Below are 70,261 nucleotides of genomic sequence, written 5' to 3'. Positions count from 1 at the left end.
ATTCTTTTTCTCTTTTATTTAATGAAAATGTGTCATTGTATGCAAACAAAGTCAAACTCTTTTGAGAGACAGTCTTATAATGTGATCTTCTTCTCTATTTTTCAAAAGGCAATCATAATTCTTGGCTTGAAATTAGTGTGTAGAGCCAAGTCAACAAGACATGTTTTACTGGGCAAGGGTGATGATTTATTATTAATTATTATAAAATGAAATTCTAGATGAATTGTAATAGCAAACGGTTTAACTTGTCAAGGTCAAATTCTAGATGAATTATGCTGATCTGTTGTATCATGCATAGACAAAATAAAAAATATCTAATAAAGAGGCTACAATTTTCTTTGGTCAAAGTTTTGAACCTTCAACACTAGTAGTGTATGCAACTGTTCCCTCTTGATACCAACACCGTTTTTAGTATTTATGAACTGTCAAATGGAATATATATATTTGTTTATTGTCGCTGTTCCGTTGTCATAACGCATTTCCACGTTTTGACTTAACAATATTATATCACGAAATGGCAAAAACGTCAGACCATATAATTAATATAGTGAAAATGAAGTACGTAACTGACAATTAATGTGAATTTGACCAACTTGTATATTGCGGTGCTAGGTACTTTAGAACGGGCTACTAGTACTTCATGCTTCATTGAAATTCCTTTAAAGTAGAATTTTCCTTGAGTTCAATTAATAATATCCATATCAAATCCAAACTAAATAGCGGAAACATTCAAGTCATTAATTCCTTAGTCTCTTATCCTTTAATTTCATGAAATATTCATAATTTTCAGTTTCATAAATTTTTCTCTTCTTCAAGTTCAACCCACGCCAAAACTACTTAGCAACGCGTGCAATAGCAGCCCTGGATTCCCCTCATCACATGATTCATGATTCATGATGAATATAAAAAGCTATATCTTATCTTATTAATATATATGAAAAAAATTAAATATACACATATTGAATTTATAAAATTGCTACATGTCCACTAACTAGGAAGACCGATGAAGAGGAATTAGTCATGTAGAGACATTCAATGTTCATGACCGAAAACATAAAAGTAATTATTATTTGAACAACTATATACCTTAATACTTTAAATTACCTTTTATTATATATAAAATTAGATGACCATAATATCTAAACTAACACTAAATAATTTCATAATTTTTAATTAAAAATATTATTAGTCTCTTAACCATTTTTTGGTTAAAAAATAAAAACTCCAACCCACTTGTTGTGTATTATATTCATCCGAACGAAGACCGATATAATATAATAGATAATATGGGTCCAAGTTTTGCATTTGAATAATATAATTATAATAATACACATAAGTTACGGCTTAAGACTATTCTGTGGCACCTCGCTCGGTGTCCTCTCTAATAATATATATTCATATCTATCTTCACAACATGAATGAGTAGAAGAAGAAAACCATGAGAATAACAAAGAGTAGTTAGTGAAGAAGAAGAAGAAGAAGAAGAAAAGGATTGGAGAGAAATTAAAGAAAAGATGGAGGGGGACATAGCAAACTTACCGAGAAGCATAAGCAGGAGCAGGAGCAGGGCGAGTTGGAGGGATGAAGTGTTTGCGAGCGGCCGCTACTCGCGGCGGACCATGAGCGTCAACCAAGACGAAGAGGCTCTCATTTGGGCCGCCATAGAGAGGCTGCCCACCTATGACAGGCTAAGGACAAGTATTTTCCAGACTGCTTTAGACACCTCCGCCGATGACGCTGCCGCTGCCGCCGCTGCCGCAAGGTTGGAGCGCAGGGAGGTTGATGTCAGGAAGCTTGATATGAATGAGAGACAACAGATCGTTGACAAGATCTTCAAGGTTGCTGAAGAAGATAACGAGAAGTATTTGATCAAGTTCAGAAACAGACTTGAAAAGTTAGTTCTACCACTTCATTCATCTTTTTAATTATTTTTTTTATTTTTATAAATATTAACTACTTTGTATTTTAAGGATATATTTTAAAAATATAATAATAATATTTTTTATCTATTCAATATATTAAAAACGTAAAAAAATTTAATTTTTACCATTTTTATAAAATATATTTTTTTTATGATATACTTAATATCTGTCTTTAAGGTAGAAGTTAACTTTTCTTAACTTTAATTTGAGTTGGACCTTATTGTTCTTTTCTACACATTATTTTTGACTAACTAGCATGGTTATTTATTACTAAGAGAGCAAAGTTAATTCCTTTCAACTAGCTAGGGTAGAATTTGTATACATGTCATATTCTAACAACAATATAATAATTATTACTAATAAAATAGAGAAACGTAGTTTTATAAAAAAGAAAATAGAAAAAAATTTCACAAATAATAACCGGTGATTATCATAATTCATGGTATTGAACTGCCATCTTCTCTTCCTTCTTCTATATATAATTACAGAACTTTTTAAAAAAATTGCGCTCGCTAAAATAAGTTGTTGTTTTTATTGTTTATAAAGATACCTTTCTTGTAGTCACCAAAAAAAGATACCTTTCTTCTAAAAAGAGAATTTTCTAATATTTAACTAAAAAATAAATGTTACTTGTTCAAAAAAATTTCAGAAAATCTATAAACAACAAAAATGAAAGATTTGGATATCATTACGATTTTGACTTTGGGTTTGGACACAACAAAGCTAAGTTAAAGGTATTCTCATACCAGCGGCTGTTTTTGTCATTTCTTCCTTAATTAATGAACCCTGATAGTGTGCTTAAATTAACATTAATTAGACTACTACTAAATACGAATCCTTAATCGAAGGATCATTAGCCAGCAAAGCAGATTAACCATTGACCCTGATTGTTACCTTTCATGTTCAACTTTTCTATATCATATAAGTTATTATTTACAATTGTAAAAGTAATTAGTAATATAAATAAAATTATGATCCGGATAGTAGGCTGGTAAAGAAGTTGTCTAAGCAAGAAACGTTATTGCAGGGTTGGAATCAGGCTTCCAACAGTGGAAGTGAGGTTTCAGAATTTGACAATTGAGGCTGATTGCTATGTTGGAAGCAGAGCCCTCCCAACACTACCAAATGTTGCATTGAACATTCTGGAATCTGGCCTCGGTATCTTTGGGGTTAGTACTACAAAAAGAAGAAGGCTCACTATTCTTAAAAATGTCAATGGCATTGTTAAACCTTCCAGGTATTAATTTAACTAGGTTTCTTAAAACTAATATGCTAAGCTTCTCAAATTTTGTTTCTTATATATATACTTAACCATTATGATGGGTTTGTGCAGGATGGCCCTTTTGCTTGGTCCACCTTCTTCAGGGAAAACCACTCTTTTACTTGCATTGGCTGCAAAATTGGACCCTGAGTTGAAGGTATATTTTTCACTCCTATCATATCATGCCATGACTCATGATGCTACTATATATTATGCTGATCATCAATTAACTATTTGGCTTGATGTGAATGAAATAGGTGGAAGGAGAAGTTACTTACAATGGATACAAGACTAAAGAGTTTGTACCAAGAAAGACTTCAGCATACATCAGCCAAAATGATGTACATTTGGGTGAAATGACTGTCAAAGAAACTTTCGATTTCTCGGCTAGATGCCAGGGGGTTGGAACTCGATATGGTAACTCCAATCAACTTGGTTTAATGTTTGTATAGATCAGGATCAATGTGCTCATACTTTTGGCTTTCTTTCTCTAACAATGTTATTACAGACTTATTAGCCGAGCTTGCTAGAAGGGAAAAGGATGCTGGCATATTTCCAGAGGCAGAACTTGATCTTTTCATGAAGGTACTATAATTTATATATCAATCATGTTATGTACTCAACACATATATTAACTATTCTTGCTTGTTTTTGTAGGCTACAGCAATGGAAGGAATGAAAAGTAATCTAATTACTGACTACACTCTCAAAGTAAGTGATTTTTTTTGTTAAAGAAAGATGGTTAAATTTCACTTTGATAATTGTGGTGCTTAACAACTTGATCATCTTATTATATATAGATACTGGGGCTTGATATTTGCAAAGATACCGTTGTTGGTGACGATATGCGCAGAGGTATATCTGGTGGACAAAGGAAGCGTGTAACAACAGGTAATGAGATCAAGAATCTATGTTATATATCCTTTGAAAACTTTGCAATCAAGTTAACATGTGTATATATGTGTATATGGAACAGGAGAAATGATTGTTGGGCCAACAAAAACACTTTTCATGGATGAAATATCAACTGGTCTTGATAGTTCTACAACATATCAGATAGTGAAATGCTTGCAGCAAGTTGTGCATATCACTGAAGCAACCATCCTCATGTCCCTCCTTCAACCTGCTCCAGAGACATTCGAACTCTTTGATGATATCTTCTTAATTGCAGAGGGTCAAGTTGTTTATCAAGGTCCACGTGAGCATATTGTTGAATTCTTTGAGTCATGTGGGTTTAGATGCCCTGAGAGAAAAGGAACTGCTGATTTCTTACAAGAGGTATATATATTGGTAACATTTGGACAATGCTTTTAAGAAAGATTGGATCATAGTGTGGTTAATTGTAGTATAATTTGCACAGGTCACCTCAAAGAAGGATCAAGAACAATATTGGGCAGACAAACACAGACCATATAGATATGTAACAGTGACCGAGTTTGCAAACAAGTTCAAGCAATTCCATGTCGGAATGCAACTCGAGCGAGAACTAGCTGTTCCATTCGACAAGTCAGCAGGGCATAGAGCAGCTCTTGTTTTCAAGAAGTACACAGTTCCAAGAATGAAGCTTCTCAAGGCATGTTGGGACAAGGAGTGGCTATTGATCAAGAGGAATGCTTTTGTCTATATCTTCAAAACCGGTCAAATAGTCATTCTTTCAATCATATCTGCAACTGTCTTCTTAAGAACACATATGCACCAGAGGAATGTAACTGATGGAACTCTTTACATTGGTGGAATGTTGTTCACATTGATCATGAACATGTTCAATGGATTTGCTGAGCTGTCACTCACCATTGCAAGGCTACCAACCTTCTACAAGCACAGAGACCACCTTTTTCATCCTACTTGGGCTTATACACTCCCTAATTTCCTCCTAAGACTCCCCATTTCTATTGTTGAGACTGTTGTTTGGGTTGGTATTACATACTACACCATAGGATTTGCACCTGAAGCTAGCAGGTATTGTTCATTTACCTCAAAATGAAGTAATGTTATGTTTTATATAACTGATTGATATATATAATATTTGATGCTAACTGCTAAGTATGCTTTTTCAGGTTCTTCAAGCACTTGCTATTGACCTTTGTTGTTCAACAAATGGCAGCTGGGTTGTTCAGGCTCATCTCAGGAGTGTGTAGAACAATGATTATTGCTTTTACTGGTGGACCTATGATGTTGCTTATTCTATTTTTACTTGGTGGTTTTATCCTTCCCAAACGTGAGTAACTAATCTAAACTAGTTCAACTAACTAGTTAAGTTGAAAGGATTATGCTTCCCAAATTAAATAACTCTTGATTTTAACAGGTGACATTCCCAATTGGTGGGTATGGGGATACTGGATTTCACCTCTGGCATATGCTTTCAATGCATATTCTGCAAATGAAATGCTTGCTCCAAGGTGGAATCATCCAGTAAGTAGTGTAAACACACTATCACTAATATGAACAATTTTCATTAGAAATAATGCAAGAACTATTGTGACTAAAACTTAATTGCCTGCAGACTCCAGATGGTTCTCCCACAATTGGTGAAGCTGTATTAAACACCTTTGATGCTCCTAAACACGCATATTGGTATTGGATTGGTTTAGGAGCTCTTCTTGGTTTCACAGTTTTGTTCAATTTTCTCTTCACCCTTTCACTAATTTACCTTGATCGTAAGACCTCACACTCTAATCAATCTTAATTTCTATTTGATTACTTCTATCACTCACTCACTAACTAACTATCCATTTTTCAAATCTTTTGTTAGCCATTGGAAAGAAACAAGGAATCATAGAAGATGAAAGTGAAATGGAGGTTGGGGGAGACTCTAGAGAAGAACCAAGACTCGCCACGAGGCCTGATCCTAGAAGTAAATACCAAATTAGAAAGCTTTAACTGCACTTTTTTTTTATGTAAAATGGAGTAATATGCTAAATAACGATGCTTGTCTTGTTTGGCATGAATCATTTTAGGAGAAGTGGCAATGCAGCGAATGATGAGCAGCCAAAGCGATGCTAGTGCTTCTGGAAACATTGAGTCAGCCACTGGAGTTGCCCCAAAGAGAGGAATGGTTCTACCTTTTCAACCACTTGCTATGTCTTTTGATAGTGTGAACTACTTTGTAGACATGCCACTAGTAAGAACCCTGTAACATATTCTGGTTTCTGATATAGCTTTAGTGTCCAGTAATGTAGGCACTTACAATGGCAATTTAACTCTGACAGGAAATGAGAGACCAAGGAGCAACCGAAGATCGGCTGCAACTGCTTAGGGAGGTAACTGGTGCCTTTAGGCCAGGTGTTCTAACTGCTCTGATGGGAGTTAGTGGAGCTGGAAAAACAACTTTGATGGATGTCTTAGCCGGAAGAAAGACTGGTGGATATGTTGAAGGAGATATTCGAATCTCCGGATTCCCTAAGAATCAAGAAACCTTTGCTAGAATTTCTGGCTACTGTGAACAAACTGATATCCATTCACCTCAAGTTACTATCCATGAATCTTTGATTTACTCAGCCTTCCTTCGGTTACCTAAAGAAGTCAATCATGACGAAAAGATGGTAAACACTAAGCACTATATCACTTTTGTTATTTCCTTAATATTAGTGAAAGATCTTTCTTTAAATGGATTTTATCTTTGTAGAAATTTGTGGAGGAAGTAATGGACTTGGTGGAGCTGAATAGTCTCAAGGATGCAATAGTTGGGCTTCCAGGAGTTACAGGGTTGTCAACTGAACAGAGAAAGAGGCTAACAATAGCAGTTGAACTTGTTGCTAATCCTTCAATCATTTTCATGGATGAGCCTACATCAGGTCTCGACGCAAGAGCGGCCGCCATTGTTATGCGAACCGTGAGAAACACAGTTGACACAGGAAGAACAGTTGTGTGCACAATTCACCAGCCTAGCATTGATATCTTTGAAGCCTTTGATGAGGTACTAATCAACTTCAAATTTTTAATCTCTCATGTTTCTCCTTATCTATCTATGTTACAATATTTTTGACATCTATATACTTCCTATTCCGTCAGTTGCTATTGATGAAAAGAGGAGGACAAGTGATCTATGCAGGACCATTAGGAAGAAATTCCCACAAGATTATTGAATATTTTGAGGTATTACAACAAATTAGATATATGTTTTTTTATTGCATTAATTCTTGCTTATTAAAAAGAGGTTTCAATATCTGATTCTTGTTTATACATTGATCAAAGGCAATTGAAGGGGTACCAAAGATTAAGGAAATGTACAACCCTGCAACATGGATGTTGGAAGTAAGCTCCATAGCAGCCGAAGTTCGCCTTGGAATGGACTTTGCTGATTACTACAAATCATCTTCCTTGTATCAGTAAGTTTGCAATACAAGTAATCTAAATTACCAATGTAACAATGTTGTTGTTAAGGGGATTAATTAAGTTATGTGTGTTCTTATGATCGAGTAGGCGAAACAAAGCTCTTGTAAATGAGTTAAGCACACCTCCTCCCGGAGCAAATGATCTATACTTCCCAACTCAGTATTCTCAATCAATATGGGGGCAATTCACATCTTGTGTATGGAAGCAGTGGATCACTTACTGGAGGAGTCCAGATTATAACCTTGTCAGATTCTTCTTCACATTGGTCACAGCTCTCATGGTGGGGACAATATTTTGGAGAGTTGGCACAAAAAGGTTGGAGCTTTTTTCACTTCTGGAGTGAAATCCAATTTTTTCTTAGCTTCTGTTTCAAATAATTTTCTTTTTCTATTGGCATGTTTTCACAGAAATTCATCTGGTGACTTGAGCAAGATTCTTGGAGCAATGTTTGGTGCTGTTATGTTTGTTGGTATCAACAACTGTCAAACTGTTCAGCCTGTAGTAGCTGTCGAAAGAACAGTGTTTTATAGAGAAAGAGCTGCTGGAATGTACTCAGCTTTGCCTTATGCCATTGCACAGGTTAGACTAATGAATTATACATAAATTTTTCAATGTACATTCTTAATAATCTAGTAGAGATTATTATGCTTATGTTGCTATTTCTTGTTTCAGATGCTTTGTGAAATACCATATGTGTTTGTTCAAACTTCATACTATGTAGTGCTAGTGTATGCTATGGTGAGCTTTGAATGGAAAGTAGAGAAGTTCTTTTGGTTCTTCTTCATCAGCTTCTTCTCCTTTTTGTACTTCACATATTATGGCATGATGACTGTCTCCATCACACCAAACCAACAAGTTGCATCAATCTTCGCCGCCGCGTTCTATGGCATCTTCAATCTCTTCTCTGGTTTCTTCATTCCTAGACCAGTGAGTACCCTTTTCAAATTTGGTTACATTTAATACACTGTTAGTATATCAGCAAAAATAACTACTTGATGTGTATATATTTCAGAAAATTCCAAAATGGTGGGTATGGTACTATTGGATTTGCCCAGTGGCATGGACAGTGTATGGATTAATTGTGTCACAATATAGAGATGTAACAAAAGTTATCAACATTGTTGGAACGGGGACTAATGTTACTATTAAACAGTACATTGAAGACGAATATGGATTCAAGTCAGATTTTTTGGGGCCAGTTGCTGGAGTTTTAGTTGCCTTCACTCTCTTCTTTGCCTTTATATTTGCCTTCTGCATCAAAACATTGAACTTCCAAAACAGATAGAAATGCCAGGTTTTGGAGGATCATTAGTAATAGAGATACAGTGTAAATCATGTTGTAATTCTTGTAATAATGTTTGTTTGTTTGCTACCACTTCAAACAATAAATTACTCGCTTTTTAGTTTGCAGTTGTAAGCAAATTTAGTTTGGTCAAACTATTTTTTTCTCTTCTTTTTGGTCAACTTTATAATTAATTTATTCATAATGGTTGACAAACTATTATTACTTATAAAAAATGTCTTGTATGATAGGATTTTTTTTTTTTAAGATAGATTGGATATTTTTCAACTCTAGTCCACAACCTCACTACATTTACACACATAATACTTAGAATTGTATCCACTGTTTAGTCCTCGAATACATTCATTATAAGACAGAAAATAACCACTGGACCAAAGCTTTGTGTGTTTGTATGATAGGAGATTAAATTTTCTAATTCAAGTTTTTTTTTTTTTTTTGTGGCTTGCTAAAGTTGGAAAAAATCAACCAAAAATACAAAAAAAATTAGTTAAAATCAGCAAAAATTTGTTTTATTTAACATTTATTAATTACTGTAACAATTAATAAATCATAAATAAAGTAAATTCTGGCTATTCTTTTTCTCTCTTTAATATTACCGAAAATCAACCCACACCAAAAAATCATAGAACAGAGCGGGGAGTGAAGAAGAAACGAATCTCACATACTCTCTAATACCTACAGCTACCCCTAATGCACCAATTAATTATTGGGCTACGCTAGTTCATCTGGCTTGCTGAAATTGGGCCTAACTGACTACCAAATTAAGCCCAATCAGGCCCAAAAGAAGAGAGATGATAATTGACACCTCCTAATTGGTATATTTTTTTTTGTATACGGTATCTCTTAATCTGACAAATCAAAAATTAATCTGTTATGAATCTGAATTTTATTTAAGGGTCTGTCGTCAATCAATAAATTACTGTATGTATAAGAGCAGAATTTAGAATTCCAACACTTGTTTAAATAGACAAATAAACTGATTATTTAACCAACTCAAATTGATTCGAAACTGGTATATCTAATATCTAAAATGTTTCACTCATATATATTTATTGAATATGTTTTAGAAATTGAGTTAAATATGATAAGAGAATTGTTAAGTCTATATCTAGCATTGACTAATAGAGAGTTATGAATTAGTTGAGGATGAAAGGAGTGAGGAGCACTAAAATGAAGAATGTGAATTGATGATTGAATGAAGAAAGAAAAGCGTGTGGTGTGCATTTGAATTGGCAATTGGCATGGCTGAGGAATGATGAGTGAATCAGTGAACATTGATGACCCACTTTTTCTGACGTTGCTTTTTAGGACGCAGCCACTTGAACGTGGTTTCTCACTGCCCACAAATCTATTCACTTATTAATAACACCTATGCTGTCCTACTACTCTTTTCTTTTTCTATTAATATTAATGGATTTATTAAAAATATTTTTATAAAAATATATAACATTTAATTTTTTAACATATTACTTATTAAAAAATTAAAATTCATGTTAATAACAACCTTAATATATATATATATATATATATATATATATATATATATATATTATAAATACATATATTAGATAAATTCTAATATTAAATTATTTTACAATTTTAAAATAGATCAAGTTCTTTAAATTATTAAAGTAGAAAAGTAAGGGTGTGGTTGCTTTTAAATTAATATATTGAGACTTACAAGTTTAATATTAATTATTCATTTTTTCATTTTATCAAGTTCTTACTTTAAAACATCTTATTTTTCTTTGCAATTAAGCCCAACATTTTATTCATGGACTTTTGCAATTGCTTGCTTCGCTTTTCAATTAAGAAATATCATTTTGTTTTAGACAACACGTGATGGGAATTTTTACTTCTTTACTTTCAAATTTCAAGAAACCAGTCAAAACCTCCACCGGATGCACCTTTTAATTAACATAACTTTGTATACATTATATTTGAAATTAAAAATATTAATAAAAAACAAAAAAAAAATTGTACAAATATAATTTCACTTTTTATTTTTAATATTAAAGAAGAAGGTGTATTTTGTTGTATCGTAAAAATGACGGATATATTACAAAATTTTAAAAGAGAAATAAAAAAAATTTAAAGGTCAAATTTGAACATAAAAAATATGAAGATTAGTATTTGTATTTATAATTTTTTATTTTTAAAATTACAAATCTAAAAATTAGAATTTGTATTTAAATTTTTTTTTATTATTTTAAAATTATTACAAATCTAAAAACCAAATTTGTATACTTATAAAATCTCATCATAAAATTTCATTATTAAATTTTTTATCTTCATATTAAAAAAAAAACACTCAATAACGAGCCATTTTAAATAAAATTAGCCCTATAATTTATCCTGATTTAGCTGAGACATAATTTTTAGTAAAGTAGAATATTGTCATTAATTTGTACTATTTGTTAGTTAAAAGGTTTGTGTTAATGATTCAATACTCTCACTGTTTTCTTTTAATAACTTTCATTCAAATTTCTTTATAAGGATTCAATAGAAGACATTCATCAGATGTTGAATGAATATGTTAATTTAATTTTTATATATAAACATTCATGTACTGCCTTCATTCATTAGTAAAGGAGGGGAGGAAAGAAATAAACAATTGTATTGAAAAATAATCATGCCATTATTCAGATTTTTCTTATTCTTATGAAATTAATTAAGTCATGTTCATTAGTAGTTATGTTAGTGTGCCCCCTTTAAAAAGAGAGAAACCTCCACCAGATACATCTTCTAATGGATTGACAATAAAACCCTTGGACACTAGTGCCAATCTATCATTGCAAATAATAATAATAATAATAATAATAATAATAATAAATTTCAGTGCATTATTAATATAAAATAATTTTATACGTATATCTAATTATATATATAATATTATATTTATAAAAATAATTATTTTTTTATATTAATAATATAAATAATAATTATTTAAAAAATAAATAGAATGAAATGATTATTTTACACTATAAATACATGATTCTAATAATAATGCGATCATTATTAAAGCAATGAAGGGTGAGTACTAATAGCATTGTGGATAGGGGTGTTTAAATTTAAACCGATCTAAATTAAACCACTCATCTAATCAGGTTTAAATTGAAAATCGATTAAAATCGCATTAATTTGGATTTGATTGGATTCTATTTTTTGCAAACTGTTGGGTTGGATCAGATTTTGCATCTATTTTTCATAACCGATCCAATCAAATCCAAACCGCACCGCACATAATATTATTATTTTATTATTATATTTACAATTATACTTATAACAAGTTCAATTTGTTATATATTTTTCTATTATTCATGTATTATTATTATTTAATAAATATTTTATGTTCAAAATATTATTTATTTATTTTAACTAACTTATAAATTTATTTCTATTGTTATGTTATCGTTGACTTTTTAAAATATTGTTAAGACTTGTTATATTATTGTTGATTATTTAAAATTTGGTGTTGAGACTTGTTATATGTATTTAATTTTTTTATTTAAAAAACCGCAAATCACCGATCAAAACCTCTTGTAATCGGATCGGATCGGATTTCAAAAAAAAATTCATCCAATCCAAATCGCACCGCACATAAATTAAGCATTCGGATCGAATGACTTTTTTCCTTAAAACTGAACCAAACCGTACCGTGAACACCCCTAATTGTGGATGTGATTAGCCATGTTTAATACATAACATACATGCATGATGCATGTGTTGATTAGGTCGCTTTCAGCCATATATCTGGTTCTGAATAATGAATAAATAGCATGAGGTTTTGGTTGGAAGTTGGAACATGAATTCAAAAGTGAGTCATTAGTAGCAATAAAATATGGTAGCCTCGATTGAATGGCCTACAAAAGTGGCCAAACTCCTCTGTTTAACGCTAATTTTAGAATTACTTGTCAAATTGCTATGAATTGAATTAAAATATCTCTAATAGTTGTATTCTTAATGACCACGTAAATCTCTGTACTTAAAACGTTAAAAGTTAATCCTATAAAAATATTAAAGGTGTTTGATTTTTTCTAAATAATGGTTGTTAATATCAATTTTAATTTGTGGGAAATTTGCATGTGATAAATGTTATTACCGCAAGCTGAAAATTGCACTTTCATTAGAGAAACATGGTGCTAAAATAATGAGGCTAATTAACTCATCGAAGGAAAGGATGACATTTACGAATAAAAGACAGTGATATATATAGGAATTAAGGGGAAGGTGACATATATATGAGTTACGACATACAATGTTTTAGGATTATACTCATAAAACAAGGTGAACCACTTTCAACCACCATTGTTATCACCTACAATTATATTTGGTCATGCTCATCTCTCACCTACCCAATTTTATGCCACAACATTATTCTCTCCTCTATTTCTCAGTCTTGGATTTTAATTCCAGCATGATTCTTTCCTCTAACCTTTCCTTTCGGGTTAAATTATGCTTAGACAAATCTTAGTATTTTGAAATGTTTAATGTTTAAACCCACTTGTTAGCAATAATATTCCATTACATATTCTATTCTCAAAAATTTAGAAGTGCATATATGCATTCCCCATATAGTAAATAACAATTTTTTTGCTCATTTTAGGAATAGCTTTAATAGTATTAAAAGTAATTTTCACATTAGCACGCATATTGTCCATTATTAAAGATTAAATTATTGACAGGTCCGCTAGGGAATGTTGTTTGTTTGTAACTTTCATGTTCCGGTAATCACTATTATTATTATTATTATTATAAGTAACTTTACATTGATGGAATAAGCATAATACACGACAAGATTAAGATGGCAGGGAAACCAAAACACAGAACATTGTATTTTGTTTGCAATCTAAACCCAAAACCCTGACCGATTGATACGAAAGCTTTGCTCATTGATTGAATCTTATGTGAAGTTTTGTGAAAAGGACCTCACTCTTACAGTAAAATTCAGAATAATAATAATAATAATAATAATAATAATAATAATAATAACATATTAAAATTAGTAGAATATTTTTTTTAAAATATATACAGTTAAAGATCTAATTAAATTTTTAATTATGAATATTTTTAAATTATAAAAAAATATTTAATTAATTCTAAAATTTTGTATATTAAAAAATATTTAATAATAAAATTAAAAATAATATAAAAATCTAATTAAAAAATATATATATATATTTAATTAAAATTTTGATAAAATTGTAAGAACTAAATAATTAAACCTAATAATAATAATTAATCTGAGGATGGTTGCTAAACCAATTTGCATTAGGAACATATATATTGTTTTCCGACATGATTCATAATAATAATGGTGGTTCCTTAGTTTTTGTTTGATTGGGCAGATGTCAATCTAGTAAGAGGCTTTAACCTTGGATACTGCCACTGCGTGATACACTTGCCGCTACTCATTCCCACCTGTGATCACAACCCATTACATCCCCATGCATCGGAACAAATGTTTCATATCTTTTTTATCCTTTTATGAAAATGGGAAATATCCAATTTATCCATTCATCAAGTTGAGATTGTCTTTCACTCCAGTTAATCATTGAGAAATTTCGTATAATCAATATTAAATTAACAACTCTATATAATTGATTAATTGATTTATTTTATATTAAATGCAAAAATATTTATTATATAACATACTTTTTAAATTTTTCATATACCATTAAATAACTCATCCATATAAAATATGAATTTAATTAATGTGGCTTAAAAATATATAATAAAATTATTAATTTAAATATTTTTTAATAAATACAAAATAAATATATTAAGAATTCAAACTTTTGTATTTATAATTTAATTTTTTTTATTTGTAAACTTAATATATGTCACTAAACTCATAAAATACATTAAATATAAAATATATATAGATTAATGGTTAAATTAATTTTTAAAAGATAGATCGTTCTCTAATTTTATTTTTAAAAATTTTATCAATTAAATTAATCTTTTAAAAATTATAAATTAATCATTTTTATTCTTTTGTCATTCAATTAATAATTTCTATCAACGATTGGTAATATAAAATATTAACTAATAGCATATATGAGTACATAACATCTAGCATGTCTAATTAGATGTTGAACAAATATCTTTATAAAAATTTATTAATTTAATCTATTTTTAATTAAAAAAATATATTCATAATATAATCTAATAACTATGCTCCACTTCATGTGTTGAGCTTTACTTAAAAAAAAAAACTAATTTAATTGATAAAATCTTTTAACGATGAATTTAAAAAATAAGTCATTTTTTATGAACTAATTTAATCATTAACCCAATACATATTAAAAATAAATAAATAATAAATATATTTATATTAAAATATATATTTTAATATATACATACTATTTTAAATATTTTATTATTATCATTAATAAAAAGGTAAAAATATGGCAAAGCCAAGAAATCACATTTTGATACAAAAGTTCTTAATTAGGAAGAGCCAAATTTATTTTTTTTTCCTCTTTAATTTAGTATTGAAATTTTCATACTCTAATAAATTAGAAGTGTGTTTGAATTAGTTATTAAATTAAATTTAGGTAATAATTGATGAAAAATATACATCAAAATAGAAATAAATTTGACATTAAATAATATTAACCAAATATTATTATTATAAAAAAAAGAAGAAAACAGGAGAATTAGTTGTAGTATTTGAACAAGTGGAGGGTAGTTCGGTAATGAAATGAAAACGAGTTGGTCGTGCTCGTGCAATTGGACCTCCAAGCTGCCCTTTTTATTTGAGAGAGAGAGGAGAGTTGTACATCACTTCCATTCTCTTCTCTTCTTCTCTCTGCCCCTCATTCATTCATTCATTCATTCAGAGAGAGAGAGAGAGAGAGAAAGGAAGCTAAGGAAGGACGGACACACTGAAAAGTGAAAACAGAAGCGAAGCTAAGTGAAGAAGAAGAAAAAGGGGGCGAGAAAAGCAAGGGAACCTTCCCTTAAGACTCTCTCTCTCTTATATACATTTGTCTCTCTTTCTCTTCTCTTCGCTTATACACTCACCTCACCAACCAGCACCGCACCGCTACAACTCTCTCTCTCTCTCTCTCTCTCTCTCTCCTTCCTCCATTTCTTTCGCCACCATGATCTCCTCCAGCTCATGCTCCTTCCTGGTATTGTATACCCATTTCTCCACATCAGCACTACTAGATTTGCATCACTTTGTTTTTCCTTCTTAGTTTTTTTTTACCTTTGTAAATCATAATGGCTTTATATTCCTTGTTATGACAAGAATCTAGAGTTGGTATAAAATTAAGTATATTTCTGGGTTTATCGAAAAGTTTGATTTTTTATTTAAGTTGTGATGAGATCAGCTGGTTTGTTCATCTGGGTATCGAGATTTCATCTTGTTTTGTTTTGTGCAGAGCAACTCAGCTGTAGCTGGGTCTCGCAGCTTCTGTGGTGGTGCGAGGAAGGGTCATTCGAGTCCTTTCAGGGTGGTGTGTTTGGCTCCAAGCAATGACAGAAACGGAAGCGTTGTGTTAGATTCTCCCGCGAAGAAAGAGCAGATAAGAAATGAACCAACATCGCCGCCTGCTGAAGAGGAAACAGTCTCTTCCGGTGGCCCTCAGGATGTCTACGGCGAGGATAAGGCCACGGAGGATCAGTTTGTTACCCCCTGGAATGTCTCTGTTGCTAGGTGAGATTCAATCACATTACTCATCTCTTAATTTATGACCCTTTTGGGTTTTCACAAATGCATGTGCCTTAAAACTTTCAACTTGTTTCGGTTTAGATTCAAGTTGGATGATTTTTATTTGCTGTTATCTGAATTGTGGTGTGCCGTACTGAATTTTGTTTCAACAAGTTCTGATGTTATGAAGGAAGGATAAATAATCTTTTTTTTTCCTTCCCTCCTTGTTCATGTTGCTGATTTATCTTATTTTCCAAGTGTTTCAAAAGCTGGCAGCCGAGGTTGATGATTTCAGCTTCAGCCTGTTAAATTTGTGGTTGAATTTGGAACATGTACTGTTCATGATCCAACCAGTTCAATTGGGAAAATCTCGTACGGCTTTTAAAACAATTCTCAACTTGTGTGGTCAAAGAATACGGTGTGTTAGTTGATTTTTATTAAGAGAGCCAAAGATGTTAAAAGGTGATATTTTTTAATATGAAAATGAACAGTCATCTTCATAGTTTATAATAATAATAAACAATAAAGTGATCTTTTGGGCGGCAAAAAAGATGAAGCAAACGCATATGCGTGTAGTGCATGTTGATTTGTGTGACATATGCGTCCTTATGTTTGTTTCTTGTTGAATTTTAAATAAATTAAATAAACAAGTTATACTAAGCTATCCTGTGTTTGTTAAAAAATTTATAACAAGTTTGCTGTATATCCAGTTGTATAGTTTTGTGTTTCTTTTGGGGCGAGTCTGTTATATGTGATCATTGATCATACATGGGCTTAACCTCCATTTCTTAGCAGTGTTTTTTCTCATTGTGGTGTTGGTTGATAATGGCCTTGATGGCACAAATCTATGTTCCAAACAGAGAAGATTATATATATTTAATGGGCTAAGTTTTGTGGCATGATAAAAGTTCTTACATTTTATGTCTTTTGCTTTTTAGCGGTTATACATTGTTGCGAGATCCCCACTTCAATAAAGGGTTGGCCTTCACTGAGAAGGAGAGGGATGCTCACTACTTGCGAGGTCTTCTTCCCCCGACAGTTATTCCGCAGGAAACTCAGGTCGAATATCTGATTAGAAGACATTAATACTACTTTTTTTTTCTTTTCATACTTACCAAACTATTGGATTGTGTATATGAACATTAGTTAAATGCTTAAAAGTTTATTGCCACTTAATTGTGCAGGTGAAGAAAATGATCCAGCACGTTCGTCAGTATCAAGTTCCATTGCAGAAGTACATGGCAATGATGGATCTTCAGGTGTGGCCAAAATACTTGTGATCTTGGCCTTTTTTGCCCCATTATTTTTATATAGAACTATGAAATTCATCTTTAATGTGAAATTATATCTTGGGGCAAGTTTCTTCAGACAGTTTGTTTTGTTAGCTTGGATTCGGCTTCTAATGCTTTCACTTCAATATATTCCTTATTGCAGGAGAGGAATGAACGGTTGTTTTATAAGCTTCTTATTGAGCACGTCGAAGAGTTACTCCCAGTTGTCTATACTCCAACTGTTGGTGAAGCTTGCCAGAAATACGGAAGCATCTTTATGCGTCCTCAGGGTCTTTATATCAGCTTGAAAGAGAAGTAAGCTTGACTTTGACTTGGAATTATTGTTGATGAATATTTCCTGTGTTATTTGTGTTGATTATGTTGTATATTGTTTGGCTTTGAACTTAAAGGGGGAGGATTCTTGAAGTACTAAGGAATTGGCCTGAGAAGAACATTCAAGTCATTGTTGTAACTGATGGAGAACGGATCTTGGGTCTTGGGGATCTTGGTTGTCAGGTAATTTCTTCTGTACTTGTTGAAATTTATGAATCATATTGTTTTATGAATCAGGTCTAATGTTGCAATCTAATCTTTGGTAACATGTTGTTTCTTCAGGGAATGGGAATACCAGTTGGAAAACTTTCTTTATATACAGCACTCGGAGGAGTTCGTCCGTCTGCCGTAAGTATATCCTATAAATTATCACTATCATAAACTCACAATGATTATGCCTTCCATTTCTTGTCATGCCTATAAATATAATATAATCTGATAAAAATTTTCAGTGTTTGCCTATCACCATTGATGTGGGAACAAACAACGAGAACTTGTTGAATGATGAGTTATATATAGGGCTCAAGCAAAGACGGGCGACTGGGCAGGTTCGTGACTAGTTTTCTTTTCTGACTTATCATAGAGTTAATCATTTTTAAATTCAGCTATCACTTATCTAATATGTCATAATGTTAACTTCGGTTTAATTTTTCTGAATCCAGGAATATGCTGAACTTATGCATGAATTTATGAGTGCTGTCAAGCAAAATTACGGGGAGAAAGTCCTCATTCAGGTATTAGGCAATATGACAAGCCATCTTTTTTTATTTGATGTGAAGTGCTTACTAACTTGTCCTTTTTTTTATGAATCTGTTATAGTTTGAAGACTTTGCAAACCACAACGCATTTGATCTACTTGAAAAATATAGATCAACCCATCTTGTTTTCAATGATGATATTCAAGTAAGGAATACCAGTCATCAATACTTAATTCCTATACTTTGGTAACTATAATATATCCAGCTCTGAAACTGTTTCGACAATGTTCCAGGGTACAGCATCAGTCGTCCTTGCTGGACTAGTTGCAGCTCTGAAATTGGTTGGGGGCAACTTGGCTGACCACAGATTCTTGTTCCTTGGTGCTGGAGAGGTAGGTCCATGCAGTTCCGTGACTGTGCTCATGCTTCCTTCATTGGTTCTAAGATGAGGATGAAGTTCTAATGGTCTTAAACTTTTAATTATATTGGTGATTGTAGGCTGGCACTGGAATTGCAGAACTTATTGCACTTGAAACATCAAAACAGGTTCCTTTCTGTTACTGAGATGATGTTTGAAACATTGAAACACTTTCATTAATGTTATGATATTCATTTGATGAGTACTTCAGATTTATTAAGAAACTACCCTTCTTGATGCAGACTAATGCCCCACTAGATGAAGTGCGCAAGAACATTTGGTTGGTGGACTCAAAGGTTAGTGTTGAATTCATCCAAGCTTCTCCACTTATGCAAAGTAGATTTAGTAACATTCTTGATCCCGTTACTTCTGCAGGGATTGATTGTCAGTTCCCGAAAAGAATCGCTTCAACATTTTAAGAAGCCGTGGGCCCATGATCACGAACCTGTTCATCGACTCGTAGACGCTGTTAATGTATGATTGATCTTTCTGTCCATTACACACGTGCGCACGCGCGCACACAGCAAAAGTTTCAATATTCTTACATTATCTATGTCTATGTTACCCTCTCAGAAAATCAAACCAACAGTGTTGATTGGAACCTCTGGACAAGGAAGAACTTTCACTAAAGAAGTTATTGAGGCAATGGCTTCAATCAATGAGGTACTACTACTATTTCAATCTGTTTTTCCAACTACTATGACATAGTTCATGTCCATTTAAGCTAACAAGTCTATTACATGATAATGCATGCAGAAACCTATCATTCTTTCACTTTCCAACCCAACCTCACAATCAGAATGTACTGCTGAAGAGGCTTACAAGTGGAGCCAGGTAATAAGATACCCCTAGTAGTATTTCTATAATTAAGTTCGGGTTTCAAGTTTAATTTCGATGTTCTTACCTTGTACATGTTTGGTATCATCAGGGCCGCGCCATTTTCGCTAGCGGAAGTCCATTCCCTCCGGTTGAGTATGAAGGAAAAGTTTTTGTGCCTGGCCAGGTTTATAGTCCTTCAGAATTCATATGTAAGAAAAAGAAATGTTGCATAGAACAGTGCCTAATTTGAATGTTTTCTTTTATGACAGGCCAATAATGCATACATATTCCCCGGATTCGGTCTTGGTTTAATAATGTCCGGTACCATTCGGGTCCACGACGACCTCCTTCTCGCCGCATGTAAGTGCACCAGAACCAGCCTTAGAACATAAATTTCAATAATAGATGAGAAGTGAATGTGTGTTATGTTAAGCAGTTTAGTCAAACATGTAAAATCATTTAACGCTTCTGAGTTACCAAACATGACTTTTTGTGGAAACAGCGGAGGCTTTGGCTGCACAAGTGAGTGAAGAGAACTTTGAGAAAGGACTGATATACCCTCCATTCACCAACATCAGAAAGATTTCAGCACACATTGCTGCCAGTGTTGCTGCTAAGGCTTATGAGCTTGGTCAGTTCTTTCACCATTACACTCCCATTTTTTTAAATGCTTTTTTTCTTCTGATTATTTCTAACAATATTATTTATTTATTATTCTTATTATTATTGTCAGGGTTGGCCACTCGCCTTCCACAACCCAAGGATTTGGTTAAGTTTGCTGAGAGCTGTATGTACACCCCAGCCTACAGAAGCTACCGGTGAATCATAATAGCCCTTCAATCTTTTTTTTTCTTTTTTAAAATTATTACCTTTATTTTTGATAAAATCACTTTCAATTTTTTAATTTTTTTACCCCCTTGTACTTGTTCTGTTACTGTAAGTTATCATATATTGTATTGGGTAAGGGTTGGAATTAGGTTTGAGTAGGTTGGTGGTGTTAGTTTTAGTTGCCTAGTTGGACTATAAGGGTAGCTTGGTAATTTCTCATATCCATATGCAATGAAATTTATTTCCAAATATTTGAAAAGTAAGCATTCCCATGTGTTGAATATTTCATACAAGTCATATATATGATCATTTATTTATTTTTAATTGGAAGAGTAAAGTGTGTGTGGGTATATATAATAGAAGAAAAATTTCAAGTGTATCAGAAACACCGGTGTTTCAGGAATACCGTATTCTTGGTACACTTGAAACTCTTTCTGTAATATATAGATATGGTTGGTGTTGAATTAATAAAATAAAATAAAATGAATCATGACTGTGCAGACAACAGGAATGAATGAGCATCCAATCCTTGTGATGAATAAAGGAGGCTTTCTTGGAAATACTGGCAAGAATTAATTGTATTACGCGTCATGATAAATTAAATATGTTTTGACTTGTATGGGAATAATAAATAATTTGCAACACTTGTGTTCCCTTGTGATGAATTAATAGTAATTACTAATTAGCTTTCTGTTCTTGCCCTTCACTATTCTCTAACCTCCAACTTGCCGTATGATGCATCTCAATACATGAATTAATCATCCATTTCTTGCACGTCACACACTCACACTTGCTATGTGTTCAATTTTATCATTAATTAAGAAGGCTGGATTTAATTATCTTTGAGTTAGTCACGTAGTTAGCTTATTTGTTAGATTAAACAAGTGTCCATAATTTGGATTCTATTTTGTGTACGAAGCAATTTATTAGTTATACTTAAATAGAGTTTATTGATTAGTTTTTGGGATGTCAAATTGAGAGTACCATGGGAAAAAAGAGGTATGATTATTATAAGAAAATGTATGGATTACTAATATATTATTTGTCAATTTATTGTCAACAATAATTAATATTAAAGACACTTATATTAGAAGACATATATATATAGAGATATATTCAGGAGACACATTCACAAAGCATTTTTATTAGACACGGTCATAAAAATGATATTTTTATTAGACACATTTATAAAGACATTTCTATTGAACACAGTCATAAGTAAGAGTTAGCAGAAGTTAGTTGAATCTTTATTGGTTATGTAACGGAATTGTTATTATAAGCAATTATGTTATGTATACACTAAAATTAGAAATTAGTTATTAGTATAAATTATATATTAGAATGCAAAATATACGTTGTAAATGAATTAAATACATGTATTTAACTATTTATATACAAATATATAGAGTATATAGAGATTTTAGTAGCAAATATTTTTGTATTGTAAATCACAATAGTAGGAGTATCTAATGAATTGTGAGATTTTTTATAAGAGGATTTGCATTGGGGCATTTAAAATAGCATTTATAGTTGGGCTACCTTTCAATTCAAAATAGTTGTTGGTTCAAAAGTGTTATCATGGTCCTTAACATTGTGAGGTGGATAAGACATATAATTTGGGCCCATTACATTGGAAGAGGTTAGCATAGCCGAGGTTGTCACATCATGGATCTAAGACACCCTTAGTTGGGGTATGAATGCATCTCTTCCACAAAAATCCCATGATTGAATATCAAGTACACTCGGTAGGATGGGTCACACGTTCTTTGAAATTTCTCACTAACCAAAAAAGATTAAAGATCAAAGCCATCATAGACTTGTGTTGTCTTAATCTCTTACCATGCGAAAAAATCATGGATGCCATTAATAGACAACAACCAAAAGTACTACTATGCAATATATAGTTGCATTTTGTCTTCTTCTACATGTTTCATAGCCTAACACAATAATATGATGTGAATGCGCCATCTTATTCTAAAAATTGCACTAAATATATGATGAAAATTCAGGTGCAGTCGACATCACGTGAAGTTGATAGTGAGAGCTGCTAGATCATCTCCAGTGAATAAAAAACTGGATGGTGTGCAGTGTTTAATCTAACCATTTATCACTTTCTCTCTCTTATTTATTTCTGGTTCCACTGTTAAAATCAAAGGTGAGAGATTGCACTGTATTTTGTCAAGTGTTGAAAAAACTGGAGAGGATCCATTTCCCTCAGTTATCAACTTCACGTAAAGTCGACTGCAGCTGAATTTTCACCTAAATATATATATCCTCATTGCTATTTCAACTTGACGTGTTAAAGAATGATTAGTTAAGTGTTAACAAGCGTGATTAATTATCTGATCTGGCCCTAAGTCTTCATTTATCATGTGTTGCCATGGACACATGAAAACCTATTATTAGGAGTGTAGACTGTAGAGAGATTAAAGAAGTATATAACAAAATACCGAAAGAAAAAGGAAAAAGAAAAAAAGAGAGAGACGTAATCTTAATATCTGAGTCAAGTCTTTGCTGTTGTGTGATTTCTTCGTTGTTCATCGGAAATCACCCCAAAATTTCTTATATCCTTTCCGTCCATTCATGAACCTAGCTAGCTACTCTCTATATTCATGAACCTAGCTAGTTTCCTTTCATCTTATAAAAATATTTACTATTTTTTTCAATGATCCTTGTAAAGTGTAGTTTTTTTTTTTGTTGTCTGATTGTAAAGTGATTATATAATAAAATAACTATATTACGTAGTATATATATACTAAAATCAGTCACTAATATATAATATACATTAAAATATTAAATATATATTAAAAATAAATTAAATTATATATATTTGTATTAAATTAAAATACACTATGACTAATTTTTGTATATAAATAATATTTTTAATAATAAAAAATAAAAATACTATACAAATAACTAGTTTCAATAACAGAGAGACAGATTCACTCCTTAGAATGTGGGACAAGCATTCCTACTACAATTTGAAATTTTATTGAGTAGTATATAATAATAATATTTATTTACTCCTACTAAATTATTAAATTTGACCCCATAATAATTTTTTATTCAATTTTCGATATTTGATAGCCAATTTGAGAACTTCATATTAGATGTTCATTATAATGATCAAATTTTAAATTTAAATAAGATTGATGTTCTTTTTTAGAAATTGATTCGAAAGAATATTATCTATCCATTTGTATTTCTTCTTTTAACTATGAATATCATCAAGAGCTAATTGTATAAAAATTGAGTTTTAAATGATTGTTTAACCACATATACAAAAAAAAGATATTTTAATTATATTGTCAAGGTTTTAAAATATGAAATATAAAAAATTAAATTTTAAATGATATGTTATTATTTAAATTACTATTTGAGTATTTTAATTTGTAATTAGATATTTTAAAACTTAATCGTATTTTACGATAACAAAATATAATTATAACAACAATTATGCTGCATATACATAAAATAATCACTTGTATAGAATAAATTTTAAAATACAAATTTTAAAATACAAAATACATATTAAAAATAAGTTAAATGATATATATATATATATATATATATATATAAATTTATAATAGATAATTTGATAACTAATTTTTTATATAAACGTAATATTTTTATTATAAAAATTAGTATCATATTATATATATTTCACCTCTACTATCAAAATTTTTTGAATTCATCACCGTTAAATAATAACAAATTATTAACAGCGCAGCTCTCTTGCTTTTATGGAATTATCATGTATAGTCTTAAAATTATTTAACTCACTGATTCTTTAACATTTATTTATAATTTCATAAAAAAAATTATATGTAGATAATAAAAATATTAAATAATATAAATAATAAATATATTAAATATTTAATTTATTAAATATATAAATAGTTATTCTAACAGTAAAATTTAGATAAATAATTTAAAAATATAATATATTTTATTTTATTGAACTAATTTTAAAATTTTATTGTTCATGAAAATCATGATCTTCTTAATAAAGTCCTTTGATAAATTTATGCTAGGCTCAGGTATTTTTGGAAGTTACTCACCGAGATAACATATTTTATTAGTACCTAATATGCGTTCGGTGCATGATATTATAATTTTAAAAACGTAAACGATTACTTATGGAGATGTTTTTATATGAAAATAATAATTAAAACATATGAATAATGACTTTAGAAATAACATATTATTAGTTACACTTACTAAAGTATGAGACAGTGTGTGTGTATATATGAGCAGTGTATGTGGTGCAATTTGAAAATGTTCCCTAATCCATGCCTTCACGTGTCCGTACAAATCATATCAGATCTTTATCACTGGAGATAATCTTGTTTAGTAATAGGACTGAATATTTTGAACACAATTATTAGGATCATAAGCTATCTATGCCTACCACTCCATATGTTTTGTCGAGTCAATGAATCTGACCTATAAAATTTGTATGCCTCGATTGGAATTAGATATATATATATATACACGAAAAATATTATAAAATTATTAAAATTTATTATTTATTATTATTAATTAATTAATAATATTTAAGAATATAAACTAAAATATATTATTAAATTATTAAACTAAAAAGGTTAAATTAATAATTAAAAAATAATAATCTAAATTAATAAATTCTAATAATTTTCTAATTTTTTCTATGCTCAGTAATTTTTTCCCTCATGGTTAACCGAAACATTTGTGGAAACTAGATTTCTATCTTTTATTTCTTTAAAAATAATTGTTATAAAATTATTTCTTTAATATATTAGTATATTATAATTCATATACTATAATACATTATTAAAACATTACAAGAAAAATAAATTATCTATAATATAAAAAATTATACAAAATCTAGCATATACACAATTAGCAGGGATATTATTTAATAAAAATGATTTTCACAACTACTCCAATTGTTTAATTCAAGAAATTAAAAACGAATTAACGTGTATGAGAGAAATCCACGTTTTTATTATCTTGAATAAAAATTCCAACCACCTTAAGATATAGACTTGGTAGAACTAAAATAACCGATTAGAGTTCTTACTTCTTGCAAGTTACATATATATCCTCGTGTGACATTCATTTTAGATTAGGTGAGAAAATAATGTGACATGTAATGGATTATTTGAACCCACGTAAAGTAGAAGTGGAATCCTTGAGACACGTGGCATTTTTTAATCCTTATTTCTTAACTACATCAATCCAAAAGTATTAGTATTAAAGATGATTAAATTATTTTTGCAGTGGTTAGTAGGATTTTTGTGTAATTTTAGTTTCTACATTTTCAAATGAATAATAACTGAAAAGCATTCATTCTTTGAGAGGTGTCTCTAAGAATCCAACAAAATTTTTTCCTTAAATAATCAAACACTCATACGTTATCCAAAATGAATCATATCTCTTGTGAAACATTATCTATGAAATTCTGTTTTCATTTTAAGATAACAATTAACAACCACTAATATACCTGTCAGTAAAATACTAAAATTCGAATGCATTATTATTAATTTAACTTATGTTGTGTTATACAGTAAGAAGGGGTAGTAAAGTAAATGCACAAGAAAGAAAACGAGCGATGGAGCGCGTTCTGCTAACATTATATCGAAACACTAAAATTAGAATGCCAATTTTGACCTCCAAAGTTTGAAAAAATCCCAGACTTATCCATCACCCTCGTTTTCTGCCATAAACAAACACATGCAATCTTTCTTTCTCTTTTCTCTCTCTCTCATTCTCTCTCTCTCTCTCTATCCATTACGAATCACCAATCAATCATCACGTAATCTTCATCTTCTTCTTTTTTTTTTTCATTTTCTTTTTTTCTCTTCCGTGTGATTAGTCCTTCCACCGAGTCAATCGGCATGACTCGGCGGTGCTCACACTGTAGCAACAACGGCCACAATTCCAGGACATGCCCCAACCGCGGCGGCGGCGGCGGAGTGAAGCTGTTCGGTGTGAGGCTGACGGATGGATCAATCATAAAGAAGAGTGCGAGTATGGGGAATCTGATGACGCTTCACCACCATTGTTCGTCTCCTTCTTCCTCGTTTGTGGCCACCGCCGGCGATAACCCAGGCTCGCCTGATCCCGTTGGTTACTTGTCCGACGACCCTGCCCACGCCTCGTCCTTCGCCAACCGCCGTGGCGAAAGAAAGAAAGGTATAGTTATCGCAGTTCACGGAATGCAACCAAAAAGATGAATTTCTTATCGCAGTTTAATTTCAAGCTAGGAACTTTCTCCTTTTTCTTAGTTGTATTTCCTTTTATTTAAAGAAAGAACATCTATTTCGGCATTTTTTTGTGATATTTGATATGCTAAGGAGAATTTAGTTTTGTTTGTTGCTGATGATTGTTAAGGTTAAGGTGAAGCTGCGCATTTTACTGGGTTAGGTTTGCTTTTTAGATCTCTGGATTAATAGGGTGCATGAAATCCGTTTATTTTGTGGAGGAAGTTGGGTTCTTTTTTGTTTTCCCCCAAGATTATTCTTCCTCCAAAGAGTATGTTTAAACTTTGCGTGGTGCTAGAAAAAGAGAAAGAAATGAGTGAAATGGTGGTAGTGCATTCTCTGATTGATCATTAAGGGTGGGCATTTATGATTTCAATATAAATGTGAAGCATTTAATATCATGGTACGTGTATCATAAGCATGCTGAATTTATAGTGCCAACAAGAGAATGTTGAAATCTGTTTTCAAAACCATTTTGATATTTATGGTTACTTCTTCCTTGGAGTAGGAAATGTCGGTGGAAAATATTATACTTCATGCCTTCTGTTAAATATATTTCTGGCAGTTTAGGTTGAGATTAAGTTTTTGAACAAAAAAAGGTTAAATCTATATCCTATTATTTGGAAATTACTCTTCCATGGAGTAGTTTTTTGCTTGCTTGATTTGAGTCAATTTGCTTTTCTGGACTGTAAGCAATGCCCTTATGTGGCTTAGCTAGTTTTAGCACATTTGTGTAGACGTGTGTTGGCTTAGCTAGTTTTAGACACTAAGGTTTCTTTTGGAGAATGCATATGTTTTTTAGTGATTAATTTAGTTAGCAAGCCATTTAAGGTTGTAGTGGTGTGGGCCGAGGCATGTATGTATATGAGCCATGAAGCTCCTCCAAGAAAATTTTCATCCCAACCAAACGTACCGTAATGTCATTAAGTCATTGATCAAGCACACTTGCTTATTGGATTACTCTGTTTTCATGTGTTTTAGGTGTTCCATGGACCGAAGAAGAACATCGGATGTTCTTAGTTGGTCTGCAAAAGCTGGGGAAAGGAGATTGGCGTGGAATATCACGTAATTTTGTTGTATCAAGAACCCCTACTCAAGTAGCAAGTCATGCCCAGAAGTATTTTATCCGACAGAGTAATGCTACCCGGAGAAAGAGGCGTTCCAGCCTCTTTGACATGGCTCCAGATATGGTAGGTCTTGACATATTTGATATGCGAAAAATATCTATCTAATTAAGGGAAAATATCTTGGCATATTATTATTTCATGTTTAAAATCCTGTAATTTTTTCTCCATAACATGTTTCTTGCTCTGTAAAAAGTTTACTATTAATGTGATTAATGGAAGCCAATGGGACCATTCCATAGTTGTAGCTGGACATTGATTATGGTTGATGAGTATTATATTGGTGTATCTTTTTCCACTTCCTTTCTCTGCTTTCCTCCCCAGCTAACATATTTTTTAAAACAACCATATGGCAGCCTACGGAACCGCCTTCGGTGCTGGAAAAACAAGTACTGCTTCTGACCTCTGAGAACTCACAATCTCCCAATGTAAAATCACAACCTTCATTAAATCTATCTCTCAAATCTGAAGTTGACCCCATGGAAATTGCTTCTGAGGAAAATGTGAAAGAGAACAATGTAGCTAATGGGTTGAAAACAAAGGCTCCTGAATACTTCCCAACTTATGTACCTGTCCAATTTTCCATATGGCCATCACTGGAAGCTTCCTTTCAAGAAAGTAATGGAGTAGAGACATCTCATCATGAGGTTGTAAAGCCAATTCCAGTCGTTCCCAAGAATCCGGTCAATGTTGATGCACTTGTGGGAATGTCTAATCTGAGCATTGGAAACACACAGATGATTCTTGAAAGGGAGCCTTCCCCACTTTCCCTGAAATTGTTAGGAGAGCCATCGAGGCAGTCGGCATTCCATGCAAATACTCATGCGCCTGTTGGCCGGTCGGACCTAAGCAGTGGCAAGAACAATCCAATCCAAGCTGTTTGAGTCTATTGAAGACAACAGTAAACTAAGCCTTTTTTTGGTCATCTTTTTCCTTTGTAATATCACATATAATTTTTTTTCTCCTTTTCTTTTCTAAGTCATAGTGTTTTAATGTTTGGAAGATTATCTTCCAAGTAGTATGAAAGTTACATGATGGTATGTAGCTCAGGTTAGATCGATTCTTGACAAACATATATTCTTTCGTTCTAAGTGTAAACAAATGAAGCTTAAATAATCATATATACGGCCAAGAGGTTTCTCCTCTTCCACTAGGTTTGGTTAAAATCATTGGTTACCTAGTATCTCAGATACTTTTAATATCAAAAATAGAAAGCGTACAAGCAAAATATACATACAAAAATGATGAATGTAACAAAATAGAAAATCTCTTGTGCACTCAATAAGAAGCTACATATCTAAGTATTTTGTTTAACCAGATGTCTCTATGGACACTTAAAAGTCATCCCTACATAACAAAATCTGAATAACTTGATTGCATCTACTATTGGCCTTTCATCTATTAACCAAAATGTGAAGTTAATGACATCCCTTACTACAAACCAACATTGAAATTCTTTGTTTAAAACCTTGAGTAGTTGGCAACCTTCAAGCAATAATGAACTAGTGAGAGATTTGTGAGATCAAGAACAAAGAATATGTATACTAAAGATATCAGAGATTCATTAGTGGAAGCTAGCAGTAATATCAGTGAGAGAGAATAAAAAACAAAACATATTTATTTAAACAAATTAGCAGATATATATTTCACTTTCACATAAAGCACTGTACATTTCTCTTTGCCTTCAATTAATTACTTTGCAAAAATATCAAAGGAATACATACACATGCAAAATATTTTCCTTGTTTTTCATAAAGTGGCATGGAACAGTAAAGTACTAAACTTTATGGATAGTAAATCAGAGATGAAAATGTAGCGAAGCAATACATGACAATATGACATGGTATGAGTATGATACTATGATTGCTCGCAAAAGCAAAAGCAAGAACGTTCCAACGGAGAACATAATCTCACCACTCAAAACACACAAGCTCGTCTTTTTTCACTCTCCACAATTACTGCTAATAATATCACCGATCTATGCTCTCTGCACTTGCTGCTTTTCCACTTAGGTTAGGACTTATGTGCAGTCATTCGGGTACTGGAATCTTCCATATCAAAGGCTCTGTTTTTACGGGACCCTTTTCTGAAAAGTTTGAAACTTCGGTGACCGTATCACTTTATTATTATTATTATTATTATTTTGTATGAGAACTGTTTTGATCTCCGAAGACTAGGTTTTGAGCAATAGAGCAATAGATAGGTGACTAGAACTTTTTCCAATTAATGCCTGGAAGGGTTTCGGGTTCTACTATTGAGAGGGCGTAATCTAGGACTAGGAATAAGTTTGGATTATTTAGGGTTTATCTCTGTTCAGCTTGTATATTGTGGAAGGATACGAAAATAGAAATAAGGTAGCCCTAAAATTTATGATTTAGGAATGGCTTCTTACAGGCCTTTTCTTCCTCAATCTTCGTTTCGTCCACCAAGTCAAAGTCAAAACCCTCCAAATGCTGGATATAATCATGCTGCTGGTTTTGGATCATCAGCTTCACACCATTATCAGCAGTATCCATATCCACCACCACCACCACCACCACCACCAGCAGCTCCTCCTGAAACCTCATACCCTCCACCACCACCTCCACCTGTTCCTGCACCTTCAATGTACTATCCTCCTAATCAATACTCTCAGTACAATCAGCAGCAGCCACCACTGCCTCCTTCTTCGCCACCGCCCAGTGCATCTATGCCACCACCACCTCCCCCTAGTTCACCACCACCTCCTGCTTCAGCTTCTTTGCAAAGTCAAAGGAACGAGGAAAGGCAATCGCATGATCGCAGTAAAGGGAAGCTGAAGGAGGCTTCAACTTCCGCCAGAGGCATTCCTCATAAACAGCAGAAGCCAATGCCAATGAAGAAATCGAATGGGCCTCCTGGGAGAGCTGAGACGGAGGAGGAAAGGAGGTTGAGAAAAAAGAGAGAATTTGAGAAGCACAGGCAGCAGCTGAAGGATTCCCAGAACAGTGTTCTGCCAAAGACTCAGATATCTGGGAAGGGGCATGGTTCGGTTATAGGGTCACGGATGGGAGAAAAGAGGACTACTCCTTTATTGAGTGGTGAAAGGATTGAAAATAGGTTGAAGAAGCCAACTACATTTCTATGCAAGATGAGGTGAGTATGTTGAAATCACTTTTCATTTTTAGCTTTTCCTCAAGACCATCTCTTTATTAGTTATTTGCATTGTATTGGATATTGCTCTCATTAATTATGGGATTTGTTCTGTTTATGGTCTTATTTTAATTCCTCCACTGCGTTATGCTTATGGAATGAGATTTATGTTTCATCAGTTAGTAATCATTCATATTGCAAGCACATGAAATTATTGTTCTAGATGTTTTCTCTCGGTGCTAACAAATTGCGAATTTGCAATCTGTTTCTCATTTAAGGTTCCGAAATGAACTTCCAGATCCAAGTGCACAACCCAAGCTAATGGCATTCAAGAAAGACAAAGATGAGTACGTGGTCGTATTTCATGTTTATTTCAGTATTTAGCTTCCAGTGTACCAAGAGTTATATATTCACATGATGACGCAGTCATTAATGGTTAATGGTTTCACACGTTTATAATGTTTTTGCCCCCTTTTATTATTATTATTATTGAATCATTTTGGTTAGGCATGAATGTTCAGGCTTGTATGGAGATGATGATGCTTAGGTGAGAGTGCTGGTTTACTAAGATGTAAGGATATAATGGATTAATAAGACGTTAGTAGGCGGATGTGCTGTTCTGGTACTAAATGAGAATTATGAGATATGTCCTGCAAATAATCAAACGTATTATAAGCTACCAATAGCATAGATAGAGTGTATACTGAGTGAACCAAGTGATTCCTGAGTGCTGAACACTAGCTTTTGCAAGAATATTCATGGTTGAAGATCATTTAATTATAACCTGATCACTTTACATTAGTTGTGTGTTTTTATCCCTTTTCATGTTGACTAGCTATGCTGGATTGAATTGCTAGCTCATACTTCTCTTATCCCTCATATTAAAGGATATATACTACTGATAAGTGACATTTATTGGAAATATTACAGTGGCACTTTCTAGACTAATGGCTTAATTATGCCTTCCTTTTTTCCTGGTAATTTCATGATGGTAGATATGCAAAATATACGATCACATCCCTGGAGAAAATGTACAAACCCAAGCTTTTTGTGGAGCCTGATCTTGGGATACCTTTAGACCTGCTTGATCTCAGTGTTTACAAGTATAATCTTCATACCCTTTTATAAACTTGAATTTGAATGTATCATTTATGCTGAATGAGCTGGTTTGATGATTTTTTTCACTTGTCATATACTCTTACAGTCCTTCCAGTGTTAGACCACCCCTTGAACCAGAAGATGAAGAACTGTTGCGAGATGATGAAGTTGTTACTCCAATGAAAAAAGGTGGCATAAAAAGAAAAGAAAGACCTACTGACAAAGGTGTTGCATGGCTTGTCAAAACACAGTATATATCTCCTCTAAGCATGGAATCGACAAAACAGGTATTATACATTTATGTCAATATAACAATGCATTACCCTCTCAACACAATCAATGGCTTATGAAGATATTGTTGTAGTCTTTTACTGAAAAGCAAGCAAAGGAACTGAGAGAGATGAAGGGTCGCAATATTTTGGAAAATATTAACAACAGGTAGAGTGGTGTCCAACTAGCTTATCTGACGTCATTTTACAAAGAATTATTATTTGACAGTAATTATAACCTTCTAACTATAATCAAATGATCTCATTTAGGGAAAGACAAATAAAGGAAATAGAAGCATCATTTGAAGCGGCTAAATCACATCCCGTTCATGCAACTAACAAAGATGTGTATCCTGTTGAGATTCTGCCGTTGCTGCCTGATTTTGATAGGTATGACACCCTATATACATTGAAAGAATAACTTATCCAGCTGTATCTTATTCATCAGCTGGTTCTTATTTTTGTACACAAAAGTCGAATCATTTGGAACTAAGAGAGTCATACTTTGTTGTGACATTGGAGTTCATATTAATTAAGCTGACATTTGCTGCCCCACTATGCAGGTACGATGATCAGTTTGTTGTTGCGGCATTTGATAATGCTCCTACAGCTGATTCTGAAAGCTACAATAAGTTGGACAAATCTACACGTGATGCCCATGAGTCGCAGGTAACTTATGGTTCTACGATAATTGAAAGTGATTTTGTTCGGAGACTCATGTATATCCATGTTTGCAAGTGCACAAGAATACATGAATATCTATCAACTTTATTCTCTCTCTCACACACACACACATACACATACACAGTTCCAAAAACAGTTGCAGTGTTTGCAATGTGAATAACTGTCTTGGCACTGTGATGATTAATGTTGCTAACTGCTGTATGTGTTTGAATCGTAGTCCTACTTATTTATTGGTTCATGTCCTATTTATTTTTTGCCCACAGGCAATTATGAAAAGCTATGTTGCATCGGGTTTGGATCCTGCAAATCCTGAGAAATTCTTAGCTTATATGGTCCCAGCACCTGGAGAGGTAGATTTGCCTCTTATTCAATTTGGCTTCGGTTCTGAAGCACAAGTAATTAGAATTAATACTGTGATTAGCTGCTAGATTTATCTAAACTTTGTGGTGGCAGATGTCAAAGGATATATATGACGAAAACGAAGACGTCTCATATTCTTGGGTCCGCGAATATCACTGGGATGTATGTTGCCATGGATTTTTTTTCTATTAAAACACTTTTCCAACTTAGTTGTTCATTCATGTATCATCTAGTAAACAATTTCCCTTTTAATACTCCTGGAATCTTTATTTTCCAACAATAGGTACGGGGCGATGATGCACATGACCCTACGACGTACTTGGTTTCGTTTGACGAGTCAGAGGCACGCTATTTGGTATTTCCCTCGAAACACATTTACATCTCTTCCAATGTGATAGCTCATGATTTATTGATTACTCTGTCAATTTGTTAATTTGATATGCAGCCTCTTCCTACAAAGCTTGTTTTAAGAAAAAAGAGAGCCAGAGAGGGAAGATCTGGTGATGAGGTTGAACAATTTCCAATACCTTCAAGAGTGACTGTAAGGCGACGGCCGAACGCAGCTGCAATTGAACTGATGGATTCTGAGGTATGGCATCGTTAATGCATCAAAACTCTTATTTGCTTTCGCAGTCGTAAAATCGTTCCATCTAATATTTTGATGCTTTTAAGGCTTATGCAAATACGAAGGGAGGGGACGTAGAAATGGATGATGACGACGACATGGAAGAGCAACATAGGGTTGCTAATGCTATGCAGCAGCAGGATAATTATCAGTCTAGTGGAGCAGAAGATGACATCTATGATTGATTGATTCTTTGATGCAAATTTTGCTGCTGCACCTTCATGATAATTTCTCCACCAATTTGTTTTCGTACTGATGGTGGCTGGTAGCTGAATTTGAAGTGACTTAAGATTCTCCATTGAAGGATGAAAAATGAGATGAGAATCGCCATGTTATATGCCCATTTCAACTCATACCTTGTACTTCCCAATTGTAGGCAGTTTTAAAGTTATAGGTTTTTCTGTTAAAATAGAAAATAATGAAAAATAAGAAAATGTAAAAATGTGTAAGGTAACATGTTTTTATTTATTCGGTATATTTGTTGGCCAAATTTTTAAGATCTTAAGAGTTTCTTTGGAACATGCTAGTGTTTCTTAGAAAGAACAAATGATAAACAGCATATTTATCGAACAAACTCGATGAAAACTAGCATATTACATTCATGTCAGTGTCGAAGGTCATTTTGCTTCTTCCAACCCCCCCCCCCCCCCCCCCCCCCCAAAATGAACATTCAGATTGCCAAACTCGCCTTTTTACAAGTAACTATCCACCATGCAACGAAATTGATATTTACAAGTGTTAATATCCACCATTTCAAAAACTTGAAGTTGATTCTTTTGGTGGAAAATCATACTTCAAGTTGGACGGGAGGACCTTCCAGTAGCTTGGGAAGTTGATTGTGAACTTCATCAATGATGGCTCCTGGATCAAATGATTAAAAGAAGCAATGACAGAAGTTGTTGCATCAAACAAAATTGTTCATTTTCCCGAAACTAAAGATGATCAAGTTACCAACCATGCACGCCGACATCTGATAGCTTCGCGCCGAACACTTCTCTTTTTGTCATCGAGAGCTTTTGCTATTGACTGCAGTACCTGGTGTAATCAATAGGATTAAGATGAATAATACCTGTTAGACGTGGACAACGCTGTGCATTAAGGGTATTCCACACTTATGGGAAAGTGAATCAATTCAAGTCATAACTGTTACCAAAGAGAATATTAGTCAAGAGATGATAATCATCTATTCAAGCTGAAAGATTCAAACCTGTGTTCTCATAGGATAGATTCGGGCATGTGGCAGCTCAGACATGGCAAGAAGACATTGAATAGCTGTCTCTCGAACAAGCTGCGTAACAAGAAAATGAGAAACCAACATTAACACCATATATGACATTGGAATATTGGATCTTTCTACAAAATATTTCTTTCAGCTCTGTCAGCGAACTCCAGTGCCAAATGATATTTTTACAAGGAAGTTCTGATACCGTCTTATTAGGATAATCTACAAGTCTAGTCAGACAGCTGATGATAATATGTGCATTCTCGGTTACAGCTTCTGTTCCTGCATACATAAGATACATAAAAGTGCAGAGTGATAAACATATCCCACAGATAGCATGCTATATCTTATCCTTTCTATAAACAGCCACAACTGCATGAGCAAGGAACAGGGACACAGGTAATTAACTAATTACAAATTTATAAATACCAGGTATGACGCCAGAACTTAGCAACCGGTATAATGGTCTAATGCTCAATGTTCTTACGAAATTAGCAATTTGGAGTTGATCAAATTTCTTTCTCAAGGAAATGACTAAAAGCAATTAAGGGCAGCCTGGTGCACAGCATCCCAGGAAAAGGCCGCACCCAAAGAGTGTAACTAGCCTAATGTAAGTATAAGTGACTAATTCCATGGAGAGAACTCAATTGTTGCTTCAAGGACTACCCTTTCAAATGACAAAAAGTAATAACAAATGAAAACCTACTATACACACACCTCTTGGCCATCAAAATTCAGATAAGAGAATATGAATTCTATAGGCATTGTAATTACCATTTTTATTGGTCAATATCCCAGATAACAAAAGCAACAGGCCATATAAAATATCTTTATCCTGGACATCCTCTGTTAATATTGACATGCAATCCAGGAGAACTGGTATGAGCTGCAAATTATTGCAAAGAAAATTACTTTAATCAATCATTGATAGAGAAAGTAATGACTAGAATCTAACAAATATATAATTTCGTAATTTTAAAATTTCCCATACTAACCTTGTTAGCGTCATTTAATATAACAATTAGTGGAGTATCAGATATGATATGTGCCATGGCTCGATACAAGAAAGATCTGAGAGTATAAACAAAATCAATTTAGACATTCGAAGGGGAGAAAGATAAAAACACCAAAGTCAAAACACTCATTAGTAATATGATGTGGTGTTCGCGTATATAGGGTTCTAGCAGACAATTTAAGTCTCTAAGGCATCAGAATAATAAAAAGAATACTAAAAAACTACATTCCATTGGGAGAAAAACACCTACCTGGAGAATGAAGGGTGAGATTTTGTGATCAACTGCTGAAAAACTGGCATCATTGAAGAGAAAAATCGCTGCTTATAAAGTGGCCTAATTATGGCATTAAATTTTTTGTTCAAACAGACATCAGAATCACTCATAAGAACATGAAATGCATCAGCAGCACATTTCATTACTAAAGGATCCAATGGTTGCTCTTCAGTCTTCAAGCACCCTATAAAAATCATAGCGATGTCTTTAATCTTTTCCTGACCACACATAAGCAAACCTTTTCCAATCCACGAGAGCCCACAAATGGCATTGATTTGAAGCAGTCTATCATTTGCACCACCCAGGCATAAATCAGTAATAACCATCGCACTCCCATTTGTTCTATTAGTTCTCTGCAACATATCAGACGTGGAAAACCATAATTTCGTGCAGAATATAATATCCAGAGCTTCTTCCAAGGTAAGGTCACTTGAACTTTCTGCACTGCTGGATTTTGAAGCCAATTTATTTATTATAGAACCCAAGGCCTGCGCAGCTGGAACAATGCCTCTGAGATGCATTACCATAAATAGATCCAGAAGTACTCTTAAATTTGGAATGTGTGTCTTGGGGCAAACTGCAATAATTGCTGATGCAAATAATGAAAGTATCCACTCATCTCTATGGGAAATGTCATACTGTCCAGGACTAAGTGGCATTCTTTCAACTTTATTTAGCTGAAAGTTAGTATGCGATGACAATACTGTATAAGCTTTTAATATTATCGTGTTTTGACTGTCCACAGAGCAACTTGCTACAGAAACTTTCATAACTTTCATTAATGCATCAAGAAGACCCTGAAGTAAAGGCAGAAAATATTTAATATTACTGCTTCGTAGTATTTTTCTTGCATGTAAATGATATCACCTTTGGGATTTCAACAAATATCAACATAGAATATTAATCCATAAGAGTTGCAGGAATATTTACCTTTTCCTCAAAGGGAGCACAAATATCCATGCAATTTCCTGCATGAGCCCAAATATCTACAGCAAATTGCTCTATGAACTCCTCCGAACATCTGTTCTCATGGATCCTGTCCAAATATGTGCAATTCAAAATATCAGATTGCCAGGAAATTCTACCAGTGTAGATCCTCCTTGTTCCTTGAACATTTTAATTTTAGTTGTAATAGATTGAAATTGTTCTGTTGTTTTAAGTTGTGTACCATTTTGAAACTTTATCATAACAATGTTAATACCATTGTTTAGATTATACAACTTTAGCCTTTTATTTCCAATGCAAAATCTCAGATAATTTCACATCTAAGCTGTTAGTGAAGAAAATTCAAATAGGCACAACAAAGGAAATGTTGTATATAAGCTCTGCTGAGGGGAATACCATGGAAGCAACTTGCAAGAATAGCACTCCAAAAGCTGAACAGCAGTTTCAAAAGACCTTGAATTTCTACTGGCCTGCATGAACCATGCTAGAGAATTACAGCCCAAAATCCAAAAAGTAAAGCTCACAATATTATCTAAGGGATTAATATGCACAAATGTTAAAATAACCAATAAGAAAATAAACAAACCCCTGGACTTCTAAAGTGAAACAACATATTCTACGATTCCTTGAAAGAAATATTTGCAGAAGGGTATTACATACACAAACATCAGATACATTGGCAAATACAACTCCTCTCAACCCTTGAAGAATGGTCAGCATATTTATCTTTCCAGTCATTCCTATCTCAGATAATGCTTTTACTTTGAGTGAAAGAGGTAGATTAATATCATTGATAGAAAGCAGTTCTGCAGCTTTTTCTACGACTAAACTCTTGTAGCTCATCGCCTTTTCAGATTCATCGAACTTTTGAACAAATGAACCAATATGAAACAATGCTTTTAGTGCCGCTTCCCATAGCGTCATTTTATTGGAATCCTCTATTATGATTGACATTAGTTTCTTCAAAATATCCTCAAATAGTAACATTGGTACTGGAAAAACATCTGAACAAAACATAGCCAGTATCTGCAAACCCTTCACTGCATGTCAATACCAAAAGCCAAAAAGGAGTCAGCAATGAAAATATAAAACAATAAATTCAGAAGGCATGAACCAAAGAAAGACAAATTTGCATCGGAAAGTAAGTTGTATGCATGTGAAGTGTATACCCTTTGTCGGAATGCTAATAATAGTTTCGAATGTATTTTATATTACTGATATGCATGTTCTCAAGTTTTGCTGTTTAGACCCACTTTGCCTGTTGTTTCTGTTTTGTCCGTTAGAAGGATGTCTATGTCTTTTCCTCACACATGTGATCCTTCCTTTCCAGAAAGTTTTCATCTTTTGTTACACAGAACACACTAGGAGTTCAATGCACACTCATAGTGAAGAACCAAATAACAAGAGTAGCAATACAGTTAGAATTCTGGATAACAAAGAATTAGCATTTAGGAGGGGGGGGGGGGGGGGGGGGGGGAGTAAAAAAGCATTCACCTCCAATGTATATCTCTGGATCAAGGGGGCATATCTCATTACTTAATGCCAACACTGAACAAAAGGCATTAAACAACGGAGTTGAAAACCTATGAAGCTCAGTGCAGCATGTTTCATGCTCAAGAACATACTGCAAAGCTGGGTGTTCAGACACTGAAAATAATTTCCTGCATCCTTCAAGTAGTTCAATGCAGAGATAAAGTAATCCAAACTTGACTCTCTGAGAGGGAAAAACTTCACCATTTTGTGGGTTATCAAGATTTCCAACAGAAACCACATTATCCATTATTCGGGAGAAATGATTCTGAAATACTTCATTGCAGGAAGAAAGAGAAGTCTTCGCCATGACATGGAGAATACAACCGACACAATGCAGTTTCTTCTTTTCTTGGACAGGAATATCGTTGTATTTCTCATAAGAGGCAGTTGTCTTGATACAAATGTTGACATCTTCATCATCAATTATTAAGCTAACTAATAAATTGCTATTTTGCAAAATAAGTTGCTGAAGGAGGGATAGAGCTTCTATTACTAATTCATTCTTTGAGGGGCCAAAACCATTCAAAGGTGCTAGAGTAAAAGAAAAATCTGGGTCCTCCAAATAAGTAGATATGATGTCCTTTATTAAAGGCCAAATAGCACGTACATATTTTGCGATTCTCTCTGCTCCATACTTGGAAGAGCAAGCTCTCAGATACCTCAGGGAATCAATCTGAATGCATAGAAAACAAACAAACAGAAAATCTATAATGTTATAGTGTAACACAAAACATAGAATGACATTCCATTAACACAAACCTTTGCTGAATGTAGCGAGGAAGAAAGCTTATCAAGTAACAAAGGGATGAGATATGGCTCGAAAAGAGGTGTGGAAGAGAATGCAGCCTGCAGGAAAGTAATATAATATTATAAAGTACAACTGAAATAGCATATCCTAGCCAGTTTTTGAATGGAAGATATAAAATATTACAAACATTCCATTATTTTTGGATGACAAGCAACCAAGTTGCATGAAATGAAGACTTAGTATAGATAGTTAAAATATAAATGCAAGAAAATTTGCATTTCCTCTTTTTGGGTAAAGCAAACATAACAGGACCAAGGGTTCTCCCAAAATAATTAAAAATCACAAGTACTGTGAGAAAATAAAACAGGAAAGACACCACAAACTTCGAATGGAAGTTCCACATACCATCAAAGCTCTTGACAGATCATCTCTTTGAACATGAGCATCATCACCCACTGGCTGGTAGAGAAACAGAAATCCAGATTACAAATAAATAACAGTCAGAATACAAATAGAATGTGCATCTTGTCAGTCTCCAATGTAACACGATATAACCATTCATATTAGTACTAAAAACATTTTCTGGAACATATATGCTTAATGATGTATGGAAATGAGTATGCATTATAGAAGATATTCAATTGGGAGAAATATGCAAAAGATTAGAGACTTACATGTGTAAAGTGAATAGGAAAGTAGGCTTCTAAAATATCAAAAATTTCTTCAACAAAGTTTGTATTTGGACCAGATGGATCAAGATATAATTTTCCGACAGTCTCAATAATATGAAAAATGAGCATTAAACACTCTGGATCCTTTTCTATATCCACAGCTTCACAAATTCCATAAATAAGTTCCTCGCCCTGCAAGAGAGTGAAGAACCAATGCCTTGTAATTACGAATTTAAATAATACTTGCATAGATTAATTTGGGATTGCAGAATTTAAGTCGCATATTTGCCATCATATGTTCATTCCATTTAGTAGGATATCCTATCCTCTCCTATTGAACTTGAATATTTTGTATCTCAATGTTTTCAGTATATTAAAAAATATTGAATTAAGTAAATACCAAAATTCATCCACCACTCAGAAAAAGGAAGAGTCTCATATATACAAATTATACAGTACATAAAGTCCAAAAACACTAAAATAACCATATTTTAAAACACATCAATTGACACTCAATTATAAAAAACAGTTACTATATAATGAAATGGGTGGTAATATACTTTGGTTGCAAGAAGCAACAAACCTAAGCAATTAGATATAAATCAAAGAAATTTGTCTAATCTGCCCTAAATGGAAGAAAACGGAAGTATAATCAAAGAAGGGTATAAATATAGCCGATTCAACATGGTCAATTTAATAATTTATATAATATTTAACTATATGTTGATGACCTAAAACATGATACGTCACATTTAACCAACAAAAAAAAAAACCTGAAAAAGACCAGTCCAACTAATATTTTGCTTCAAAAATTATGCTGCTTAGATTTAGTCATTTATTAGAAACTGAGTAAATAGCCATTTTGGCACCCGAAAGATTCATTTTTTGACAAAACGGACCTCAACATTTATTTTTGACAAAATGACCTCCAAAAAATATATTTCGTTTGACAAAGTGACCCAAACGTTTGGTCAATGGTTAATTTACCTAGTCAACTTCAAATTTTTCATGAAAGTACTAATTTATCCTTCACTTTTCTTATAAAATTACAAATTTACCCACACTCTCTCTCACCATTACCTACCACCATTCCTCCATCCTTCACCTACATCACCACACATCCTCCCCCTACCCCCACCTCCGCTTCCTCCACCACCATAATCGATCTCCAATTCTCCATTGCATTAACCAAAATGTGTAAAATATTAACCTAATAATCACTCCTAAATCAACCAGAAAACTCCCAAATAGCAATGAACAAAGGAACAAAACAAAGTCTCAAAAACTGATTTCACAATAATCAAATAATGGATGATCAAATCTAATTTAATAATCAAATAGGGGAAAAACACAATAAATCCTAACAATAAAGAGTAGTGTGAGGTGTTGTGAAATTAGATATCCATAATCGCAGGCTACAGAGAAACCAAGAACAGATCTTGATCCAGAATTTCAATAGAGAATGATGAACAATTCAAAGATGGATAGAAGATGAAGAGGAAAAACAAGAAAAAAGATGGAGAAATTCCTGATAAGAAAGAAAATAAGGTTGTTTTGTGGGTGGAATAGAAAATGAAAAAAAGGTGTGGGTTTTGAAGAATTTAGTTTCAATCAAGTTCGCTCTATAACATTCTCAAAACGAAAGTGGGAGATGATAAAACACGAGGTGACAACGAAGCACGGCGATGCGACTGATGATTAGAGAGAGGCGACGATGAGTCGCGAGGAGAGCCTGCCAATGAAGTGGAGGTACGCTTGCAGGACCAACTATGGTGACGACAGATGAAGTGGAGGTCCTCTTACAGTGGTTGTGGTTGGCAGCAGGAGAGAGAGAGAGAGAGAGAGAAGAGGTCACGGCAGCCGCAATGGGAGAAACAAAGAAAATGGGATTGGTAGTGGTGTTTTTCCGTTTTGGGAAGATTGGTGTGGGTGTTGGGTTGTTGATGGAAACTGTTGCAATGGTAATAAGATGGGGTAGTAATAAACTGATAAGTGGAGAGAGAGAGAGAATAAATGGTAGATTAGTAATTTTATAATAAGTTAACAGTTGACTAAATAAATTAACCATTGACCAAATGTTTGGATTACTTTGTCAAACGGAATATATTTTTCGGGAGTCATTTTGTCAAAATAAATATTAAGGTCCATTTTGTCAAAAATTGAATCTTTCGGGTGCCAAAATGGCTATTTACTCTTAGAAACTCCGGTCATATATTGCCTTATAGAAGTTTAGAGAAGCTAGGACTACCAGTGAAGCAAGCACGTCGGAGTAGCGTTCTAGCAGACAATCAAGTAGTTCAAGGGATAGCTGCAGGAGAAAATAAAAAAAGAGGTTAACAGTGGAGTGCATTTTAAATATAGCTTAGATGCAACTAATAAAGGAGAATCACGGGAAAAATCCCAATAAAAATAATTAGCATTAGAAAAGGGTTTTGCACCCAATATAAAAAAGGTTAGTTATCAAAATTTAAGCCAGTATATGATCAGTTTGACTTCATTTCAACAAGAGTTCTTTTTCTGGAATTATTCCAAAGAGAATTTACTGTATTTTTTGTCTTTGGAAAATTCTAATTCATACTGCAGAAGGAAGTATTTGCTTTCTAGCTGTAACAATAATTTACCTTCCTGTCATACTGTCCTAAGGACTGAACTTGAATGTAGTCTAGAAAGGACTGAACAATGGCTTTGGCATCAGTACCAGTTACCATCCCCACCACACTTTTTCTCCTTATCAGTGACAAGCAACCAATAAGTGCACCTCGTAGTGCTCTCCAATCTGCCTGATCATGAACAATATTATATTGTTCATGGCAATTAGAGAATACCATGAAAATTTGTCTCAGTAATTATATAGCTTATAATCAAAGCATCAAAATCCCAATCAAAACCATGAAATTGTCTCAATCCAATCAACAGATGAAGTAAGAAATCCATTGACAGAAACAAATTAGAATAATTTTGACAGGGGAAAAAAACTCAATTAAAAAGAAATTCAAACAAAAAACTTTAAGAAGAAATATTCATACTTACCAGCCTGTCCTTGAAGAACACAACCAAGGTATGTATATTTGCACTGCCAAGAGGTTTCGACTCAATACGCTTAAGCACCTCACCTAGAAGCAGGATTCCTGAAGTTTTCCAAGAGACACAGACATGTACTGAAGATTATTTTGAAGATTAAACTAGTAAAAGATAATGCACATCCATACACACACACACACACGTTCGTCAACGCTACCTGTTAGAATGTGTATGAAATACACACAAATATACAGAAGTGAATTTCTACAAAATCATAGCATATATATTAAGATAGAGAAAAACTCAATCAACTGCCATATCAGTTGTTGGGGCAGTGATCAGAATGCAGTAGCTTCCTACTGGAATCCTATTCAGAAGAATTGCTTGCTACGCTGCATGCAAAAAAAAAAAAAATAGCAACCAGGAAAATTAAGCAAAAACGCACCTCTTGCACGAATAACATTATCTGTTGTTGTCAAATAAATCTGCAACTCTCGAACCTGAATTTTGAAACAGACGGAAGACAAGAAAAGACACAAATTAACTGATGCATGAAAAAATGTATATTTTTTATTTTACTTTCATTTGTTAAGGAAGTGAAACACACCAGAGCTTCCAGAGTTAAGGAATCAGATTTCACAAGACACCCAACTGAGTCCAAACTAGCAGCCTGCATTAACATGAGCATCATCATCATCATCACCAACAATTCAACTGTTTTGATTAAAAAGCAGAGATGAAATAATTATTAGCTGAAAGGAATTGAACCTGTTGAGCTGGAGTCGAAGAAGAATCGACGTATGACTCAATGTAGCGACTCAACTCACTCGGTTCCGCCATTCTCAACCACTGTTACTTTAGGGCTTTAGAATTCACACACGAGAAAGAAAGTGTTTCAGTTCGTTAGGGTTTAAACCTTAATGATTCTACAGCTGCGGCAAAAAAAAACGACCAGCAAATACGATTTAATTATAATTTGTATTTTATTAATTTAACATAATTAGATTTTTTTTATTTTTGGTCAAGAACATAACTAGATTAAGTATGTTTTTGGCATTGAAATGGGCCTTTAATGATGAGAGGCCCAATAGCCCAATTGTTATGTTACGTACTTACGTTATCCGGTGACTTATGAGTTACGATGAACTGGTTGCAATTTCCGTCCACGTGGAGTATTATTATTTTTATTATTATTATTTATTTTATTAATAAAACTACCCCTCTTACCTAACTAACTAAGTAGATCGCGGGAACGAAACCATGGCAGTGACGGCTGCAGAGTCGTTCGTAGAAATTAAGGTTCCTCAGCAGAAGCTTTTCGATGGAGTTTCTTTCCCGGCTGTACTCTCTCCTCCTTCTTCTTCAGCAACTGTTCTTCCACTTACGCGCTCCATTAAAGCCCATAAGCCCTACTTAGAATCGTTGCTTCTGAAATCGGGTGCTCTGCTTTTTAGGGGATTCACCGTCAACACCGCCTCCGACTTCAACGACGTCGTCGAAGCCTTCGGCTACGACGAGCTTCCCTACGTTGGTGGCGCCGCCCCTCGCACCAACGTTGTTGGTCGTGTCTTCACCGCCAATGAGTCCCCACCCGATCAGAAAATCCCTTTCCACCATGAAATGGCCCAGGTAAGATGCTACTTCATTTCACGTGAAATTCAGTATTTTTTATATATATATATATATATAAAGCTGCAATCTTTCTCTTAATTGGTGGGGTTTTGTGGAACAGGTTCCGGAATTTCCTTCAAAGTTGTTCTTTTTCTGTGAAGTGGAGCCTGCGAGTGGAGGGGAGACACCAATAGTTCTGAGCCATGTTGTGTATGAAAAGATGAAGAAGAGGTACCCTGAGTTCGTTGAGCGGTTAGAGGAGCATGGATTGTTGTACATAAGGGTCTTAGGTGAAGATGATAACCCTTCTTCTCCAATTGGCCGTGGCTGGAAATCAACCTTCTTGACCTCAGATAAGACCATAGCTGAGCAAAGGTTTCATCTTTTTTCAAAATATGCCATAAATTTGCCTTATTTTGTGGAACATGCATAGCTCATATGAATGAAACTCTTGCAGGGCTACTAAACTGGGAATGAAGCTGGAGTGGTTGGAAGATGGGGTGAAAACAATCATGGGTCCAATCCCAGCAGTGAAGTATGATAAGAGCAGAAACCGGAAGATATGGTTCAATAGCATGGTGGCTGCATACACTGGCTGGGAGGATGAAAGGAATGATCCTGTGAAGGCTGTTACCTTTGGTGATGGCCAGCCATTACCATCTGATGTAGTCTATGATTGTCTCAAACTACTTGAGGAAGAATCTGTTGCTATTCCATGGCAGAAAGGAGATGTTCTCTTGATTGATAATTGGGCAGTTCTTCATTCTCGTAAATCATTCATTCCACCGCGCAGGGTGTTAGCTTCACTTGTTAAATAAGGTTGTATTTTGATATTAGCTATAATGTATCACAATATTCCACTATCTGTGACACCCATTAATGTATTTAATATTTGTAGTCTCACGTCAATATGAAGGTGTATTATTTACCAAGATCCTGGAAAATGGTGCATCAGTATTGCATTTTAACTTAAAAAATTGTCAAAAACAATTATGAGATCAGTAGGTAAAAATTGCAATGTTACATATTCCTGCCAAGAAAAGGATCATGTGTGACAAATTATAAGACTAAACTCAAGGCAATGGACAAAGGTGTTGAACCACCAAATCCCTGACAAGTCGCTGATCCAATGGATATGAGGGTGTAATGCAAGATATGAGAAAAAAGAAAGCCTTGCTTGGAATTAGGCCATCTATGCAAACAACAAACTTGTGGGGTGAGATTTTGAGAAATTACAGTTTTCTGGATCATAATGAGATGAAGAACCTTCAATTTTCTAAGGTTTTGAAATAGGAGAAACACACTTACCTTAAATACATTATCATAAGGGTACAGATTCATCATGCTAAGATCAATGTTGTCTCTCAGGCTTGACGTGCTCCTAAGAATGGAAACCATCTGCAATGAGTGTTGAAGAAGAAGAATTGGTATAAAGTGAGAGCTCAGATTACATCAGAACCTCAAAGAGGGAGAGTGAGGTTTTCTTTTATATCAGAAACTCAACTAAATTCCACAAAAGAAGGAATGAGACTCTGCTATTAGTTATACATATAAGCCTAGCAATCCTAAGTAATTACACGTGACTTCTAACCTTTTGTGCAGGTTAAGTTTCTATGATAAGATTCCCCCTTAAGTTGGCGATGTCAAAGGCATTGGCAACTTACGTATGTAGATTAATCTTGCACATTCTCCCTTAAAGTTGGATCGTAGATGTTGAGCATCCCTAACTTACGATATCCTAGTTTGAACGGACCTGGACTCAAGGCTTTAGTCACGATGTCGACATTTTGATCCTTGATGAGGCCTGAGGATGTCTTCTCGCGTGTCACATGAAGATCGTTGAGAAGATAGGCTATCCACTGAGCTTCACAGATTGCAAGAGCTAGGGCCCTGTACTCAGCTGTTGATTGCTTTTTGCTTTTCCAGGAAATGAGAGAGGTGCGAGTGTCAGGACATGTTGCCCAGTCTGCATCCAAATAGCTAGAGAGTTGCAGGTCGGGGCTTGTTTGAGGTATTTGAGGACCCGAATGGCTGCGTAGGAAATGTCGGGTCCCGTGGTAGTGAGATATTTTTCCTAATAAGACTGCGATAGGCAGCTACATCTGTGAAGAGAGTTGAGTCCTTAGCTAGCTTTATACCGTACTCCATAGGGGTTGAGGCAGGTTTACCGTCCAACATATTTTCGCTGATGAATAGCAATACCTGAACTACTTCGTGACTGAAATGGTGCTTAAATCATTACCCGTGATGATCAAATCATCGACGTATACTAACACAGCAGTGAATTTTCTATCAACCAATTTGGTGAATAGAGAGTAGTCATGCTTGGGGCCATAAAGGAATTTTGTTAACTTGCACACTGAACCGGGTTGTGAAACTGTGAGACCAGGAAGGACGGAAAGCGGTGTTGACGTCCAAGAGCAAGAAGGATGCGCAATGTTGTCATCTTGGCCACGGGGATATAGGTGTCAAAAAAAATCTAATATTATACCCTTTTGCCATAAGAGGCGCTTTGCGCCTCTCAATGAGCTTCAAGTTGAAGACCCACTTGCAACCTATAGCTTTCTTGCCCTTAGTTCAGCTGAGACAGCCTCTTTCCAACAAGGGTCAGCCACAGCTTCCTCATAACGTGTAGGTTGACTGATAATGTGTGGTGTGTGGAAGATAGATTGTAATATGCCATCGTTGAAGAAGAAGAATGGGTATAACCTCAAAGAGGGAGAGTGAGGTTTTCTTTTATATCAGAAACTCTAAACTAAATTCCGCAAAAAAGGAATGAGACTCTGCTATTAGTTATACATATAAGCCTAGCAATCCTACTTCAAACTTTTTGTGCAGGTTAAGTTTCTATGATAAGAATGAGACAAATGCTAATGAAGTTCTAAAAACTAAAGCTGAAAAGCAAACACACACCTTGAAATGTCATGTTGTGATTACTGAGGTACACTATCTTTACTTAATAGTTACATCTTCTGAAAGCAGAACTTACAACAGATGCCAATGGACCTCCTTCCCTGATATGATCTCGAAAAGAACAACTCCAAATGCGAAGACATCACTCTTGGTCATTGCAAGGCCATCTCCCAAGTATATGCACAATATTAAGATTTTAAAAGTTGTAATCGTTTCAATTCACTTTGAATGATTGTGCCTGTTGAGTGTCTGGATGTAAATTACTTAATTACTCTGGAGCAAGATATCCATATGAAGTAGCAATTTTTCTTGTTGCAGCTTCTCCAACATTTCTTTTAGCTACAAGTTTTGCGAACCCAAAATCTGATATCTAGAAACAAAGAGAGAAGGAGAGATCTGACAATTAGAGAAATGTTTTGGTTTTACCTTGCCTCTAAAGGAAGCATCAAGTAAAATGTTGCTTGTGGTGATATCTTGATGGACATCATGAGCTTTTGTATGCTCATGTATGTATTCAAGTTCCCTAGCAGCATCAAGCGCAATCTGAGCCCTCATGATCCAAGAACAAAAAATGAAGGATCTTTAACTCTATATTTTAGAGGAATGTTTGTGTGTGAATCATTTTCAATTTGAGGGTGAATTTATATACATGACAAACATCAAAGCATCTTCACGATGTTACCCTTATTTTGAGGATCATGTAAATGGCTTCTGAGTAAACCCTTTTGAGCATATTCATAAATCAAAAAAATCTCGTCACCATGACTAGCTGCATAACCGATAAATTCTACCTTGAACGAAGTAACAAAAATATGGGACTCAACCTTCAAATGCCAAGCATTTAGCTCCAAAATCAGAGCATATAATTTACTTTGAACAACAGTGAAATGACCAACATGATGAACCCTGCACATAGCTTTCAATTCTATCATAGATTCTTTAGTTTGTGTAGTTGTCATCCTTTTAATAGCAACTTCCTAGAAGGATTTACATGCATATCAGAAACAGTATGAAAATCATAACTTCCCTATGAACAGATTTAGTAACTTAGCCACAAACCTGGTCCCTGAATAGACCATAGTAAACAGAACCATCTGTTCTGTGTGCAGATTTGAATCAGCGAAACCATTAGTTGCGCCAAAAATCTCTTAAGTATGCTAAAACTATAGGCTTCTCCATGCCAAATATATCAGGTCTTGTAGCTGCAGTAACAAATATAAGTTATGCATAGCCTCCTGAACATGTGTATAGTGGAGAATCTAATGTGAGGTTGATTACTTGAAGGTTTTGAAACTGTAATTTGGAGATTGCTGGATTCACCATCGTCTATCCTTCCTCATCATCTTTTACTTGATTACTTGCTTCAGCAATACATTTTGATGATCTTAGGGTCAGAGTAATACACAGAATAATGCTCAATATGATAAGAAAAATCCAACCATTATGATTGACTTGATCAGCTGTAAAAGAAAAAGTGCATCTTTACAATTACTTCACAGACAATCATATTGTATGGTTCGAAATTCAGACAGTTAAAATACACAAGTTATTCATTATATCCTTACTTAAACTATACCTGAAAAATTATCAAAAATGTTCATTACATCCAGGAACTGCAATGCAGTAACTTGGAATACAAAAATGTTCATTACATGAATCAATCAAATAAAGGTGTCTGCTCTATGCAGTTGAAGGAGAATCATCACTCACTTGAATTGAGAGGGATATAAAACAGACAACCAACAATGACATTATCAGGATTGTCAATGGCATTCACTGCTTCAATGCTATCCCCATCTCTGATTACATAACTCACCACTTGAGCAGCCACAGAACAACCTCAGTGATATAACAGAAGCAGTTCTTGCCCAGTGATTGGTCTTGGGCAATAGAGCATCCATCACCAAGTCATTGACAAAGCCTCCGTGAATGGTTTCACTCTAAAACTGGTGTTGGATACATAGTTCTTGGTAGCAGCAGCACAAGAACCGTTCCAAATTATGTGTTATTTTTTTATTTTTGCATATTGCAACATGTTTTTTTTTTTTTTTTGGTAAACAAAACGGGGATTGCAACATGTTTTTATGTGTATGAATTATTTCTTTTTCTCATTATATTTCCTAAACGAAGAATTAATTCTTATCAATTTTTTTTTGTTTGGTGAGATAATGGGCCTAAGCTTTACGTATCCAAATTCTATTTAAGAGTGTGGATGAATTATTGCTCATTAGTCATTACTGATCATAAAAGCCCAAAACAAGTAGGAGATTTAGGGGATTGGCGAGAATCTCTCTCATTGGATTTATTTAAACATTTTAAAACAATAGATATTGAATCCAACAAGACACCAAAAAAAAGAGGACATTGAATGCGACAAATTTCTTGATGGATAATCGGGTGGGGTGAGGTTCGAGAATAGTAATGGATGAGTGAGTGAGTATAAAAGGCCAAGGTTGTAGGCCATTTGGATTGCGTTTGTTTATATGGACACAACACTTAGATAGAAATACATAAATATAAAAATAGTATTTAAAAATATTAAATTAATATATTTGTATTTATTCTAATAAAAAAACATAAAAATATTAATAAGGAATATAACTTATTTTTTATTTTTTTATTATTTTTGTTAATTTTTATAATTTTATTTTTTATTTTTTTCTTAAATTTTTGGGATAAAAAATAAAAATAAATTAAATTTTTATAATTTATTTTAATTTATCACTAAATAGAATATAAAAAACACAAAATTTTATATCTCTATCATTTATATCTTGTTCGTGTCTTATCTTGTTCTAAAAAATAAACACACATGATAAAATTTTTTCAAAAAATGTTTGTATTTTAAAAATATAAATTCCTATAAAAAATTGTGTTTATGCTTACTATTTTTTAAAAATAAGTATTTTTAAAAATATTTAAGATAACAAATTTTAAAATTTATATAAATTAAAGAAGAACGAAAATCATGTAATATTGATTTTTTTTTAATTTATATATGTAAAAAAGCCTAAAGTATCATCGGTCCTTCAAGGGCTTTTCGTGTTTTGTCATATTGTAAATTAAAGAATTAAGTTGGTAATTTTGATAACACCACCTACATATAAGAACATGAAAAGAGGACAAGAGCTATGTCCCACTAAAAGGATTTGCCAATTCAAGCGAATCATTCTCAGATCTTCTTTAGTGTAAGCATATACACGTGAAAAAGAAAAGCTACTTTACCCACTCTCCTTGATATCAGTATTATATTACTTTCTCTTTCCCAAAGCATGTGTTATTTAAAAAAAAATTACTAATTAAATGTTATTTTTTAGTTTAACAATTTATTACTTAATTCTTATTTGACTCTTCTTATTAATTAGATTTTATTTTAAAATTTAATAATTTTAGTAATTATATATAACTAAAAAGAAACAACTAATTTAGAAAAAAAATTTAAAAGGCTAAAATTTTCAGTTATAAACGTGAAAAATGTTTAACATTAGTTTAACCATAAACACATTAATTATTTAAATTTTAAAATATTATGAAAAAAATTGTATATACACAAAAAAATATTTAAAATTTTAAGTAATGTGACAGGTAAAGATAAATAATTTTAGCGGTCAATATCATACACCTACCTATAACTAAAGTTAGTAGTGTGTTAGAACAAAAAATGGTATTGAAAATTATTTTCTGGTGCATCTCTATTAATTTGGGGTGGAATATATATACATATTCATATCAGGCTAACAAACTCCTAACCTAACAGAAAAGATTTCTCTCTAAATAAGATTAACTAACTATAATAAATAAATAACAATCATAACAAGTAAAACAAGATATCTGCTAATACTCTCTCTCAAGTTGGAAAAAAAATGTTAATGATTCCCAACTTGCTGATCAAGTTTTTAAACAAGGTAGGCTGCACAGCTTTTGTTAAAACATCGGCAAGCTGATGTCCTGACTTCACGTGCACCAGCTTTACAATACCGTCTTGTACACGTTCTCGAACAAAGTGACAATCCATTTCAATATGCTTGGTACGCTCATGGAAGGTGAGATTCTCTGCAATATGTATTGCAGCTTTGCTGTCACAGAAAATGAAAGGCGGATTAACTTATATCTCAAAATCCTGAAGCAGCCTCATAATCCACACAACTTCAGCAGTGATATTGTCAAGTGCTCGATACTCTGCTTTAGTCGTGGACCTCAAAACGGTATCTTGTTTCTTCGACTTCCATGAGATTAGAGAATCGCCAAGGAAGACGCAATAGCCGGTAGTGAATCGTCTAGTTTCGGCACAGCTTTCCAAATCAGCATCCCTATATGCCTTGATCGATAAAGGAGAAGAAACCGAAAAAAGCAAGTCCTGCCCAGGTGCAGCCTTCAAATATCTCAAAACATGATAGACAGCATCCAAATGGATAGTGCAAGGAGAAGACATGTATTGGCTCTGCTTGTTCACAGCAAAGCAAATAGCAGGTCTTGAAATAGTGAGGTAAAGCAATCTGCCAATCAACTTCCTATATTGCCCTACATTCTCGAGCAAATCCTCATCAGTGGCAGTAAGTTTTATGTTTGGATTCAAGGGTATAGAGGCAGATTTACAATCCGAAAAATCAGTGTCTTCAAGCAAAGAAAGGGTGTAATTTCATTAAGACAAACAAATGCCTTCCTTAGATTTTGCTATCTCCAATCCAAGGAAATGCTTTAAGGAGCCAAGCACCTTAAGTTTGAAAAGACCTTGCAAAATTTGCTGAGTTTGGGCAACCATATCACTAAGTTTACTAGCAACAATGATATTGTCGACATATACAAGCACCAAAACAAGTGAATCGCCTATTCCTCTATGAAATAGAGAATAATCTGATTTGGACTGAGTGAAACCAGCACCAAGCAAAGCAGTAGAGAACTTGGTAAACCATTGCCTCGAAGCCTGTCTCAAGCCATAGATTGACCTGTTTAATTTGCATACAAGCTTCTTCCCCTGCTCCCCCTTGCTGGCATATCCCTGAGGTAGTTGCATATACACCTTATCATCAAGATCACCATTCAAGAAGGCATTATTAATGTCTAGCTGCAACAATTTCCAATTCTTCACAGCAGCAACAGCAAGGAGTAAACGAACAATGGTGAGTTTGGCAATGGATGAAAAAGTATCCTTATAGTCTACACCAGCTTGTTGAGTGTTTCCTCTAGCAACCAAACGGGTTTTGCATCTATCAACTAACCCATCTTGTTTGCGCTTCACCTTATACACCCATCAATAACTAATACAATGTTTTCTGATCGGAAGCAGAACCACCTCCCATGTACGGTTATTCTCCATAGCTTGTAATTCCTTAGCCATAGCCTGTTACCATTGGGGATACTTGGCAGCTTGGTGATAAAATTAGGGTTTAAAAAAATCAAAAACTTGCATACAATAATCCTTGTATGTTGAACTCAATTTCTCATAAGAACAAAAATGCACCATTGCCAAAGGATTCACTGCATTGTTGCAATGGTAGCCTGTAAGATAAGTAGGCACCCTATAGAGTTGCTGACTTTTTTTCAACGGCTGTGGGTTCTCAGCTTATGGCTGTGTCACAATAGGAACAAGTGTAGCCAGAGAAACGAGTTGAGGTGTATTAAGGAAAACTTCGATTGGCTTAGGAACGACATGATCATCAAAAGGATCAGGTAAAGAAGAATAAGTGCTGCCAGCTTGAAAGGAAAATTCAATTAATGAAAACTCACATCCTTTGAAATAAAAAAAATTTCTATTCTTGAGATTATAGAATTTGTACCCTTTGTAACCTCGTGGGTAGCTAAGAAAAACTGCTGGAATGGCTCTTGGTGAAAAATTGTTCCTAGAGGAAGGTAAAGTCGAAGTATAGGTAAGGCATTCAAACACCTTCAAGTCTTCATATGCGGGTGCCTTATTGTAAAGTAACTGATAAGGGAACTTCCAGCCAAGAGTAGAGGAGGGAGATCTAATGATCAAAAAAGCTGCAATAGCAACACATTCACCCCAAAAATAAATTGGGACATCGGATTGATAATACAAGCTCCTTGCCACATTCAAAAGGTGTTGATGCTTTCGTTCCACCACCGAGTTTTGTTGTGGTCGCTCAACACAACTGAATTGGTGGAGAGAACCTTTTGATTTTAAAAAATCAGTAAGAGATAACTCAGGTGTATTGTCGGATCGAATCTTCTTAATCACACAGCCAAACTGATTGTGAATCATGGCAAAAAATTCTTTAATATTGGTCGTAGCATCATATTTGGCTTTCAACAAATAAATCCAGGTATATTGACTATGATCATCTACCAAAGTGAGAAAATACCACTCCCCGTAGCAACATGATAAGGACCCCAAGTCTCACAGTGTAACAATGAGAAGAATTCGGACTCCTGATTATTGTTGGAAACAAAAGACAATCGTTTTTGCTTGGACAAAGAGCATATGTCACACAGTGAATTTTTATTAGGAGATGAAGAATTACAATTCAAAGGCAAATATTGCAAAACAGGAAAAGAAAGGTGGCCTAATCTATGATGCCACAATTTTTCACTTATTGCATTACAAGAATCAGAAATGGCCAACGTATTGTCACAATCGGCATTATTACATGTAGGTTCAATAACATTGACACCTTTAGACATAGAAATTGGTGTGTGTGTGTGTGTGTGTGTGTGTGTGTGTGTGTGTGTGTGTGTGTGTGTAAACATACAATCCATGTTTCAATTTACCTTTTCCAATTATCTTGGAGTTCAGGTGGTCCTGAATCACAAAACCAACATCAGAAAGAAGAATATAAAAATACTACTTTAACAACAAGGAACTCACTGAAATCAGGTTAATTTTGAATGAAGGCACATACAAAACTTCAATGAGTATGAAGGTTTGAGATAAGGAAACAGAATCAGAAGCAAGTACACGTTGCGAGTATGATCAGGGAGAACCACAAACTTATTTGCAAACCAAATTAAAGGTTTAAAATTGTCAAAAGTACAGGTCACATGGCAAGTAGCCCCAGAATCTAAGATCCATGATTTAACTCCAAGTGCAGAAATTAAAGCAGTAGAGAAATGTTTACCTTTCCCTACGCTTGAAGCTTCAGCAGTGATAATAGGGGGCATTGTGGATGAAACTTGTGTAGATATATAAGAGTGATATTAATTGTTGATACTGTTGAGGAGTGAGCTGAAGAGGAATGTCCTGACTTGTGTCCACATGGTTGACCCGAATTGTGGCTAGACTTTGCTTCTTGTAATTAGGTGGATAACCATGTAACTTGTAGCATTTATCCTTGGTGTGGCCGAGTAAACTGCAGTGAACATAGAGCAGCTTATCTTTTTTCCCTGGACGGATCTTGGAGTTATACTGTGTGTTCTTCACGGCAAAAGCCAGCTGCGTCTCATTGCTTGTTGGAGGAGCAAGAGTTAGTCCTCGTTGCCACTTTTCTTGAACGATTAGCGAAAAAACTTCAGAGATGCTAGACAAAGGCTTCATCAACAGAATTTGGCTCCGAACTTGATGGTACACATCATTCAACCCCAATAAGAAGACGAGAACATATTCCTCATCAGCATGAGCTAAAAATTCACGAGCACCACCACAATTACAGCGTACTGAAGGTCAAAAATGGCATAATTCCTCCCACACACACTTCATCTTAGTAAAAAACTGAGAGACAGCAAGAGAATCTTATTTCAAATTGATTAACTCTTTTCGCAGTTCATAGATTCGAGGACCGTTCTTTTGCTGAAATAAGTGACCTAAATTTATCCAAATCTCATGAGCAGAACCAGCAAAGATCAAGCTCGATGCGATCTCCTTGGAGACATAGTTGAGAATCCAGGTGCTGACGATGTTGTTCAGACGACGCCAGCGGAGCTTGGAAGAGTGAGACACACCTTCCTCAGGTGGCGGAATCGTGCCGTCAACGAATCCAAGTTTGTTTTTGCCATTAAGCGTCATTTCCATCGATCTCTTCCATGAAGGATAATTGTCGTAGGTGAGCACTTGCGTGACCAAGGCAAGGTTCGGTTCATCGGAAGAATGGAGCAGAAAAGAATTGGCTTCATCGATCGCCGCCATTGCAGAAAAAAATTGAAGGTTGGAGAGAAAGTAAAAGGGGAAAAGAAAGTTCGAGAAAGAGGGAAGAGGATCAGAGAAGAACGCAGAAAAGTATGAGAAATTCTTCTGATACCATGTTGGAACCAAAAATGGTACTGAAAATGATTTTTTGGTGTATCTCTGGGTGGAATATACACACATACACATATCAGGCTAACAAACTAACAAACTCCTAACCTAACGAAAAAGATTCCTCTCTAAATAAGGTTAACTAACTGTAGTAAATAAATAACAATCATAACAAGTAAAGCAAGATATCTACTATGGGATGCTCCCATAAAGACGTTTAGAACGTCTTTTTGTAAAGATGTCGCATTATTATTGGACGTATTAATGAATCGGTTATTTTTAAATTTCTTAACAAATTAGAATAAATTTGATTTTTTTTTATAATAATAACAATAAACCCAATTTTTTTTAAGGATTTTATTGTATTTTTAAATTTTTAGATATTTAAATGTCTGCAAAACAAAAAATTAGAGATATATTTATCTTTTTATCAAAAAATTTAAAGATATTCAATTTAGATTGTATAATTTAATCGAATTAAATTAGGTCTAGTAATTATAATACAGATAATTGAATTTATTATTGTTGCTATAATAAACTGATTTTGTTCTGATTTATTAAAAAATAAATTATTAATTGATTTGATAAGAATGTTCAATAATAACATGACACGTATAAACGTCTTAAAAAAAAGACATTTTTAATGTCTTTATTAAAGTGTAAATGAGAAAGTATGATTAAACAAGTTGGGAAACACTTTAATTACCCATTCATCAACTAATATCTTTTATTAAAAAAAATTAACGAAGAAAGAGAAGCATGAGGTTTTCAGAGGGATTGGTGGTGGAAATTGAGGTTCCACAGCAGAGGAACCTTCACGGCGGAGCTCGATTCCCAGCCGTGGTGACTCCTTCTTCTTCTCCTTCTCTATCTCCGCAGCAACTCATAGAATCTCATAAACAGTTGCTGGATTCGCTTCTTGCGGAATCCGGTGCTCTGCTTCTGAGGGGATTCCAGCTGAACACCCCCTCGGACTTCAACGACGTCGTTGAGGCCTTCGGCTACGACGAATTCCGCCTGGCCAGTATCTCCGCACCACGCTCCAAAGTTGTAGGGCGTGTGTTCACCGCCAATGAGTCCCCGGCGGAGCAGTACATCGCTTTCCACCATGAGATGGCCCTGGTTCCTGAGTTTCCTTCCAAGTTGTTCTTCTTCTGTGAAGTAGAGCCTCAGGCTGGAAGTGGCGGCGAGACTCCAATAGTTCTGAGTAACCTTGTGTACGAAAAGATGAAGAAGGCGCAGCCTGAGTTCGTTGAGCGGTTAGAGAAGCATGGCTTGTTGTACACAAGGTTCTTAGGTGACAACGACGACACTTCTTCTCCGATTGGCCGTGGCTGGAAGTCAAACTTCAACACCACAGACAAAACCCTAGCCCAGCAGAGGTAATTAACTAGTTTCACAGTTTTCATAGTCATTCAAATTGAATTGCAATTATTGAAATTGGAAAAATGCAGGGCGAATGAAATGGGGATGAAGTTGGAATGGTTGGAGGAGGGAGGAGTGAAGATGATAATAGGGCCAGTGGAAGGTGTGAGGTATGATGAGAGGAGGGGATGCAAGGTGTGGTTCCATACTATGGTGGGATGGGATGATCCATCAAAGCCTGTGACCTTCGGTGATGGGGAGCCACTACCGGAGGGTGCGGTGACTGAGTGCCTCAGAATAATGGAGGAGGAATGTGTTGCGATTCCATGGAACAAAGGTGATGTTCTCATCATTGATAACTTGGCTGTTCTTCATGCTCGAAGACCATGCAATACACCCCGCAGAGTTCTTGCTTCACTAGCTTCTTAATAACTACCCTGCATGCATTCCACTACATTAATAACATTACTAAGTTCCACTTATATTACAGTGTATGTATTTCACAATAAGCTTGTTTAATTACCAACAATGAATTCCTATGATTTGTTTGCCTCCCTTTGATCTAACTTTTTGTCTTGGATGGTTATATGCTTTTGGAAACTTGTGAGGTCTTTAAGCCTGTCTTTGTTTAACAAATATTGACACACAAGATTTTGTTTGACATAATAGACCAATGAGTATATTTTGTATAAGATGGATACTAAAAATATTAATAAGGGATTTATTTTATTATTTTTATTAATTTTTTATTATTATATTTTTTATCTTAAATTTTTTGATCGAAAAAAAATTAAATTTTTATCATTTGTTTTAATTTATCACTAAATAAATTACAAAAATATAAAATTTTGTATCTTAGTCTTTTATATCTTATTTTTAGTATTTTATTTTATTCTATTTTAAAAAGTAAATGTAGTCTAAATATAAAAAAAAAAATCAAGACAAGCATCATCAAGTGTTCCAAATGTAAGAGATTATTATAGAGTTTTCACTCGTTTGGAATTGGAAGGGTCTGCATTTAACCAAAAACTGTACTAAAGTGAATATTCACCTAAAATTGATAATTAAAAAGTATTAATTAATAATTTAATTATTTAATAATGATATGTAATTATTATTTTCATATAAAAATTGTGAGCAATTATTTTTAATTTATATTTTTAAACATTATTGGTTAATTGTTGAATAAAAATAATAAATTTTGTGAGCTTTTTAACATTTTTTTGGTAATTTATTTCAAAAAATGTAAAAAAAAAATCAATAACTGTTATTATTAAAATAAAAAATTTAGAAATTATAAATTTTATTATTTAAAATTGAGTAAATATTAATAAAAAATAATAAATTTATTGACCATATATATAATATTATTCTTTTGTAAATACATATCTAATCCCACCACGGGGATCGGACAATCACCCACCATAAGGTTCAGCACCAACGTGGACGTATTGCTAACATGTATTTTTATCTGATTCCTGGTATATTTTTCTTAATTAATCAAAATACTTTCTTAATACGGGAATGACGAATTCGCATTATTAATGGTCTACTATTTGCCCAATATGATATGAGAGATGACCAAACATTAATTCTACTCCTACTTTTTGTCCCACGAAATGTGTAATGGATGAAATTATTTATGTTTTTTTTGTCTCAAATATTAAATAGGGTAAATATAAATATATAATTCTATTGTTATAACTCAGGAATTGTCTAGTAACTTTAATTATAATGAAATATAATAAAACAGAAGTACATTTGGAAAAACATACAAAATCCATATTATACTTTATCCTAAAAAATATAATAAAAAATACGAGAAGATGACAAGATTTACTTTTTTAAACTTCTTCCACTAATAAAATCATATTATATTTTTATTATATGTAAATTTTAAAATCCACAACTAATTTGTCCAAAATTTCTCACTTACATGACTACCACTTCAACAATAATATAGCATAATTTTAATGAATTCTTTAATAACATAACAACAAAGAGAGACAATAATACTAGTAAAAATATACTTGCATTTACTCGTTATCACACTTTTGTAATAGAAAAAAAAAACACTTGATATAGCTAACTCTATTTTTTTTTTGAAAATTTCGAGTAAGAATAAAGTTTTATATTTAAATAAAATTTTTATCTAAATTTATCCAAATTGTTGGAATAATTTTTAAATTATGCAGTATTTTTTTTACTTCTCCTCTTTCTTGTATTTTTTCTTTTTTTAAATTTGCACAGATTTTTTTTCCCTTTTTCTCCTTATTTTTTTTTCTTTCTTCTTCTCCTCATTCTACTTCTCCTTCTTTTTCTTCTTCTTCCAAATTTGTACAGAGATTTTTTTTATTTCTTTCTTCTTCTCCTTCTTTTTCTTCTTCTCCTCTTATAAATTATCAATTCAATTCAATTCAAAACACATGCATCTATTCAATTTAAAATAATTCAATTCAATTCATAATGAACTGAACATGTTATTAAGGTAAAACAATTGTATAGTACGAAATGAATGAAACATTGTCCATTATATAAAATCAAATTCAAAACAACTTTCTGCACAATGAACCGAACACGTTATTAAGGTGAAACAATTGTGTAGTACTAAATGAACAGAACATTATCCATTATATAAAATCAAATTCAAAACAGCTTTATGCATAATGAACCGAATATGTTATTAAGGTGAAAAAATTGTATAGTACTAAATGAATAACGGAACATTATCCATCATATAAAATCAAATTCAAAACAACTGTGTCTACAATAATTTAGAGATTATCAATTCAATTCATAATAAACCAAATATGTTATTAAGTTGAAACAATTGTATAGTACTAAATGAATGGAATATTATCCATTATATGAAATCAAATTTAAAATAATTTTCTGCATAATGAACCGAACATGTTATTAAGGTAAAACAATTATATAGTACTAAATGAACGGAACATTATCCATTATATAAAATCAAATTCAAAATACCTGTGTCTACAATTTAGAGATTATCAATTCAATTCAATTTAGAACACCTACATCCATTCAATTCAATTCAATACAATTTAGCAATTGTATTCCATTCAATTCGATTGAAAAAATAATTCATTAGCAAAATATTGATGTTGTTGGTAATGACGATAACAAAAGAGGGAAAGAAAAAGAGGAGAAAGAAGAGAAGCAGAAGAAGAATCAGCGTGTGAGAATAAGAAGGAGGAGGAGGAGGAAATATGCGTGAATTTAAAAGAAGAAGATGACGTATGTATATATTTGAAAAAAGAAGAAAAAATATGTGTAATGATGCTCTTTTAATAAGAGTGATTTTTGTTGGTATTAGATCAATTTAAATAAAATTAAATAAAAAGATACTTAAATGTATAGCGAACTAGCATTCGTGTTTTAATAATAATATCTTAGTCAATCCTTTTATATATATATATATTTATGAAACTTTTACTCTTTACTAATTCTTATCAAGTTGAATAAGTAATTTATTTTGTAACTTTTGAGAATTCTATAAATTTCTAATAGCTGTATTCAACTTGAATCTTTCCATTTGTTTAAAATAAATTGATAAATTAACTTTAGTTTTAACATACTTTAATATATTATATGTTATTATTTATGTGAACTTAATTATTGTGACTTATAATAAGTTAAATTGAAACAATGAGATGTCCATTTTAATTTGCTTTGATTCATGTAGTTCGAAGCACGTAAGTTCGAACTCAACTAACATATAATTCGAGTCATGTAGATTTAAATTATACACTGACATACAAACTAACATAATTCGAAGTCACCTAATTCGAATTACACACTAACAGTAATTTAAATCAGGTTGATTCTAACTACTCACAATAATGCAATTCCATGTAATTCGAAATAAGTTAATTTGAATTACACAAAGTATAGTTCGAACCAGGCTGATTCGAATTATAAAGGATCAGTCGTGTATATATATGGTGTGAATGTGAATTGATCTTATTAGAGTGGAAAAATGGCTAGTGAGGAGAGTTTTGTAGTCTTGGTTCACCATAGAGGATCGATTAAGAGGAAAACACGATCCGGTGTGAAGTTCACTGATAAGGATCCTCTCAGTATTTTCTTGAGGCCTACGACTAGCTATGATGACCTTGTTAGTTCTGTTCTACGGAAACTTGGTCTAGAAGGCGTGAAACAGGTTAAAAAGTTCTTCTATCGCATTCCAATCTCGGTCCTCCAAGAAATCGTGAAATATGATTGTTTCACGATCGGTAGTGATGAGAACTTGCAGGTCCTGTTTTATTGTCGTGGCAGTTTTCCAAAGTCAGGACACCAGAACTATTGGCGAAGTTGGTTGATGTGGTATCCAGCTCGGGCGTTCGAACCGGAATACCCCACTATAGCCATGGTAGCCGGTTCTAGCTCCAGACCTGCCGGTGCATCTTCCACCATACCTGTGTATGAACCTTTGGTCTAGCCTGTCGCCTCCCCTTCGTTCGCAGTGGATCTCAACGAAAGTGGAGGCGGCGATGTTGGAATAGAGGATTCCCCTTTATAGTGTGCTGCACCAGCTGGTCTTGGAGATGCATTGTTGGATGATCGAGACGACGACGATGTGGAGCCGGATATCATTGCTGATGACAGTGGCGATGATATTGGACCGAGTGAGCCTGCTAGTGCGGGAGGTGGTTCTAGCTCTAGCACACAGCTGTACCCTCCACATTTTTCATCTTTGGACTTGGATGTAATGAGGCAGGAGGGGGATCCTGGGGAGCCTGCTGGTTTTGGCGCCAGAGATGCGGAAGGGTCTGCAGGTCTAACAGAGTTTCAGGTTGGTCAGTAATTTCAGGACAAGGATGAGGTCGTGTTAAGTGTGAAGACTTACAGCATTCGACGCGGGGTACAGTACAAGGTGGTGGAGTCTGACTATCGCCAGTATGTTGGAAAGTGTATTGAGTTTGGGAATAGGTGCACATGGTTTATTCGGCTTAGCCTCCGGTAGCGCAAGGGCATTTGGGAGGTCAAAAGGTACAACGGACCACATACGTGTCTAGCAACCTCCATCCCCGAGCTAACCCATGGGGTACTCTCTTGAAGTGTTTGGTCCGCACTGGGAACACCAACGAAGTAATCGCCTAGTGGACCTGATCCAAGTCCGCCGTCATGATCGCCAGAACCATCTCCCATACCAGACCCGTACCACTCTCCACCATGCTTGCCATGATGGGTACTAACACCCCCTACTCCAGCATCGCCTCCAGTATCTTTCCCGCCAGGACCCTGCTGATAACCGTCGTCGTCATCGTAAACATGATCACTGTGATCCTGCCCCGCAGCACGCGCTCTCTGTCTGCCTCCACGCCATCGTCGTCTACCTCCACTTCTACCCACCGCGTCACCCTCGTCCAAGGCCTGGTCTAGCCACCTCCACTCACGCTGGCTCCGTCGTGTCCCGACGCGAGCTCTCCTCTCAACCTGACGCCTATCCGGAACGTCATCAACACGGTCCATGTCAGGAACTCGACCAGCACCCCTCTGCGTCGCCTCAACAAGAATAAGAATAGCTCTCGGATCCCCCAGGTACATCTCTGTTGACAAGAACCTCTTTCCATGCTGACTCCACCAGTCCAAGAAGTCATGTGAGGGTCCCGAGTTAGCAACGACATCGAACCGGAGAACGTAGTCCGCGCGTCTCTCCCAATGAAGATGCCAGAACTGCAAACTGTACGGGAACCAACGATCACCTCCTCTCCCATCCTTCAACATCAAGAAGTCAATGTTCAGGGCGGGCTGAGGGCGGGGCTACACTCCACTGAACTGCGGTAACACCCTATCAATCTGATACCATTCTATCACCGCAAAATATATCAGTGCCATCACACACCGCCATAACGCCGTATGACGAGGCTCCAACACCTCCGGATGCACAACCTAAAGGACGTCGGGAGAGCTATAGGGCATCCAGATAAACTGAAACAACATATGAACATTGTAAGGCCAAATCGTAATCCAAATGCTGAAACTATAATTAACTAGACAAACGAGGTTAGTATACTCACATCCCTGGCCTGTAACATGTCTATCATCAGTCTCCACATCTGCACTCGAGGTCCCTTCTCGCTACCGGAAGGATTGTGACCTGACCACCTACATATCACATCGGTGTTATAGCGTTTTAAAGGTGTGACAAAATAGTATAACATTATACGCGGACATGATATAGGCGCGAGCAAAGCGCATCACTATCTCATCATTAGCTCCCGCGGGGCACTCTCCAAAAGTCTCCTAGAACCAAGTGCAGTTCACTGGAAACTTCTGAATTTGGTTCGCAGGAGGTAACACGCCAAGCAACTCCTGGAACCACACCCAAGCCGGACGGCAACGCTGGATGTATATGTGGAAATCTGTCAGGCAACCACTGACATAACGCCCGTCCACTGGCAACCCCAACTGGTACGCCACGTCCTGAAGTGTGATCGTGCACTCTCCGAACGGCATGTGGAATGTGTGCGTCTCCGGATGCCACCGCTCGACGAAGACACTGACGAGGGGCTCATCTAATCGGAACCATCTATCGTTCAGTCTCGCAAGATGGTATAATCCGGCCATCTGCAAGTACGAAACATATCTCTCATCGAGTCATATGCCCTGCTGCCGCCGGATGCTCGAGATACATCGTTGGGGCTGCGCATTACATGGACCACATAATTAGAACCACTTACAAAACCATTAACAAAAACAAGTAACAACCTAAACCACGTATGGAAACCACTAACAGAATCTACATGCAAAACCAACATAATAAACCACTAGCAAAACCACATGCTTAAACCGCTAACATAAACCACTAACATTCACCAATTCCAAGACCACCAACATAAACCGCTAACATAAACTGCTAACATAAACCATCAACAAAACCGTATACAAAATCACAAAAATCAATCGCATGTAATACCACTAACAAAAACCGCTGACAAAAATCACTAATATAAACTGCCAACAAAACCGCATGCAAAACCTCTAAAATAAACCACTTGTAATACCACTAACATAAACCATAAACAAAACCAATAACTAAAAGAACAAAACTCAACCGAATTCAAAACCACTAACATAAACCACATCCAAAACCACTAACAAAAACCACATCCAAAACCACTAATAATACCACATGCAAAACCACTAACATAAATCGCCAACAAAGCCGCAAATAATACTACTTCAATAAACCACATGCAATACCGCCAACAAACACCGCATGCAGAACCACAAACATAAACCACTAGCAAAAAAAATTAACTACTAACCTCGTCGTTGATGACCCCGGCAATATGAGCCACTCCATCCAAGCGATATAGTCTACCTGGATCGTCCCCTATTAGTTAACTATCCTGCTCGAGCCTTTGTCGGAGCGAATCTGGGTCATTTTCTCTGAGATTTGGTGGGATCTGAGAGTGGAAAAGTGATTCGAATGGGGGTGGATTTGAACTCCTTTTATAGCCAAATCTAGTGTAATTCAAAATAGGTTAATTCAAATTACTACTAGTGGCCAAAAAAGAGTAATTTGAATCAGGTAGATTCGAATTATGTAGTGTTTCGTTTCACAAGCTAATTCGAATAAGCTTGCCTCGATTTATCCAATGTGTAATTCGAATCCATCCGATTCGAATTATGCTATGTTCACGTGCTAAGGTAATTTAAACCAACTTGTTTCGAATTACATGCAAAACTAGTTCGATGTATCCTGATATGAACTATATGATTTTGTACAATGGTGGATTCTTGAATCAGCTTTCTATTTGGTTGATTTGCGAAAAATTTACTTCTCTTTGGCTTATCTTAGTGTTTTGCCCTTTTTTATAATTTGTGCGATTAAATGAGTAATACCAAAAATACTACAATCAACAAATATAATAGCAGAAAGTAAATAATCAAATATTATAATTTTATCGTGAGAAAATTCTTAAAAAAAGGATAAAAATCTAGGGGACTTAGTCCAATACAATTTTCTACTATTAAAATAATGGATTCACAATTAATATTCTTAGTGACACTTAAACATGTCAACAATTAACAAAATATATTATCAAAATTCATAGAATTAATATAAATTTTCTATAAAATAGATATTTTAAATCAGACAAAAAAAATAATACAACTAACAAATTATATTCTAATATTTATTTTTATACCAAAAATAATATATTAAAATTTTATAAAAAATAAAACAAATTTATTAATTTAATCAAATCAAAATAACATAACCTTTTTTCTCCCAAATTTCTTTTTCTCTTCTCCGTTGAAGCCCTGCTTGTGCTTAGTTTGCTTTCATTCAAAATGAATAAATCTCTTCTCTCTCTCCCGTAACTTATTAGCTACTTTATTTATTTATTTATTGTTTTTAAAATTGTATAGACTCCACTTGAAGATAGAGACCCACCAACAGATTGTTGATCCAGAAGTAAAGGATGAAAGAACGTTATGCATAAATTGAACTTAATAGTTATTAGAAGCTACTTAAGCTAATTATTGTTCGATTCAGCGAGGTTTTAGCTGATTTGGATATTTGATGACCTAATAATCAATTAAATTAATCGTCTAAACAAACTATTTAATTAGTTGGCTTGATTAAGATTGATTATCCGCTCCCTTTTCTTTTTACTTGTCTCTATTTATTTATTTTATTTATTTTATTTTTTTATGTTTCATATATATGTATAAAAAATATATATTTAATTATCTTGTATCTACTAGGATAATTTTTTTGATATTATAAACGGAGGAGTCTAATACATTTATATTATATTAAGTTGGTATAATGCACTGCTACGAAGATTGTTAATATCATAAAAAATAGTAATTAACCGATTTTAGAAATGAACAAAAAATAGATAAAAATGAGGCTAATGATTTAAAGTAGAACAAAAAAAAAATTAAAATGAGTAAAATTAATAGTCTTAATTTTTTAAATTGATCTCAGCTATTGATTAATTATTCAATAGTTCTTAATTATTCTTTTATTTTTTCTCTTTTCATTGAAATCGTCAATAACGATTTCTTTTCAAAACGTAAACAATGATTTATGTAGACATAGTTATAAAATTCATATATATGTGAATTACACATCCAAAATCTCATTTCATCGCATTACACAAATCTAATTATAATATAAAAAATAATTAATGTATGGTTGAATTGGATGATTTTTTTTACAAAATTTAATTCAATTTTATTCATGGGATGGATGTTGAAATTTTGTAAATAGAAAAAAATTAAATATACATGACAAAATTTAATAGAATATTAAAAAATAAACAATAATATAATAATAAAAATTAAATTATAAATTAATTAAAATAAATATTTTTTAAATTTATAAAATATTTATTAAATAATAATATATAAATAAGATAAAAAAATTTGTGTAATACGACGAAATGAAACTTTGGATAACTAGATGTGTAATCTATATATATGAATTTTATAACAGTGTCTATAAAATTGTTGATCAAATTTTGAAAAGAAATCGTTACATGACTGAGATCAGTTTAAGAAATTAAGACTATCAATTTCATTCATTTTAATTTTTTTTATCATACTTTAAATCATTAGCCTCATTTTAATTTATTTATTTTTGTGTTATTTTAAATTATAATCTCATTTTTATTTATTTTTTTAATTTTTTTAAAATCATTAATCACGATTTTTTATGATATTAACAATCTCCGTATTAGAACATTATATCAAATTAATATAATATTAATATATTACACTCATCCGTTTATAATATCTAAATAAATTAGCTCTAACTATATCAATGATAAAATTAATGTTCGAATCCAACGAATCTTTTATCTCAAAATTGTCTAAACTACTATGCGAATAATACTAAAATTGACAAGTGCTTAAATGGCTTTTCTCCTGTAATTTTGGATTAATTAGAATAATCCATTCCTCTGTCTTTGGGTTTCTTCTATTAGCACCGACTTAACAGAGTTGCTCAAAGAGAATAGCGCTTTTTTTCATTTTCTTGTCAAATCGAGATCGTCTTGCTTTAATTGTTATTTTTCTTCGCTTTGTGCGGTTTGTCTCTTCATCTGTAGATGGCAAAAATTTTTTCACAATCAGATTATCAAGATATCACTAATAACTCCACCACCGACACAACCTTGCAAACTAATAGAGACCAGGCTCTAGTTTCTAATGAGGACCCAGAAATTATAAAATATGAAGACTGTGATGTACATACGGGGGTAGCAAAATGCAATCTAAGTCTCGTTGGAAAGCTCATTACAGAAAAATCTATTTTTTCTACTGCCATACAGGTAGCTATAAACAATGTTTAGAGGAAACCAGCTGACTTCAGTATGATCGAATTAGCACCACAAATCTATCAGTTTTTCTTTCAAAATGAAACTGATTTAACACGAGTTCTTCAGAGTTCACCATGGCTGTTCCATAATGAATGGTTACTACTTTCTAGATGGATCAGAAATTTCAACGTTAACACACCAGCCTTCAATAGTGTAGAACTCAAATTACAACTCTGGAACCTGCTAGAACATTGCAAAACCACCACACTAGGAACCAAAATTGCTGAACGCCTTGGTAAAGTGAAGGAGTGTAAAATGTTTACGGCAAAACCAGGTCGAAGTAGTTTCTTGAAAGCCACAATACGTATGGACATATTGAAACCAATCAAAAGTGGGGTATTCATGGGAAATAAGATTAACGGTCGTACTTGGATTAAGTTCTGCTATGAACGGCTGCCCACTTTTTGCTACTATTGTGGTCTAATTGGTCATAATGAAAATAATTGTGCCCAGGCAGATCTTAAGGATCCAAATCAACCCGACAAAAAGGAGTTTGGACCATGGATACGAGCTAATACAATTGGATCTATAGTGGAACATCGGGAAACAGAAGAAGATTTTCAAGGAGATGGGCGTTTTGATCAAAAAATAGGTAGGGCTGATGTTTTAGAAGGATTTGCAAAGCTATTTGTGAAAGATACTAGGGATTCTGCTCTATCAGGACAAGTAGACACCATAAGGGGATGAATCCAGTCAATCATTCAAGTCAGAACACCCCTAATACGCTAACAAAACAGAAAGACAACATTAAACATACGCTAGATAAACAAACGCAAGAACAAGAATTGGAATCTATAGAGTACCGACTGCCTTGGAGGAAAAAACTACACCGACATACGACATGGGTAAGCATGCACTAAATATTTTACAAGAAAACGCAGGCGCACAACGGAATGAGGACAGGAGCAGCAACCAAGTTTCACCTATTCATTCCTTAAGGATTACAAAGTGGAAGCGAATGGCTCGAGATTCACTCACCCATCCTAACCCCTGATAAACCCCAATTTGACGGTTTATCTTGTATTGAATTTAGGGTATTTTAATAACCTTTTCTCGCATTTAACCTATGAGTTGGCATGGTTTTGTAATCTCTCCCGTATTTGTGCCTAAGTGTAAAAACATGCTTTTTAAGCCTTATTTTGATGAATTCTAGTTCTTCTTTGATTCCATAAGATGCCTTGATGTGTTTGTGGTGCACGAAATTGCAATAACACTTTTGCAATCCCGCACAACTAACCAGCAAGTGCACTGGGTCGTCCAAGTAATACCTTGCGTGAGCAAGGGTCGATCCCACGGAGATTGTCGGCTTGAAGCAAGCTATGGTTATCTTGTAAATCTTAGTCAGGATATCAGAAATTATCAGGATTGATTGTAAAAAGCAAAAGAACATGTAATGGTTACTTGTATTGCAGTAATGGAGAATGGGTTGAGGTTTGGAGATGCCCCATCTTCCGAATCTCTGCTTTCCTACTGTCTTCTTCATCAAACACGCAAGCCTCCTTCCATGACAAGCTCATGTAGGGTTTCACCGTTGTCAATGGCTACCTCCCATCCTCGCAGTGAAAGCTAATGCACGCACTCTGTCACAGTACTGCCAATCACCGGTTTGGTTCCCTCCCCTACCGGAATAGAATCCCTCTTTTGCGTCTGTCACTAACGCCCAGTAGGTTACAGGTTTGAAGCACGTCACAGTCATTCAATCATTGAATCCTACTCAGAATACCACAGACAAGGTTTAGACCTTCCGGATTCTCTTGAATGCTGCCATCAGGTCCTGCCTATACCACGAAGGTTCCGATTAAAGAATCCAAGAGATAACTACTCAATCTAAGATAGAACAGAGGTGGTTGTCAGGCACGTGTTCATAGTTGAGAATGATGATGATTGTCACGGATCATCACATTCATCCGGATTAAGAACAAGTGTTATCTTAGAATCGAAGCAAGCATGATTGAATAAGAAACAGTAGTAATTGCATTAATCCATCAAGACACAGCAGAGCTCCTCACCCCCAACCATGGGGTTTAGAGGCT

General features: G+C 34.1%; 8 protein-coding genes and 1 pseudogene across 8 annotated transcripts; 7 read left to right on the top strand and 2 right to left on the bottom strand.

Moving 5' to 3' along the window:
• Nucleotides 1-1,414: 1,414 nt before the first annotated feature.
• Nucleotides 1,415-8,940, top strand: LOC130941937 (ABC transporter G family member 36-like). Its single transcript, XM_057870580.1, has 22 exons — nucleotides 1,415-1,894; nucleotides 2,950-3,159; nucleotides 3,256-3,340; nucleotides 3,441-3,600; nucleotides 3,692-3,768; nucleotides 3,841-3,894; nucleotides 3,984-4,074; nucleotides 4,160-4,461; nucleotides 4,544-5,142; nucleotides 5,241-5,401; nucleotides 5,489-5,595; nucleotides 5,687-5,840; nucleotides 5,936-6,037; nucleotides 6,141-6,304; nucleotides 6,393-6,725; nucleotides 6,809-7,099; nucleotides 7,195-7,278; nucleotides 7,378-7,511; nucleotides 7,606-7,833; nucleotides 7,926-8,097; nucleotides 8,191-8,445; nucleotides 8,531-8,940. Exons 1-22 carry the CDS (start codon nucleotides 1,515-1,517, stop codon nucleotides 8,801-8,803), a joined length of 4,416 nt encoding a protein of 1,471 aa, XP_057726563.1. The 5' UTR covers nucleotides 1,415-1,514; the 3' UTR covers nucleotides 8,804-8,940.
• Nucleotides 8,941-15,580: 6,640 nt separating this feature from the next.
• Nucleotides 15,581-21,539, top strand: LOC130941938 (NADP-dependent malic enzyme-like). Its single transcript, XM_057870581.1, has 21 exons — nucleotides 15,581-15,960; nucleotides 16,213-16,487; nucleotides 17,420-17,540; nucleotides 17,666-17,740; nucleotides 17,916-18,067; nucleotides 18,163-18,268; nucleotides 18,368-18,433; nucleotides 18,538-18,633; nucleotides 18,748-18,819; nucleotides 18,905-18,988; nucleotides 19,077-19,175; nucleotides 19,282-19,329; nucleotides 19,444-19,497; nucleotides 19,577-19,675; nucleotides 19,775-19,864; nucleotides 19,958-20,035; nucleotides 20,130-20,204; nucleotides 20,290-20,380; nucleotides 20,523-20,651; nucleotides 20,754-20,838; nucleotides 21,350-21,539. The coding sequence occupies exons 1-21, from the start codon at nucleotides 15,931-15,933 to the stop codon at nucleotides 21,360-21,362; spliced, it is 1,938 nt and encodes a 645-aa protein (XP_057726564.1). The 5' UTR covers nucleotides 15,581-15,930; the 3' UTR covers nucleotides 21,363-21,539.
• Nucleotides 21,540-26,548: 5,009 nt separating this feature from the next.
• On the top strand, nucleotides 26,549-29,383 carry LOC130942175 (transcription factor MYBS3-like). Its single transcript, XM_057870873.1, has 3 exons — nucleotides 26,549-27,025; nucleotides 28,075-28,283; nucleotides 28,574-29,383. The coding sequence occupies exons 1-3, from the start codon at nucleotides 26,728-26,730 to the stop codon at nucleotides 29,099-29,101; spliced, it is 1,035 nt and encodes a 344-aa protein (XP_057726856.1). The 5' UTR covers nucleotides 26,549-26,727; the 3' UTR covers nucleotides 29,102-29,383.
• A 623-nt stretch (nucleotides 29,384-30,006) lies between these two features.
• LOC130940854 (protein PAF1 homolog) lies at nucleotides 30,007-34,982 on the top strand. Its single transcript, XM_057869120.1, has 12 exons — nucleotides 30,007-31,331; nucleotides 31,607-31,675; nucleotides 32,324-32,431; nucleotides 32,533-32,713; nucleotides 32,791-32,864; nucleotides 32,966-33,085; nucleotides 33,259-33,364; nucleotides 33,643-33,729; nucleotides 33,833-33,901; nucleotides 34,023-34,094; nucleotides 34,185-34,328; nucleotides 34,412-34,982. Exons 1-12 carry the CDS (start codon nucleotides 30,598-30,600, stop codon nucleotides 34,547-34,549), a joined length of 1,902 nt encoding a protein of 633 aa, XP_057725103.1. The 5' UTR covers nucleotides 30,007-30,597; the 3' UTR covers nucleotides 34,550-34,982.
• A 41-nt stretch (nucleotides 34,983-35,023) lies between these two features.
• LOC130940852 (MMS19 nucleotide excision repair protein homolog) lies at nucleotides 35,024-44,734 on the bottom strand. The gene is made up of 20 exons (XM_057869118.1): nucleotides 44,562-44,734; nucleotides 44,401-44,463; nucleotides 44,239-44,293; nucleotides 43,803-43,900; nucleotides 43,394-43,552; nucleotides 43,021-43,080; nucleotides 40,776-40,964; nucleotides 40,507-40,560; nucleotides 40,113-40,199; nucleotides 39,315-40,026; nucleotides 38,481-38,860; nucleotides 38,217-38,290; nucleotides 37,806-37,911; nucleotides 36,852-37,672; nucleotides 36,582-36,657; nucleotides 36,361-36,472; nucleotides 35,792-35,868; nucleotides 35,572-35,652; nucleotides 35,320-35,399; nucleotides 35,024-35,225 (listed from the first exon to the last, which is right to left on the bottom strand). The coding sequence occupies exons 1-20, from the start codon at nucleotides 44,631-44,633 to the stop codon at nucleotides 35,213-35,215; spliced, it is 3,369 nt and encodes a 1,122-aa protein (XP_057725101.1). The 5' UTR covers nucleotides 44,634-44,734; the 3' UTR covers nucleotides 35,024-35,212.
• Nucleotides 44,735-45,010: 276 nt separating this feature from the next.
• Nucleotides 45,011-46,336, top strand: LOC130940853 (clavaminate synthase-like protein At3g21360). The gene is made up of 3 exons (XM_057869119.1): nucleotides 45,011-45,422; nucleotides 45,526-45,779; nucleotides 45,862-46,336. Exons 1-3 carry the CDS (start codon nucleotides 45,054-45,056, stop codon nucleotides 46,220-46,222), a joined length of 984 nt encoding a protein of 327 aa, XP_057725102.1. The 5' UTR covers nucleotides 45,011-45,053; the 3' UTR covers nucleotides 46,223-46,336.
• Nucleotides 46,337-48,389: 2,053 nt separating this feature from the next.
• LOC130939842 (lysM domain receptor-like kinase 3) lies at nucleotides 48,390-52,332 on the bottom strand (annotated as a pseudogene).
• A 4,868-nt stretch (nucleotides 52,333-57,200) lies between these two features.
• Nucleotides 57,201-58,409, top strand: LOC130940269 (clavaminate synthase-like protein At3g21360). The gene is made up of 2 exons (XM_057868372.1): nucleotides 57,201-57,884; nucleotides 57,957-58,409. Exons 1-2 carry the CDS (start codon nucleotides 57,262-57,264, stop codon nucleotides 58,294-58,296), a joined length of 963 nt encoding a protein of 320 aa, XP_057724355.1. The 5' UTR covers nucleotides 57,201-57,261; the 3' UTR covers nucleotides 58,297-58,409.
• Nucleotides 58,410-68,222: 9,813 nt separating this feature from the next.
• Nucleotides 68,223-68,915, top strand: LOC130939841 (uncharacterized protein At4g02000-like). Its single transcript, XM_057867908.1, has one exon. It carries the CDS (start codon nucleotides 68,223-68,225, stop codon nucleotides 68,913-68,915), a length of 693 nt encoding a protein of 230 aa, XP_057723891.1.
• The last annotated feature ends 1,346 nt before the right edge of the window (nucleotides 68,916-70,261 follow it).

The sequence above is a fragment of the Arachis stenosperma genome, chromosome 7 (genome assembly GCF_014773155.1).
Source record: "Arachis stenosperma cultivar V10309 chromosome 7, arast.V10309.gnm1.PFL2, whole genome shotgun sequence".
Taxonomy (NCBI): domain Eukaryota; kingdom Viridiplantae; phylum Streptophyta; class Magnoliopsida; order Fabales; family Fabaceae; genus Arachis; species Arachis stenosperma.
The sequence above is the reverse complement of the archived record's forward strand: the minus strand, read 5'-3'. Positions and strand labels throughout refer to the sequence as shown.

Coding starts and splice junctions, on each gene's coding strand:
- LOC130941937 (XM_057870580.1), top strand. CDS start 1,515: ATGGAGGGGGACATAGCAAACTTACCGAGAAGCATAAGCAGGAGCAGG. Junction 3,769..3,840: donor AACTTGATCTTTTCATGAAG/GTACTATAATTT, acceptor TTGTTTTTGTAG/GCTACAGCAATGGAAGGAAT. Junction 4,462..4,543: donor CTGCTGATTTCTTACAAGAG/GTATATATATTG, acceptor TAATTTGCACAG/GTCACCTCAAAGAAGGATCA.
- LOC130941938 (XM_057870581.1), top strand. CDS start 15,931: ATGATCTCCTCCAGCTCATGCTCCTTCCTG. Junction 15,961..16,212: donor CCAGCTCATGCTCCTTCCTG/GTATTGTATACC, acceptor TGTTTTGTGCAG/AGCAACTCAGCTGTAGCTGG. Junction 17,741..17,915: donor TGGCAATGATGGATCTTCAG/GTGTGGCCAAAA, acceptor TCCTTATTGCAG/GAGAGGAATGAACGGTTGTT.
- LOC130942175 (XM_057870873.1), top strand. CDS start 26,728: ATGACTCGGCGGTGCTCACACTGTAGCAACAACGGCCACAATTCCAGG. Junction 27,026..28,074: donor CCGTGGCGAAAGAAAGAAAG/GTATAGTTATCG, acceptor CATGTGTTTTAG/GTGTTCCATGGACCGAAGAA. Junction 28,284..28,573: donor TTGACATGGCTCCAGATATG/GTAGGTCTTGAC, acceptor ACCATATGGCAG/CCTACGGAACCGCCTTCGGT.
- LOC130940854 (XM_057869120.1), top strand. CDS start 30,598: ATGGCTTCTTACAGGCCTTTTCTTCCTCAATCTTCGTTTCGTCCACCA. Junction 31,676..32,323: donor TTCAAGAAAGACAAAGATGA/GTACGTGGTCGT, acceptor TCATGATGGTAG/ATATGCAAAATATACGATCA. Junction 32,865..32,965: donor TTGGAAAATATTAACAACAG/GTAGAGTGGTGT, acceptor GATCTCATTTAG/GGAAAGACAAATAAAGGAAA.
- LOC130940852 (XM_057869118.1), bottom strand. CDS start 44,633: ATGGCGGAACCGAGTGAGTTGAGTCGCTACATTGAGTCATACGTCGAT. Junction 43,553..43,802: donor TGTTCTTCAAGGACAGGCTG/GTAAGTATGAAT, acceptor GTTCATGATCAG/GCAGATTGGAGAGCACTACG. Junction 43,081..43,393: donor TAGGACAGTATGACAGGAAG/GTAAATTATTGT, acceptor TTTCTCCTGCAG/CTATCCCTTGAACTACTTGA.
- LOC130940853 (XM_057869119.1), top strand. CDS start 45,054: ATGGCAGTGACGGCTGCAGAGTCGTTCGTAGAAATTAAGGTTCCTCAG. Junction 45,423..45,525: donor TCCACCATGAAATGGCCCAG/GTAAGATGCTAC, acceptor TTTGTGGAACAG/GTTCCGGAATTTCCTTCAAA. Junction 45,780..45,861: donor AAGACCATAGCTGAGCAAAG/GTTTCATCTTTT, acceptor AAACTCTTGCAG/GGCTACTAAACTGGGAATGA.
- LOC130940269 (XM_057868372.1), top strand. CDS start 57,262: ATGAGGTTTTCAGAGGGATTGGTGGTGGAAATTGAGGTTCCACAGCAG. Junction 57,885..57,956: donor AAAACCCTAGCCCAGCAGAG/GTAATTAACTAG, acceptor GGAAAAATGCAG/GGCGAATGAAATGGGGATGA.
- LOC130939841 (XM_057867908.1), top strand. CDS start 68,223: ATGATCGAATTAGCACCACAAATCTATCAGTTTTTCTTTCAAAATGAA.